The sequence below is a fragment of the Gadus chalcogrammus genome, chromosome 4 (assembly GCF_026213295.1).
Source record: "Gadus chalcogrammus isolate NIFS_2021 chromosome 4, NIFS_Gcha_1.0, whole genome shotgun sequence".
NCBI classification, from domain to species: Eukaryota; Metazoa; Chordata; class Actinopteri; order Gadiformes; family Gadidae; genus Gadus; species Gadus chalcogrammus.
The window spans coordinates 11911548-11967877 of NC_079415.1; the positions used below are offsets into that span (position 1 = coordinate 11911548).

At 41.8% G+C, this 56330-nt stretch overlaps 3 protein-coding genes and 1 pseudogene across 3 annotated transcripts; 1 reads left to right on the top strand and 3 right to left on the bottom strand.

The window, feature by feature from the left end:
• Window positions 1-6508: 6508 nt before the first annotated feature.
• Window positions 6509-11824, top strand: tescb (tescalcin b). The gene is made up of 8 exons (XM_056587812.1): window positions 6509-6933; window positions 7369-7438; window positions 7658-7738; window positions 8008-8150; window positions 8293-8354; window positions 9225-9332; window positions 9862-9909; window positions 10307-11824. Exons 1-8 carry the CDS (start codon window positions 6870-6872, stop codon window positions 10382-10384), a joined length of 654 nt encoding a protein of 217 aa, XP_056443787.1. The 5' UTR covers window positions 6509-6869; the 3' UTR covers window positions 10385-11824.
• Window positions 11825-12167: 343 nt separating this feature from the next.
• m17 (IL-6 subfamily cytokine M17) lies at window positions 12168-14954 on the bottom strand. Its single transcript, XM_056587811.1, has 3 exons — window positions 14777-14954; window positions 14304-14467; window positions 12168-14088 (listed from the first exon to the last, which is right to left on the bottom strand). Exons 1-3 carry the CDS (start codon window positions 14817-14819, stop codon window positions 13624-13626), a joined length of 672 nt encoding a protein of 223 aa, XP_056443786.1. The 5' UTR covers window positions 14820-14954; the 3' UTR covers window positions 12168-13623.
• A 1740-nt stretch (window positions 14955-16694) lies between these two features.
• On the bottom strand, window positions 16695-25674 carry taok3b (TAO kinase 3b). The gene is made up of 8 exons (XM_056587807.1): window positions 25323-25674; window positions 23997-24233; window positions 23733-23861; window positions 23419-23622; window positions 22441-22680; window positions 20148-20360; window positions 19551-19733; window positions 16695-19029 (listed from the first exon to the last, which is right to left on the bottom strand). Exons 2-8 carry the CDS (start codon window positions 24180-24182, stop codon window positions 18871-18873), a joined length of 1314 nt encoding a protein of 437 aa, XP_056443782.1. The 5' UTR covers window positions 24183-24233; window positions 25323-25674; the 3' UTR covers window positions 16695-18870.
• A 13557-nt stretch (window positions 25675-39231) lies between these two features.
• Window positions 39232-45987, bottom strand: LOC130380554 (myosin heavy chain, fast skeletal muscle-like; annotated as a pseudogene).
• Window positions 45988-56330: the final 10343 nt, after the last annotated feature.

Below are 56330 nucleotides of genomic sequence, written 5' to 3' on the forward strand. Positions count from 1 at the left end.
GTTGAAGCCTTAGCTTTGCCAGACGAATTGCAAACTGCAAATAGTGTGGAACCTCTCTATTCATTTTCGATTTCCAAAGGGCGTCACAAACGGGGGCAGACCAAAATGCCTCAGGATGCCATTGGATACAACCAACAATTTATCATACGATAGGTTTCGATAGCAACGAAACGGATGACGCAGCCCTGAGCAATGAAAAAAATACATCTTTCTTCTCAACATATGCTTTATAAAGGGCAGTCGTTTGATATTCTTTCAGTGAAAATATACCGTCCAGTTCGTTGAATGTGTCTATAGCGGAATCAACAGACCGCTCTACATCAGCAGCAGCCATATTTAGCTTTATTGCATTATTCTTGCTGTTTTGTTTGTTTGTTGTCACTCCTCTGCACCTTCATGGTATTTATCCCGCCTCTTATTGGATAAATGGCTGTGATTGGTCGGCTTACTACGTACCGGGCAGAAATCTTTTTGTGTGGGAGGGGAGCCTGACCTTTTCTGCAGAACAAATGAAACAAGAGCTTGCAGGATTCTTCTGATTGCCGGGCTAGTGGCTTCGTTCCCTGAGGGACTTCCATCCTCATCTGTTGATACCTATTTTACCTATCAACTGTATATTTGAACCAGGGCCAGGTGCATCCAACCAAACGCAGAGCAACACATAACAACACGACACTCCTGATTCTCTCTTCTGTGTGTGTGTGTGTGTGTGTGTGTGTGTGTGTGTGTGTGTGTGTGTGTGTGTGTGTGTGTGTGTGTGTGTGTGTGTGTGTGTGTGTGTGTGTGTGTGTGTGTGTGTGTCGCGAAGGGACCGGAGGCCACTACCAGACCAAAAATAAGGGATACATGTGTGTGCAACACATACAAACAGGACGCCTCCGATTCTCTCCTCACACCGTCAGCGGTCAGAGCGGGGCACCTGAGACGAACAGGTGGTGTGGTGTGGTGTGTGACAACACCTGTCCTCTGTCACCTCCGATTAGATGAAGGGGGGGACATGTCGTACCCAGGGGGGGCAGAGGGACAAGGAGACAGGGTTATGAGGTCAGGGTTCAGACCCGATCCTGACCAGTCGTTTACGGGCAGCCGTCTGCCAGATGGCTTCCCTTCTGTCTCGGTCACTTCTTATGGTCACACGCGGAGAAGTTGGAGCAGTCGGACAATCTAGATGTCAAACGGCACTCAAGAGTTATTGTGCGGATTGAGGAGTTCTACATTTTATTCATTAAACGTCATGTTTTTTCTCGGCTGTACGGTATTCCTCCCTTTGCTGATCAGCATGCGTACGGAAATAAACCGTGCTGCATGGCCTACATCTCGCAGCTACACTGCAGAAAAAAAAGCCACCCTCAAACCCAACCGCTAATGATATTCAAGCACGATCCCGCTGGCGGGAAAAGGGCTTGTTTTTGTTTGTTTGCTCAAATGTATTTATACCACAGCGTACCGTGATGCGATCACTGTCAGATGAAAAGCGCAAAGTTTCTCTACAAGACAAGTAAAGTGGATGATGTCACCCGGCCCGGGGGCGCGCGGTTATGGAGATTAATGATGCTGCACAGCTCTCTGGTTCCCCCCGCCGTCGCCCTGGCCGCGCTGAGGGGAGCATTCCCCCCCTGCTCAAACTAGATTAGCCCGGGCAACAAAACGTCTCTAAATCCAATGGCGGGAAAAAATAAATAAAAAACAAGTTCTCTTTCCCGGTAAAAAAAAGGAAGAATGGGAAACACGTTGGAAATAGGCAATGCGTGACGGGAAGGAGGTAAATATCGAGACGTTGATCTTGGCTTTTTTTTTTACCTCAGTGTACTGTTCACCCTTCTGTGTTTTCCAAGGTGACGTGCTCCCATGATTCATGAATCATATCCGCGACACACAGCGGCTCCCAGGTCCCCCGCTGTGGGCCTGCTGTGGCATGGTCCGGACAGACATTCATGAAAGGCTCCATACGGGGGATTTAACGGCACATTGAGGCAAGCATGGCTGTCATCCCTAAAGGAATCTTCCTCGCTCTCTCTCTGCCCCATTCCCCCTCTCTCTCTCTCTCTCTCTCTCTCTCTCTCTCTCTCTCTCTCTCTCTCTCTCTCTCTCTCTCTCTCTCTCTCTCTCTCTCTCTCTCTGCCTCTCTCTCTCCCTTTCTCTCTCTGTGTCTTTCTCTCTCCCTCTATCAGAATCTTTCTTGTTTCCTCTCGCCCCCTCTATCTCCCTCTACCCCCCCCCCTTCCCCTCTCTCCCAGGTCCTCCTTAGCTGAACAAACTAAGCAGAACTCGGCAATATGTCTGCACAATGAACAGCCTTTGGATATTCCCGTTCTTTTGTGGTTCTCTTTGACGTAACGGGGTGACGGCGGATATTGATCACAGTGCAGCGGGCCGGGAGAAGGGACGCCCAGAGGTTTAAAAACAGAGGTGACATTGAGCAAAGTCAATATCATCTTCCTCACAGATCGACTGAGTTGGACTCTCGTTGATATCTTCAGCAAATATAAACCAAGAAACTGATCAAAATCTATAGGTTGTCCGATGACGTGTAGGATGACCCACTGGTTATTGACTGTCATTTATTTTTTAGAAAGTAACATTTAAAATGCTAATTATGCATTAGAACCATTCCATGAATTCAATATTTGATGAGATGACCAATCATGATAATGTATTAAACATGTATCATTTATATGCCCTGTCTGCATTGAATATTAATGGTGAGCAGGCCCTATTTGTGTCAAAGTGAAGGGCTGTCTGTATACAGAGGGCTGGGGAACCATGAGGCATTACCACCGGGATCCATCAGTGTCATCCTCCTAATTTGACTCTTCAACCTAAACTCGTCATGTCAGGCTTCACAATGGCATTGCAGTTGTGACTAATGCCTGTAAATGTGTCATATTTAAGCACTTCAAATAAAAAAATCATCATATTATTTATTATGTTTTGATGCATTATTCCCTCACTCTTCATATTTTAACATCCTTGTCTTACGTTGTCTTTTAGAAGTCTTCTCCTCTGAACTCGTGAGAGTTCAGTCCAGTGCCTCACCATCCCACTCCAGATTATTATTCTAGAAGGTTCCTGCAGAGCTGGATGAACCAACAGAAGGCGTTAGTCCTTTTAGCATTCAGCCAGCCAATCAGACACTGTCCCCGTTCCAGGAACTCACCCTACCAGCCAAGACGTGAGGGCAGAGCTGTGTTTACTACTGGGGAAACTGGTAGTGCATGTGTGCATGTGTGTGTATGTGTGCATGTGCTTATGTGTGTGTTTGTTTGCGTCCTTGTGTATGGGTGTGTGTGTGTGTATGTGTGCCTCCGTGTGTATGTGTGTTTGTATGTGTGCGTATGTGTGTCTGTGTGTGCGTTTGTATTAGTGTGTCCATGTGTATGTGTCTATTGCTGTGTATGAGTGTATACACCGTGTACACATAAATACACATACATGTATGTTTATTTATGTGGGGGTGCATTTGAGTGTGTGTGTGTGTGTGTGTGTATTTGAGTGTGTGTGTGTGTATGTGAGTGTATTTAAGTGTGTGTCTGGGCACGTATGTGTGTGTGTCTATGTGTGTGTACGTGCGTTTGTGTGTGTGTGTGTGTGTGTGTGTGTGTGTGTGTGTGTGTGTGTGTGTGTGTGTGTGTGTGTGTGTGTGTGTGTGTGTGAGAAAGCGTAAGGGGCAGATAGGGTTTAACTAACGGCGGCGTATCAATTTAGCATTTCACTCCCCAAACATGATGGAAGAAGACAGAGGACAGCAACAGGTGTAGAGAGAGAGAATTGGAGAAACTAACACAGACACACTGCAACACACAGACACATACCCACACACACAGACACACACCCACACCCTCTCGGCACCCAGGTGTCTTCCCGAGCAGCATCTGTTGTCTGAGAACCGCGGGTGCCACCCTGTCAACTCTCCCCCTTTCTCTCTCTCTCTCTCTCCTTGCTCTACCTTTCCCTCCTCTCACCCCCTCTCCCTCATTCATCCTCTTTCTCTCACTCTCCTCTCTCTCCCCCTTTCTCTCTCACGCTCTTTCCCCCTCTCTCTCACCCTCTCCCCTCCTTTTAATCCCCCTCTCTCTCCCCCTTTCCCTCCCACCCACCGTCTCTCTTCCCTCTCTCTCTCTCTCTCTCTCTCTCTCTCTCTCTCTCTCTCTCTCCTCTCTTCCCCCATGTCCTTCACACCTCCATATCTCCCCATCTCTTAACCCTCATTCTCTCTCCCCGCTTTTCCCCGTCTCTCTCTACCCCACTCTCTCTCCCTCTCCCTCTCCCCCTCACTCTCTCTCTTTCCCCTCTCTCTCTCTTCCCCCGCCTCTGTCCCACCTCTATCCCTCAGCCCTCCCTCTCTCTCCCCCTGTCTCTCTCTCACCCTTTTTTCTCATCTCCCTCTCTCTCTCCCCCTCTCTCTCCTGTGTCTCTCCCCCATCTTTCCCCTGTGTCTCCCCCCTCTCCCTCCCCTCAGTCTCTCCCCTTGTCTCTCCCCCTCTCTCTCTATACCCCCCTGTCTCTCCCCCTCTCCTGCTCTCTCCCTCCCCTCTGTCTCTCCCCCTCTCTCCCCTTGTCTCTCCCCCTCTCTCTCTATACCCCCCTGTCTCTCCCCCTCTCTCCCACTCTCTCCCCTTGTCTCTCCCCCTCTCTCTCTACCCACCTCTCTCTCCCCCTCTCCTGCTCTCTCCCCTATGTCTCTCCCTGTGTCCCTCCTTCCCAACAAGAGCCCTCCTCTGAATACAGAGCAGCCCAGAGCCTGGTCCCCACCTCTCCATGTCCATGCTGAACCACCTCTGCAGCTGTCCTTACAGCAGCACTGCTCCTCTCCTGAAGGGAGACAATCCACATTAGATACTTTCACAGACCACACTATATTTTGCGGCGTACGGTATTGACGACGGTAGTGCAATCCATTGAGGAGCAGCAGAGTTCTTCCAAAGCGACTCACACTGAATGCCAGATGAGCGGTTGAGGAGCAGAGAGGTGTTGGGGATCTCAGCTCAGGGAGGCCTGCAGGTAGACTGCGGACTTTGGGGCTCAGTAGTAATTGAGCACGTAGGAGTGGCTCCATGGCTCAGGGGAGACAGGCTACTTTGAGGGAGAAGTGAATCAAGGGGAAAGGTCCTTGAAGTATGGTAATGGGAACGTAATTATTCTGTGCTGACTGTACCATTGGAATGCCGGTCAGACTTTAAGCTTGAATCCAGTTAGTGTCCGCTCATAGCCAATGAACAGCGACATTGTCAGTAACAAGGCTTAGGGGAAGTGATCAGGTCGTTAGAGTTTTGTCTGGTGAATTTTAAAGATGAATTTGTAAGTACATTGTCATACACTTTTTTTGTTCACACTAGGGATCCATAAAACAATCAATGGTTGTGAAATTAATCGTTATCTGTGCAAATAATTCATAATAGAAGCATTAACAATACTTAGATTCAAAAAATGGTGCCAATTTAAATGTTTGTGATGCTTTCAACAAGATGTATGGATTTATATATAGATAACTAGATCAGAGCATAGACGAAATAGGCACTTAGTTTAATGATTGGATATCTGATGGATAGATAATTATAAGTAATAAAGATAGGCCTACACATGAGGGGTGTTCTTCTTATCCATAATTCTAGCAGAAAATGTAAAACGTGCCGTGACATTGCGTTGGAATCAATAAGAGGTCAATAAGAATTGATTTGGTCTAAGTCACACCAGTAGAAAAATAGAAGTTTTACCTCCGTTTTTTTATGGTGCTAAAGTGTAAAGTGGTGTACAATAGTGCCATCAGGTGGATATCTAGGGACTCTGGTAAAACATGCGCAGCTATCCCTGTACTGTACCCACGGCAACTATGTATTTTAGCCGCCATACGGTTTAATACGCTTACTCGCTTTTATACAATTGTAATCATTATAATAATGTAACTTCTACCAATAGGCTACTAATATAACTAATAATAATAATATTGATCGAAGAAAAAAGGATCAAAATACGAGTGTTTATAAATTATGAAATGCTGCCACCTTGTGTTATAATTGTGTATAACACATTTTGAATAATTGTGTACGCTACAGATTGTGACGCATGTATGTAAAGTATAACATTTATTCTCGAAGATAAAATGTTTTTAATAATCTATATATATGTGTATTATGTATACATTATATTTGATAGGATTATCGAATTGAACCTGACCGGTCGAATTTGAGTTACGCCTAATTCATTTAAGAGTTTCATTAATTTTAGATTTCCTCTAGACATTTGGTCTGAAGATACAGACGCCCTGGGCTCACCTTTACAACACATACTAGCCCTACTGCTATCGTCTACTGCCTCTACTAATTACGAACACTCACACTAATACCAACCACTGCGAATACTAACAGCACAGGCCTTGCACCACTACCATTGCTGCTACTTAATAGGCCTTACATTGCTTATTCTAAAAATAGCCTATATTTTTTTAACGATAGTAGGTCTACAAATAGAAAGAGGCGACCAAATAGTACCACATTTGCAAAGCCCTCTGGCGTTTGAAAGTAGACATCAGTGGATGAATAAATGAACAGTAGCACATCAATAATGCATCCACAGGTTCACGCCGGTCGGACCAACGCTGGTGCGACAGGAGAGACCAGGTTGCGGAAGTAGACGCTACCTGCAGATGATGCGCATTTAGACGGACTAGGGGAGGAGGCGCAACGCACGCAGATGTCACAGTTGTCTGGTATGATACAAAACTGAAGACTTCAGGAAATCGAACCGAAACACAACATTGTTGGGGAGATTCCCCGCTGTTTATTCCGGGTTTCTTTAAGTACCCGGTCCGGGGTTTCTTCTTCAGTCTGGCACACATCTGACTTCAGGGACATCTTTTATTTTATTCAATTATGGGGTCTCTAAATTCTTTACCTGATGAACCCCAATACGTTGGTCTGGCGGAGAAAACAGGATGTGAGTATGCGGACAAATACTTATATAGGCCTGCTGATTAAAAGGACACTGCTACATGAACGACGCGGGTGCTTTGCATGTCTTTAAGAGGAACCGACCTATTTGAGTGCTTTATGTTTAATTTAAGCACAAGTTGGACAGATAAAGCCACAGGACGCATTGCATATGCGTTCGACACAATTCAACTGCCATCTTAACAAGTGTACCGCTTGCCTCGACATGTTTTACCTGAAAGTGCCAAAGATAATGTTGGTCAATGGTCTAGCTCTGATAAAAGTTTCCATGGGCAGCGCCAACCTCCTTTCATAGAAACTACGCTCACACCTATATGACCTGCATGTAGGCCTACGCAAATGTCCTCTTCCCATTCAAATCAGACTTTGTTTACTTTACCATATTGGCAATGCTGTGATGGTGTTTTATCTCCCCTGCTAGTTTCCTTCGAACAGATCGGAATTCTACACAAAAGATTCAAGCAGCTGAGCAACAATGGAGAAACTCTGAGGTGAACTACAGTGTTAGGTTACCTATATACCCCCACTGCCCTGCTGTATTCTGTATTGTTTAATGTCGACTCTCATTTCAATTGTCGCCTCTCATTACAGCCTACTTGTTGAAATAGATCTTCAGTTTGTGAATTGACAAACCGGTTTAAGATCTGAGCAGTTGCATATGATTGTGCAGTACAACCACTCCCTAAATCCTGTTGGGTTTTGTTCACCAGGAGAGAAGATTTCAACACGATTCCAGATCTGCTTTGCAATCCCATCAGATCCGAGATCATAGAGGCTTTCTTTGACAGGAGGTACAGCAATGACTTTGTAATACCTGATACCTTTTGTCATCGAAGCTGTAGTTCAAATAATGACTATGTACTGTACTATATGCCTATAGTATTTACCATTTATAACACTATTTTTGCTAGCATACTATAGAATAAACAATAGTGAAATATTACAGTAACGTGTGTAATAGTAAACATGTAGCAGTGGAGAGTGACGTATAACGTGCGTATTAGCCGACGCTCAACAACCCAGTGTGTCTGTCTGTCTGTCTGTGTGCCCGCGCGTGTAGAAATTTCCGGCAGACTGACGCCGTTGGCACGGTGCATGAGATCGGCTTCGGGGAGTTCTTGTTGGTCATGTCCCACTTCAGACCGCCATCCATACGCCTGGACGACGAGCAGAAAGAGGTCATCCGCACGGAGAAACTCCGATGTGAGACCCCTCTCTCTCCCTAGAAGACCCCATTCAACACCCCCTCCCCCAAGCCAGATCCACCTTCGTGTTTCCACCCCCTTGTGTTTGTCGTCGTGCCGTTCATAACATAGCTGCCCTCTCTGACCCCCAATTTATGCAGTTCTGTTCAACATGCACGATACGGACAACGACGGCACCATCACCCTCGAGGAGTACAGACACGTAAGGCTACAACACAACACAGTGCAGCGTGGCCGTGGTGGATTACCTCCAGCCACGCCCATACTCGACACCTCCGTTGTAATCCCTCACCACCATGTAAACAATGTTGCATCAAGGCGATTGTATTCTTACTATCAGCCTGCAGGATGGGACACCTGAGCACTGGTCTCTGCCGTTGTTACAACCGGGGGGGGGGGGGGGGGGATTCTAGTGGCTGTATTGATCCGTGGCTACGTGGGACCTCATGTTGGGGGATTCATTTTCTCTCCTGCTTCAAGGTCGCAAACCAATCTCTCTAACCTCGCCGACCCTCCCCCTCTGCCTGTACAACAGTCAATCACAATGCGGATGGTCCCTCTTTGCACATAGCATCAGTAGCTTGTGTTGGCTGCAATGCATAACGGCAACAAGTCAACCAATAGACTTCAAAATAGATAACCGTTTTCTCCACTCTCCTGTGTTTGACTTCATACAAATCAACAGTCTTTTGTTGGTTTTTCTAGAAAACGTCCATATACTTTCAACTGTGGGCTTGCTGTACTGCTCATATACAGCAGCTTCAGCGACAGACCTTCGGGCTGTTGTTGTCTGGTTTTAAAGCTAGATTTAAAGGAATAACACATGTTAAAACACTTTCAAACCTATAAGAAAGGTATTTTGATGACATATGACAAAACGGCTCCTAATTGACAGTTTTTTGCAGTATTTCATTTGGAGTAGTGAAATTGAGAAGTGTTGCATTTCACTACATGTGGTTAACAGGCAAGAGGGATACCACCAAACCAAGACAACCCTATTGGTCAGAAATGGTTGGATCTTCCCTATAGCACTTTTTAACGTACAATGCTAACCATTTGTCCGCTTGGCTAGGTGGTCGAGGAGCTGCTGTCTCGTAGCGGCGCTCTGGGAAAAGAAACGGCCAAAGGCATCGCAGACGCTGCAATGCTTGAGGTGGCAAGCATCTCCATGGGTCACATGGTAGGGCTGGCCAATTATGCAAGGGCACATGGTAGGGGTGGCCAATCATTTATGAGTCACATGGTGGGCCCGGCCCATCATTTATGAGTCACATGGCAGAACAATCATTCAAAGTGATTGTTTATTGTCTGTATGTTGCGTCATCACAAAAGGTAGATACTGACAAATTGTCATGCCTACTTTTATAGTCTCATTCATAGTTCATCATGATGAGATGAGATGCCCTTAAATTGATTAAAATAGTAGATTTGAAAAGCCCTGTACCGTCCTTTTAAAGGTTTATATCTCAATGTCAAGACCCTGAGATGGACTGTTCAGAATGTTATTTTAAACTCTGAAGCATACTGTGATATTTATAGACCTTTTGTAAAATTCCCCATGATTATCTTATTAACACATCTTTCCATAACGCCCAGCCCTATCACATGGTACGATGACGTTGTTTTTAACTGTGTGATTCCAACTCTATCCATCCACATCCACTTTGATTTACTGTCTGATACCTTTTTATTTTATTTTCCACACACAGGAACCCGATGAGTTTTACGAGGGAATCACATTTGAGCATTTTAATAAGGTCAGTAGCCTGATTTTGTCGTTTTGTGTACTCGTTTTATCAAAGCTGCTGTAGGTAATATTAGAGAGTTTAAATGAGAGAGCGGGCAGAAAACGGCGACATTTGAAAACTCAACATTCATGGAAGAGATGCCCTGATTGGTCAGAAATAAGCTGGGCTTGGTCTAAAACCGAAACTGGCTCACATTGGCAGGCGCAGTCAACTCAAAACAGATATTCGCCTAGCGCATTTCACTCACTAATAACTGGATATGCCGTTCCTATATTACTATACTGAAATAATATCCCTTAAATCTTATCTGCGGCTCCTTTAAAACATGACTTGCGTCACATTCACTGGAAATGTTTCACTTGCCTCCTTCAAATAAATCCTACTAACTAACATGTTCTGCTTTTAGCTACTGAAAGAATTTGAAGTTGAATCCAGGATGAACATCCGCTTCATGAACATGGACACGACCACGCTGTGCAAGTGACGTGTACACATCACATAAACGTGCACTACTTTGATGTTACAAGTTTTTGTTTTTTTTATTATACTTTGGTTGTTTAGCAGCCTGAGACCTCTCCGTTCAATTTCGTTTTCAACGGCCGTGGACCAAAAGGCCTCTTGATGCGGCTGGATAGACCTACGACCCATCAGAGCCACCCAACGTGTGGCATATCAGCGGCATCCATCCTGGTGGTTTCTGAAAATTCCTCAGCGGCACTCTCATAAGGTGCTCCTCTGTCTAGTCATCGTATTAAACCCGCCCCCCAAATTAGATAAACGGTTGTGATTGGCCCGATCCGGTTCTGGTTTGCTGGAGATCTGTCTGAGCGGATGTGGAGCCAGACACATTCGCCCCAGAGCTCCTAAGACATGAGCTTGTAGATTTGTCTGGTTCCAAGGCGAGTAGTTTAGCATCCTATTTTAGAACCTTTGTTGAGTAGTTTGCTATAATATTGCCTTGATAGAGGTTGATTATGTGCACTATAAGAATATATCCATTATATGCCTTTGTCTTAATTCATGTTTAGATTACTATGCAGGAACACAGGTTTTCGACACTATGTTCAGCATGATTGTCCGCAATATTGTACACAAACAAAGCCCTTATTTAACAATCAGTCTGTCAGTAAGCAATAATGGTACAGAGGTACTAAGTGTATCTCCCTGTGCATGCAAATATGGATGCTCAAACATCCTATGAATGTCAAACCTACGATAATCAGGGATGTGTTAATGATGATGACACACTTTTGTATGAATATGAATGCATATATTTCATACCTTTTCATGTGTTTCAATAGCAGCCCAATAATGCCACTTTTTATCTAATAATGTTTGCACGTGCCTCCAATATGATGACAATTACTCACACTTTCACAATTAAACATTGAGTGAATGAAATTCAAGGCCTCCATGTCCCTCATTTCGGGTGATGTCATACATCCTTAATTAGTCTCTCATACTGTATGCAACAGGAAGTTAAACCATGAGAAAAGCAAACCTTACACAAAGCTTCTCTAGAATTCAGCTTCTGAGGAATTCTGAAGAATTCTAAAAAGAGGAAGGATGTATAACGTAGAAGCCGCAGGAAGCTTCTTCCAGTCATCTGGGTCAACCCCGCTCTCAGAGCAGTGGGGTAAACCGAGAGCATGTAGAAAATGAAATCGGCACAAGTTGGATTGTGTTACTAAGTCACTGTTTGCAATACAGGTCCACTGCGCGGGGCCTTTGTTTAAGTTCCAGTCGGCACTTTGTAAACATGCAGATGTTTAATTTATTTAACGACGTGACTCCTAACTGACTCCAGCATACGAGTGTGTGCTGAATCAGACCTCCTATTTCAGCGGGCTTGTTAGTAACGACCTTTTAGCCACTCCAATGTTCGGCTGCTTACAACATAGGAAACTAGAGCATGGACTGCATTGTAACAATACATTGTAAAATACATTATTGTTTTTGTATAATTTTTTATACTTTCTATATTAACCTATATGAACACGGTGAAGCAGTGGTGAAAGATACTCACAAGCTCATACTGAAGTAAAAGTTAAAAAAAAACTACCTCAGAACCCTAGTAAACAGTTCTTGAATCCAAGCGAATGTCTGTCTATTAACTAAAGGTAATTATCTCACCATCCTGCCCTCATATTTTGATGTGCAGACACATTCCCTCCATGCTCTCGGTTACATATAAACCTGTTGGTTTAGACAACGTGTTTGGGTCAACCTGGTTTAGGATTTGGTCTTATTACATTTAAAACCTTTCCAAGGTCACCCAGGATTAAATTACTGAAATAAAGAAATTGACATTTTTACCTAAGTTGAGTTGCGCTTTGGTTGCCCTTTGAGAAAACGTAATCTTGGGTGGATCTTGGCATGGTGTGTGTCCTTACATGAGGTTTATTATGAGTTATAAAATAATGAGACACAATGGCAAACATATTCAATGATCAAATCAATAAACAATTAGAACTTCCTTTTCCCTCCTACATATTGAAAATATGTCCGTTTTTGAATACAACCTACTCTGTAGTCGATTGATAATTTACTGCTATCCTAGATACCAAAATGTTACAAGTTGTATTTATTGTTTTGATTGATGGTGTGCGTGTGATGCTTGTTCCACAGACCAGACATAGCCTTTGCTCTTGTTCTAAATAAAAACCAGGTCCTACTTTACAAAAACAGGAAACTTGATTTATGACCCAGAGCCAATTGCTTGTCTACTTCCAGTTTTCTGCTTCAATGACCTCAGAGAGAAGAGGGTAAAGGGAAATTACAAACAATTCAATAGTTCAACTTTAATTTATTACAATAATATTTTCAATGTTTTATAAATAAAATATTTTTTTAAATAAGGTTCTTGGATGCTAAAAATCCCAACCCATTCCGTACTTCCTCTTTACAGGCCTACATACACCCACAGTGTCATTCTTATTCCAATGAACATGCCCATACATATCTGTGAACTATGCTCCATCCACATCCACTGAACCATACACACACCCACACACACACACACCCACACACACAGACAAACAGGTCACAGACACACACGCACACAGTGCCTTGTGACTGGCCAGACAACAGACTGTTTCACAAACTCTTTCCTATGTGACTATCTGCCTCTTCATGTCTTCAGGACATGTGTCACTGAGAGCTGCTGTCACACCTCCATCACCTCCCTGTTTAGTTTAGTGACTTGTGTCCACTTCTGGGCCGTTACTGCACAGGACAAAGCTTTAACAGCAACCAGTGGCTCCACAATAACGTCCCCTTTTGTGTTTGCTGTATCAACGCTCCCAGTTAGGCTTGTTCATTTACAGAAAACATTGATTAGTTGATTTAGAAAAGCTGACGCCTAAATTCCTCCATAGTCCATGTTTACCTTTCTGTCTTTTTCATTGTTTGCTTTTGGGTGATTCTGCACAGTGTGATTGTAACAAAAGTTCAGATCAGTGTCATCAAGAAGCCACACACATCTCCAATACATTTGGAGATTTGTGGACAATCATAGTCTAATTACAATGATCACGCAACCTCTGCCATTACACATTTGACCTCCACAAAACGTGGGAATAAATAATAAATACGATAAATACATATCCTTTGCAATAAGAAAACAACCGATGTGCCAGCCACCTTGAGACTCACACAAGTCCTTTGAACGTGAAACACTGAACCACGTTTCAGCAGCCTCTCCATCCTTTTCCCCGCTCCTCTTCAGAAGAGGAGGGTGTTGGCCGGGGGCGTCCTGCACACGCGGCTCTTCAGAGTCCTCAGCTCCCGGGCCACGTTCAGGAGGAAGTCCTTGAACCGCCGCAGGACCACACAGCCGTAGACCTTCTGCTGGAAGATGTTCTGCGGCGGGGGCATCTGCGTGGGGCCCCCGGCCGGCTCGGGGGCCGGCAGGTTGGGGAAGAGGTCCTGATAGAGGCGGCCGATGACCGAGGCCAGGCTGGCGCTGCGGTTCCTCACGTTGCTCAGCTCCGTCAGCAGCCGGCTGGAGGGCGACTGCAGGTCCGTCTGCTGCTCCAGCACCCGCCGGAGGTGGGGCAGGAAGGACCGCAGGACGGAGGAGACGCTCAGCAGCCGCTCCGAGGGCTCCAGGCCGGAGATCTTGGGCTGGGGGACCTCGCTGCTGGAGGACTTGCAGAAGAGCTCCGACAGCGCCCCTTGGCTGGCCTTCTGGAGGAGGCGATAGAGGGGAGAGTCAAAGTGGGATCCCATGCAAAATTCAACCTAAACGTTGTCAGCGTTTGATGAAGTCGTGCCCGTGCTGCCCTCTCAAACCATGGCCTGGAAGCAGTATAAAAAAAATGCAACAAATACGTATATAATATACACAGCAACTGTATAGGAGACAGAACATTGACATGCATCTAGTTGGCGTCTGGACTCACGTATGTGCGGATGAGCTCCACGGATTCCTTGTGTATGAGTCGCGTTAGCTTCAGAGACTGCTGGAGGGGAGTGCCACAGTTCTGGCTTCGGCTCAGCGAGACGGTCCGCGATGAGTGGACGGCCATGACCAACAGTAAAGAGAGCAGTGCTGATGGGAAAGACTCTAGTGGGGACACAAGTACATAATAATGTCAAAAACAAACCTGAAAAGCACTGTTGTGATTAACTAATAGAGTATCACAAAAACAACTAGAAATAATTACAAACGAACTTCTAGAAGTATTGCACTACTGGTGCAAAAGGATTTCAGAATAATGTGCATAGAATCATATTCACAAATTGAAATGAGATGGATCGTATAACAAATAACATGATGATCTGACAGCAGGTGTGATATTTTCGAATTGTTTCCTATCTCTAGTATATGATAACAATACAGCTGTGATCATATAATGTAGCGTAAAGTCCTTACTTGTTGGTTGTAATAACAGTGGGAAATACATATGTCCAATCATTCCTCACTCAGTCTCAGAAACCAAATGTACACTTGTCGTTGTCACTGTCCTTAAATACTTTTAAAGGCAGAAACCACACATTTGTCCGAAGAGGAAATGACGTGTTTTTTTATGAGGCAACCACATTTCTCAGAATTTCCCCCTTTGTGTCTGACACAATTCTTTGCCCTAAATTTGCACATCAAAAAAAATACTGCAAGCTCATGGTTGAAGATGTAATAGTCATTGCATACAGATGTTTAATGAATAGTTGAATCTGTATACTGCTGTACAATGCTATTTCTCTTTATCTGAAAAATGTATGAGTGTTTTACATGTTACATGTGAAAATAGATGAAAATCATGCAGGCATATCAGGCACGAATTTCAAATGCTTGAGCTTGCTAACTGGGGGTGATATTACTTCATATTCAAGCAGGACGGTGAAAGTGGATAAATGGAATGCCAAACCACTAATGTCCTGGTTTTTCATTTCAGAAATCAGGTAGTGTAGCTACTGTAGGCTCAAATAACTCCTTAAGCTCACAAGTTCAAACACTGGAATAATATGATATACAATTAACACAAGTAAGTGTTAATTGGTAAGTTGATACACTCTCAATTTGACCAATCATAAATAAGAGAAGTCAACATTCTTGTACTTTCTTACTGTAAGAAAGTAAACATTTTCGCCTACAAGACAATTTTTCGCCTAGTGCTAATTATATTGTAGATACAATGGTTTGACCTACATAACCTTCAGTAGCAGTTTCTTTAGTTTATTTGATGCTTTATAATCATGCTAACTTTAAACCAACATGCTAAAACCGTTAGCTATGTAAAAGCTGCTTGGGATGGGGATGGTTCATTAAAAATGTTACAAACACAAGGCCAAAATAAGTCAGGGTTGAATGTTTTTTTTGTCAGTTCTGGGCCCACATAGCCTCGTCCAAATTACCAGACACCTACATTTACTACAACTGTGACAGCGATAAAACCCAGATGTTGCACATTTTAATTGTTCACTCTTTTCAAAGCGGATTATTCCTAATTCTTCCATTAAGTTCTTGCAGACATTGGGTTGTGTGAATTTTATCAGCAAATCTCAAATCTGCGGATCATTGACCACAAGCTACCGGTGTCATTTCACCACCTAATCCGGGGACCTTCCAGCTGCTGACCAAGCACTTCACTTGAACTCTTGTCGATGAGAAACATAACGTCATTGTGGGAAAGGAAATCTTTGTGTAAAGAATTTACGCTCTAAGATCAGAGAAGGCTGAGGCAGAACACGGTGAGGTCAACACTGGGTTTTTCCCTCAACTGAGACCACAACATTTACAAAGAACACCAATAACAAAACTTAGATGCATATAAAATAGATTCAACTGTAAACTCCGAGAAGTGTGAGACCTAAGGGTGCCTTATTCCAACAGACTCTCTTTATTTTGTCTGACTGCACAGAAAATTGGTTTATTTGTAGGTTTGAGAAAGAAAATCCCTATGGTCTTCTGAAATACGTGTTTTGTGATAACTTAAAGTTACACAAATGTTCGGCTCATGACAGTTCTGAAACAGTCTCAAATGAAAGAACAACACATGTAGGACCCTGCACACACACACACACACACACACACACACACACACACACACACACACACACACACACACACACACACACACACACACACACACACACACACACACACACACACACACACACACACACACACACACACAAACACACCATAGAACATAAACAGTAGGCCTTCCTGTGAAAGAAACTTTAAAAGGCTCATCTTTTGTTAACAAATTGGCCAAACAGCTATACACACATTTTAAACTGCAATAAATGTCTATACTGCTAATACAACAACCTCAAACATCCCATTTAAGGGGTAAACAACTAAAATACGTAAATGTAAGTGTGGCTTCTCCTAAACCGAGATTGTGGAGGTCTAAAAAGAAAACTGAAAAATACAATGTTTAGATTTTATCTAGAGAAATTCTAAAGGTAGACAACTTGTGAACTTCATTTGTTTCATTGAATCAAACCATGTCTCTGTTCCCTCTATTGTATTCATGTCAGGAAAAATGTTAAATATTTATTCAAGTTTCTATTTAAAACAGGAGGTCCAGGAGACCCATGTTCAAGACCACTACATTACACATTGCATCAAACTGACCTGTGATAAAATAGTATTTATTTTTTTCCATACATACATGTCATTCTTAGAGGGATTCATTGCAAGGGATAATCTCAGAGTGTCACAAACCTATGACACGCCGACAAAACAATAATTAAACAAAACAAAAAACTGACTGAAGTATTAATTTATGAGGGGTATCAAAGGGTTTTATCTTTCCCATGTTGTAAAACCTGTGAACATTAAATTATTATAGTCTTCTCTCTAGGACAAAAGACTAGAAAGGCTAATGGTGTTATTATAAATCAAGCACCAAACATTCATCTCTCCATCGAGTAGGATGGAAACGTTGTGCAATCTGTTCAATGATATCCATCAACATTGCAGAGATTATCAACTTGGTCACTGGCACACTCTTGAATCAAATGCAACCCAGACCAGCCATTTATTAGGTTAAATAGAGTAGAATCAGAGACCTTGCAGAGATCATTGTACTTTAAAGAAAGCCTGTGGTTTGTGACAGTATCATACAATCTGATAAAGTCCAGTCGGTTGACCGTAGCATGTAGGCTATGTAGGATGTTCTGCTACCGCATGACCATATTTCTATATTGTAAGAAAACAAAACTTTGTTATATTAAGTTTCGATGTCAGTAATAGACCATTGCCTCTGTATGTTCTAGCTATATTCTCATGTACAAATATTCATATATCAAAAGTTATACAGCACAATTCTCACCTTTTTTCCTTTACAAGACCTTGGATTAGTGAACATTAAATGATTCACAAATTTGGATGAAACAAAAAGGTGCCGTACTTGTAAAACTATACATATATATATATAAACAAATAAATACATGTATATTTATATATATGTATATATGTATATATATATAGAAATATATATGTATATACAAAACCTACATATTTAAATAACTCAAATTTGCTTCATAGGCACAACATAAATAAAGGCATTTGTGAAATTATCATATCAAATATGGCGCTAATGTCTTGTATCCATATGCTTGAAACAAAAAGGTAATGACCACTTTTATTTACAAACAGCTAAAATTAGATCAGACAGATCCATGCTTTACTTCACAACCTGAATTTGTCCTTAAAGTGCATGCAATAATAAGCAGTTTTACCAAGTGGGGTCTTCAACTGTGATAAGATAAATGAGTGGATTCAACTAATGCCAATTCTTTCGACGTGAACAAAACCATGAGGGTATAAGAGTTTGCTTAAAATAGGTGGCACTACAGATTACTGCATGTAAAAGCACAACGGAAAATGATAAGAAAGCATCTAAAAAACAAAACAAAACAAATGCTCCGAACTAATCCAGCGACCCCTGTACCATTCACCAATCACATTCTGAGAAACCTAAGGCCAGCCAACCACGGCGGACCCCTAGCAAACATTCCACAACGGCAACGCCCCCTAATGTCACGTATGCATTATGCATCATACATCATACCAACATAATGGGTACAAACTTAAATATATATCAAAGTGCCCATCTTTACTAAAATTGTTCCTGAATTCATTCAATTCCTTACCAAAAAGGAGGAGGAGAAATGGCGCAGGGGGAAAAGTCTTGTAAGATATTGTGATTTGATTTTGTTGTGTCCAACTCTACGTGATGAGGTTACACCATTACACTACGTTGGATTTTATTGACAGGATGTAGAATCTTTTGGTTGTTTTTTTTCTTTCCCCTCTTCAAGTTTCACCAAAAATAGTTCCCATTGCACGTAACACATTGATTCGGAAATGCAATACCTAAAGGAGAGAGAGAGCGAGGACAGACAGTTATCCAGCTTGTTTTGCCCTGGGGGGAGGAGGGGAGGGGAGACTAAGGTCAAGTTGGCGTGGAGGGGTGAGAACTTGGGCACAGTTGTCCTGTAAAGATACATCCACTTTCATCTGTCGTCCTCTTTGAAGTCCAGGGATCTCAAGCTTCCAAAGCCGAGCCGAGAGCTTTCCGAATCAAAGCCATCCGATTCCCTTTCCTGGCGCTCAAACAGCTGCTTTATCCGCTCAGTACGTTCCTTCTGGAGTGAGACCAGCTCCTCTTCAATCTGCAAACAGAAACGGGTTTGGACTTTAGAGGAATCATGTGGCTCAATACATCGTGACCATCAAAGGAAGAGAACCACTGTACATAAGAGGTCTGTCTCCAACATGAGGTAGATATCTATCTAGCCATCCATCCATCTACCTACCTACCTACCTACCTACCTACCTACCTACCTACCCACCCATCCATCCATCCATCCATCCATCGATCCATCCATCCATCCATCCATCCATCCATCCATCCATCCATCCATCCATCCATCCATCCATCCATCCATCCATCCATCCATCTATCTATCTATCTATCTATCTATCTATCTATCTATCTATCTATCTATCTATCTATCTATCTATCTATCTATCTATCTATCTATCTATCTATCTATCTATCTATCTATCTATCTATCTATCTATCTATCTAGCCATCCATCCATCCATCCTCCATCAATCTACCTAGCCATCCAGCTATCTATACTTAATCCATTAATCCATCCACCTATCCATCTTTCCGTCCCCTTCTCACCTTCTGTTCAAGGTGGGCCCTGCGTATGGCGATCTTCTGCTCAAGCTTCTGCTGCTCCCGTTCATGTTGGCTCTCTATCTGTGACTTGGTCTTGCTCTGGTAGGCGTCCAGAAGCTCCTTTTCCTGCTGGAGTTGCTGTTTCAGAGCTTGGCATTCTGTCTCCTGCTCTGCATCCAAACGCATCTAGAGAAACAGGAAGGAGAAGGGAAAACTTTTCGAAACCAAATGAGAACACCGGGTCATCAGCACAGCATGGGAGCTGTTTGGAGGCAACGCAGTGGATTAGAGGGTCCTTAGATAGATATCAGATGTATTTCGATCACCCTCTGAGAAAGCTATATTTTGTATTTGGTTGTCTGAATCTCCTTAAGAATTGCTTAATTTGAAGTCTTTAAGTTTATTGTCATTGACATGTAATATTCATACGTTATTCCAGTGGTTCTGCCACCCATGACAGGATCCTATGTGCTCATGTTAGACACAACATCATGAATTCTCAACAACAAATCAACAATCACATATATTCTTCTTTAAATGCTGTCCCACAATTTGCAAGGTTTTGGTGGCCCCGATAGCGAAGGTATCGGTATCTCATACCGTTTGCGAGGCCATCATCTCGTTGATGCTGTGCTCGTACTGCTCGGCCAGCAGAGCCAGCTTGCGCGTCTGCTCCTCCTTCAGGGACTTGAGGATGACCCTGTGGTCCCCTTTAGGGGCCACCTCCAGCTGGTGGTTCCTCAGAGCTTTGTACTGCTTGTTCTGCACTTTGCATGTGTCCTGGAACTGCTTCTTGATCTGCATCTCCAGCATCTTGCAGATGGGTATGAGCAGAGAGACACGTGTTCATGTGTTTCTTATGTGTATGCTTCAGTCTAGTAAAGTGCTTGCAGACTGCCCGACAAACACTGATAAACACCAGCATCAGTGCCATGTTGAATCTGACAACTTTGACCATCATTCTGAAGTTGGGTTATGGGTTTTTAGGGGCAGAATGCAATCATCCAATCATGCATAGTTTGCGTAGTGTATTTATGTATGTTTAATGTATATGTACTGTATACTGTATAATATGTTCATACAAGCCTGTTGTGCTAACATCCACAAAGAAAATTGGATTTATGATTAAACCTGGAAATGGTTTAGTGATGCTAGCATAATAAATAATAAAGAAAATATTTATTTAAACCTGCTATGTTCACACAACCTACAGGACAATGAGTTTTTTGGCCTCTTTTTTTCAGTAGCTCCATGTTCATATGATTACATCTCCTATTTGCCTATTACATTTCCTATTTGCTGTGTGAAAGTGTATGAAGTGTAGGACTCTATTTACATATTGGAAGGTGGTAACCCAACCTTAAGTTCAAAACAAGAAGTGAAAGTCCACCATCTTAGTATTTTGTGTTAAAAAACTTCTGGAACAAAAAGTAACCATGCCACATTCCCATCATATGGGGGGAATCAGGAAGATCGAGGAAGTATGAAGAATCTGATGTGCCGCCTTCACGTTCACACGCTCGCATATTGGAGACTTTGGAAGCAAGGACTGTGATGATGTGTGGCCCCATTGCAAGTATGCTAAATTGAGCCTTAACAAATGTTCGGTGGGGGCTGATAATATATTTGGGCTCGATGATGCATGATGGATTAAGGTACAATATAAAAGATTTGCAGTTTCAAGCTATCTTTTCAACCTTTTTCAACTTACTTTGAACCAAAAAATCACCTGATATAAGACTTATAAGAGCACATTTCAAACAAAGAAATGTGCATAATGTGAATTTACTAATATGAAGTCAAATGAACAAAACATAATGAAATTAAATAAACTGAAAGTTCCTAAAGCTCAGACACCAAGCTCATGTGACGAGCGCTGTATCCAGTTTCGAAAGTGGTAATCACGGCTACTCAGACCTGGTGTGAACGGTCCCTTCTAATGGTTATTAAGCACCAAGATGGCAGCTTGGAATGTGCGTGACATCATGCGGAAAGAGATTGGTAGTAAGTCATAATCCACCTGTTCTGTAAAGAACTATCAATCAAGATGATCAGGTAAATTCATGTTGAAAGAAATATGATAAAATTATTGATGAAAAAACTATAGATTTTGAATCAACTCTACTTGATCAAAGCACATTGGCCTGTGCTTAAATTGTTAAAAACTAATGATGCTGAAAGTGCTAAATTCACGAGTCAAAGCGATTCAGTTCTTAGCCACGCTTTGAAGTTCCTGGGATAAACCTAGTGTTACTGAAAGCTCTGAATACAATTCACTAGCCAAAGCGCTAAAGCTGGTAACCAAACCTTGAGGTTCCTGGAATTAACCTGTTGGCACTGAAATCTCTGAATATAATTCATTAGCAAAAGCGCTAAAGTTGAGAGCCAAACCTTGAGGTTCCTGGGCTTAACCTAGTGTTACTGAAAGCTCTAAAAACAATTCACTAGCCAAAGCGTTAAGCTGGGAGCCATATCTTGAAGTTCCTGGGCTTAACCTAGTGTTATTGAAAGCTCTAAAAACAATTCACTTGTAAAAGCGCTAATGTTGAGAGCCACACCTTGAGGTTCCTGGGCTAAACCTAGTTGTACTGAAGGCTCTAAATAAAATTCACTAGCGAAAGCGCTAAAGTTGAGAGCCACACCTTGAGGTTCCTGGGCTGAACCTAGTGTTACTGAAAGCTCTGAATAGAATTCACTAGCTAAAGCGTTAAGCTGGGAGCCACACCTTGAGGTTCCTGGGCTAAACCTATTGGTACTGAAAGCTCTGAACACATTTCAATAGCCAAAGCGCTAAAATTTAGAGCCTCACGTTGATGTTCCTTGGCTAAACCTTTTGGTACTGAAAGCTCTGATTGCAATTCACTAGCCAAAGCGTTAAAGTTGAAAGCCACACCTTTAGGTTCCTGGGCTGCTGCCGCTGCTCCAAGGTGTGCTTTCTGTGTAGTTCTCGCTCCCGACGACCGTCGTACTCCTCTTGATTCTCAAGCTCTGTCTGGTGTTGCATTCTGACAAGCTCTGCCCGTAGCGACTGCAACATCTGCAGCTGCCTCCGTTCTAGGTCCTGGGTGGACTCGTCCTGTCGTATCATCAAGGCGTGTTCCATCTCCTTCTGGATCCTCTTCTTGTTCAGCTCCTGGAAGAGGAAAGTTAAATTTTCATGTCAATGTCAATCACACAAAAACTGCATGCAGTGGGGTACTTATGGGCACAATATGGGTGTCAAAAAAACATAATTGATCAGCACAACAATTGTGTAGCAAAGATCTTTACTTTCCATCACACAAGATTACAATTTCATTCCTGTTTGGTTCTCTCATACATTTGGCATTATTATCCTTATATTCGGTGTCATTTATAACTTGTATGTAGATGACATGAAACTATATTGTAATGACAATTTCTAACAGGATAGACTTTTGCCATGGCTTGTTATGATTACAAAAGTTAAGATAGAATATTTCTTTACCTTACACACATCTTCACATGATGCTGTAATACTTGTATCTTTTAGAATAACCTATAAACAACTTTTGTTTAGATTGTAGAGTTGTAAATTGAGTGTAATCTGTTTGAATTAATACAGCTATTCGTCATCTTAAATGCGCAGTGAGAATATCTGTTCTGGTTGACTGCTCATGCCGACTTATTGAACTTTTTAGATTGCTCCTGGCTTATTTCTGACCGGTCAGATCATCTCTTCCCTGATTTTTTTGGGGAATCCATCTTGCCTGTCAATCCCATTTAAGCACCCAGCGAGGTGGTTTAGTCACAATATCATACTCTCTTCTGGTTTTTCCTAATCAGTCTAATTCCAACCCTCAAACCATACCAACAGCAGCTTCTATAAATATCTCAGATGGGACCTCCATACCTCTCTGATCTGCTCCTGTTCAAACTCGTGCCTCTTGACCACCGTGCGTCGCTTGATGGCCCGACAGCTCCGGTCGTAGACCATCCTCTGCTGGCCCAGCAGGTGGGACTCCTCCTCCGCCTGGGAGCGCTGCATCGTCTCTTTGTGCCGGGACAGATGCTCCTGCTTCTCCTCTTTGGGTATCCCAGAGTCTTGGGTCACCTCCTGAGGAAACCATATTTTAAGGAGACGTCTTTTTCATAAAACGGATCAACTCTCGAGATTTGTTTGCTGTTCTTTTGAAACCTATAGTATTACGGTGATATGTCACGCACGTCTTTGATCTTGTCTTTACAAAGCCTGTACTCCTTCTTCTGGCTCTCCAGGAAGGTGGTGAGCTCTTTCTTCTGCTGCGCGACGATCTGTTGCTGGATCCTCCTCTCCTCCGCGGCCGTCGCCTTCATCTAGGAGCGTTACACAACACCAAACACAGCGCCGTATGAACACCCTGCTCAGCCCCGGACACCACGAGCACCACTGTGGTGGTGGAACCTGCGCCCCCAACCACCCCAACCAAGCCCGGAGGTGTTCCCCCGCACCTCCTTGTCCGTCTGAGCCACGTGCCGCTTGGCCAGTCTCTCCAGCTCTATGTAAGTGTTGTTGGCGTGTGTCTCCAGCTCCTTCTGCAGCCGTAGCCGGTGCTCGTCCATCTCGGCCTTGAGCCGGTTCTCCAGGGCGATCAGCTGCTTTTGGTGCTGCCGCCGCATGCGCTTGTACCCAGACATCTGCTATCGCAGCTCAGAATCCTTCTCATGCTCCTGGATCGGCGGGATGACCTGGACACACACACACGCAGTGACACAGAATGTTATGTAGGACACGGCCGTAGAAGTTTGGTACAAATGATACATTAAAAAGTGTGGTTCGGATGATCTAGACACACACAAGCATAGTGACAGAGGTGACTTATAAAGGATAGGTTCTAAGGATATGTACAAATGATGTAGTATACGTGTGGATCTGGTGACCCAGACACACACACATAGTGACAAGAGAATGTAGAATTTATAGACTACACTATAACTACTGTTTGATGAGTTGTTGTTTAGTATTTTTGACAAATCAGAGGAGAGAAAGAAAGAGAGAGAGAGAGAGAGAGAGAGAGAGAGAGAGAGAGAGAGAGAGAGAGAGAGAGAGAGAGAGAGAGAGAGAGAGAGAGAGAGAGAGAGAGAGAGAGAGAGAGAGAGAGAGAGAGATAATGACAGACATACAGACACACAGACATAAATACAGTGATGTTTTGTTGTCAATGAAAGACCATTTACCTGCTTAAGATATAAACCATCTTATTAATGGAGAAAATACAACATATTCGGTATGGTCTGGAGTCAATGTTTTTTTACAAATAGCGTGTTGGTTTTTTACAAATAGGTCATTATTGTCTTGTTCACACAAGGTATATCCACAGAACAGAAAGAGGTGACGTATGCGCCCCTTGGGATATTCAAGGACAGAACATCTTATTGCAATCTCGGAAAATTACACTGGAATAAAGAACAACTACAAATATATTTTGGATATAAAAACAAACAGTGTCAGCTGCAATGATCTATGTAAAACGCAACAGAATGCAGAGAAGGAGAAGAGAAACGGAGGTTGGCAGAAAAAAAAAATGACACCCATTAACAGGACCTGGTTGCCATGACTACAGATGTACAGCTGAGAACACAGAGCAGGAGCGTGAGAGAGGGAGAGAGCAGCCTCCGTCCCCCCACCCCCCAACCTCCTCCCCCCTTTCCTTCCCCCTCCACCCCCCCCCCCGCCCCCACACACACACACACACTCCAACCCCCCACTTTTCTTTCTTGGTACCCATTCAAATGGCAGAAGCACGGAGGAGAACGAGCCCCCCCAGCCCCCCCTACCAAAGAAGATGCTGATGATGTGACGGTGGCAGCGTGTTCTCAACAGATCTGGTGGCGGCAGAGAGGCCGACTCTCAGGAGAAGAAGTAGGCCGCATCTCTGGCCTGGCGTCCCTGTGCACAGCCTCATCACTCACGCCAGCATGGTCCTGCAGGGGAGACGGAGAAAGAGGAGCGGAGAGGAGGAGGAGGAGAGGAGAGCGAGGGGCTGCGTGCCTCCCGGGGCGCTCCGCTGCTTCTGCCGCTACCGCCGCTGAATTAGCCTCTGTTGCGCGTCCCTTTAGCTGCCGCCGTCGCCGAATCTCCCCTGAATCCGGCATCCACTCGGCTGAAAATGCATCCTTATCCTCTCTCTCTCTCTCTCTGGCTCTCTCTCTCTCTCTCTCTCCCCCCCCCCCCCTCCCACCCCCCCCCCCTCCCCCCTCCCCTAGCTCCGCGGCCCCTTGCCTCGGTGCTCTCCGCTACCGCGTGCGGGTCTGCGCTGACTCGGCGCGGGGCATGGTAGACGGCTGGGTGGCGGGGGCGCTAGCGCCGGGGAAGGCAGTATATGGACGGTGAGAAACGTAGTCCCTTATTCTCCTGGCCGCTTCCACACAGCTGCTGCTCCCCCCTCCTCCTCCTCCTGCTCCTCCTCCTCCTCCTCCTCCTCCCTCCACTCCTCGCCTACTTCCCGAGGAGGAGGAACCAAATGTCTCCGGTGTAGTAAGACTGAATTATGCAATCCATGGAATCACAGGAGGGAGGGAAGGAAGGAAGGGAGGGAGGGATGGAGGGAGGGAGGGAGGAAGGAGGTAAAGAGTGAGGAAGGGACCTATTAGGCAGTAAAACCGCTGCTCTGCTTAGCCAGGTTGCAAGGGTGGACGGATTTGGAGGAGAAATCCTGTTCCTGTATTCCCATGATGTGTCATGTGATGCAATATTTCAAAAGAGAGCGAGCAGGAGAAAGGTACATCCACACGTCGTTCGCCGGGGAAGCCGCGTCGCGTGACAAGCCATTTACGTTCCAGTCGTATGTCGGTGGTGGATGTGGAGCTCACGGGTCCATGGTGGCGGTTTCTAGTGCCTTCTCTTCATCTCCTTCCTCTCTCCGGGCTCCACACTCCCCCTTCCTTTAAAGAGACACTACCGTGCTAAAGGAGCAGCATCAAACCACCAGTGAAGTTGTAGATGAAATACCAGGAGAGGATCAATAGAATTGAATGTATTTGGCATCACACGTCTGGCGGATGACAGACCAGCAAACAATCTTTGCAACAAAAACAGCGAAAAGGAAAGCTTTAGCAATTGCATGACCTATAGGGTCAGGTACCGGTAAAGGAATGACAAAGATGGCGTTAGATCTTTTAAATTGACAAAATTTGACACCTGAAGCTTTTGGTAACGACCAAAATATGAGTAATACTAACAAGAGGTATCTTCGGTAGGACAGGAAAGTGTCCTAGTTAACAGTGTATTGCTATTGAGAGAATGTAACTACATATTGTGCATGTGTTGTAGTTTATTCTATCTGTGGTTCTATATGTTCTATATGTCTAGGGTTGGCTTAGTTCAGGGGGTAGAGCAGGTTGACTTGTAACCGGAAGGCTTCTAGTTCAATCTCCGGCTCTTCCTATCTGAGCGTCAAGGTGGCCCTGAGCAAGAAACCTAACCCTAACCGCTTCGGGAGAGCTGGCTGTCGCCTTTCAGGGTTCACTCTGCCATCGAATGTGTGTATGAATGTGTTGTAAGTCGCTTTGGATAAAAGCATCTGCTAAAAATGCCCTTATAAAAAAAGTTGCATGCACCTTTTCCATACTTTACTTTATGTGACAACATAATTCTGTATAAGTAGTTATAAGCATGAGCATTGTTGATAGTACCATGCTCTATGAAACACAATGCTGGGTGATCGGTGAAAGGTTGTGTTAATCTAAAGACCTGCATGCATCAATTTACATACAATTGACTATGAAATAACAAGTATTAAGAATGGATAGTGGACCAAGGAGATATGAGGAACAGAAGGTGACCAGCTGCTGTGCTGGACTGGGTCGGACTGAAGAAGATCCTGCTCCTGTCTTGCTGGGGGCCGGCCAGGGTCAGATGGGGTGGCCACTCTCCCCTGTCAGGGTGCCGGGCTTGAGGTGGAGTTCGGACGGCCGATGTATTTTGGCCCCGGGCCCCTCATTCGTGGAGGCCTGATGTTGTGGTGGGTCTTGGTGTAATGGAGGTGTTGAGGTCCAGAGACTCCAAAGTGGTGTCACAGTGGGCGGTTGAGGAGCGTTCGAGGAGTGAGAGGTCTTCCTCTCTCCAGTTGTGTACATATGGGTCTGGGGATCCTGATGATGGGCGGATGGGCTATACATTTTGCGTCCCGGTGGTCGCTCCATCCTGTGGCGTGGAGTGCTGATAGGTCCTGTGGTGTGATGACGCTGGTTCTGATAGCAGTGGATCTGATGGCGGTGGTTCTGATAGCAGTGGTTCTGATTGCGGTGGTTCTGATAGCGATGGTTCTGATGGCGATGGTTCTGATGGTGGTGGTTTTGATGGCGGTGGTTCTGATAGCGAGGTTTCTGATAGTGATGGTTCTGATGGTGGTGGTTCTGATGGCAGTTGTTCTGATGGCGATGTGCAACAGGCGATTGGTGGCACGTCATGATATTCTGGCTGATTTGCTGCTGCTTCTACACCATTTTGCATCTGGATGATAGGTGGGTTTCTGGTGGGTCTCTGCACATGTCCGGGCGGGTGTTAGTGAGTTAAGGTGTCCTTTGAGGGGGTCTCCATTCCTTATGGTTGGACTGAGACAAAGACTAGGATGGGAGAGGGGATTTGAGGGTCTGGGATTCTGGGGTTACAGGAAGCTTCGGGAGGAGGGTGACGCCAAGCTGGGTGGGTATGAGGGCGGGGGTTGTGCAGCCAGAATGAGGTTAGACCAACTTCTCACGCACATGCGGTTAGGGCCCGCTGAGGACGTATCAGAGGTTGCAGGATTTGGGTTAAGGATTCCTACACACCTAAGGACTGTTTGCCAGGGTGTTATTTAGTTTAGTTTATTGATATCGATAATTTTATTTTAAGGATTCCTACAAACGTCAGGATTATTTGGCAGGGAGCGATTTCCTTTTATTTTACTGTTATTTATTTTTGTATTATTTCTTCTTCTATTTTCTCTTAAATAATTGTACCGTCCAAACCTCTGGGTGGCAGCGGTGTTCTGCTTAGGCTAGACTAGAGTGTCTTATCAGGAAAGCTTTTGCAGAGTGTTGCTGTGTTGTTAAACATTGATTTTGTTTAGTTCATTGTAAGACATTCTTTTATTTGAAGGATTCCTACAAACCTCAGTACTATTTGCCAGGGAGTGATTTCTTTGTATTTTATTTTTGAAGTACTTTTTAAAATGAATACTGCTTGTATTTTCGCTTAAATAATTGTACCGTCTAAACCTCTGGGTGGCAGCAGTGTTCCACTGAGGTTAGAGTGTCTTATCGGGAAAGCTTTTGCAGAAGGTTGCTGTGTTGTTTAACATTGAAAAGGCCCCTGACAGCTGAAGGAGGGTGGGGTTAATATAGGCCTGAGTTTAAGCGAGGCCGAATTAAGAGACATATGCTGGATTACATTAGAAGTTATTATACACTACGATACATTGGAGCTGGAAGTGCTTGGTCAGTGTCGGTGAGGTTAGATTGTGACGCGCCACAGTTTGTGTGATAAGTCCAGTAGGCCTACTGTTTAACATATGATAAATTGTACATCTCATTCAGTAGGACAGGGATTGGGCAAATCCCTGTTTGCTGGGGACTGGACAATTTGGGAAAGAGGGAACACCTAGATTATATTTTAAAACAGCTACAGGGGAGCATTACAATGAGGGGAGGTGGTTGGATGAACAGGATTTCATGATGACTTCATGAGATAAAATGTGTTGTGTTTGCAAGGGCAAGAATAGGGAGGAGGTTGTTCTTATATAGATGTCAACCAATAAGAGTGGCAGTGTGTATGTTCCTGGTGGTTAGAGGAGATAATGAGTTTGATGGCATGGCACACTATACGTTAAATTAGTAGAAAAGTGTGCTATAGTCATTAACCTCATGAGATGTTGAACGGGGGGGGGGGGGGGGGGAGAGACGCTCCCTGCAGATGATTTATCAGAGCATGATCAAATCAATCATTGATTAAGCACGTCTGGGCCTACGTAGCGGCAGCCAATACGAATCTGAAAAGGTTAAATGGTGTTCATGAAGCTGCATTAAGGGTGTGTGGCGAGGTTTTCAGAACAAGCCCAATAGCCTACCCTCTGTATAGTTGAACAAAGCAAGCAGAACAGCGTTGGATCAGGTGTATCAACTAGGCCTTTGATATGGGGCTGAAGTGAGAGGGCCAGCTGGAGATATGGGGCTGAACTGAGAGGGCCGGCTGGAGATATGGGGCTGAACTATGAGGCCCGGCTGGAGGTATGGGGCTGAACTGAGAGGGCTGGCTGGAGATATGGGGCTGAACTGAGAGGGCCGGCTGGAGGGATTGGCCTGTGGTTCAAGGGCATGCAAAAAATAACAGTTTTACTTCAATGAGTAAAACTGTTATTTTTTGTGTTGGCTTTTAGCTGTTGTGTTCTTTTTATTGTGTCTTATTCAAGCTAAGTGAGATTTATATTTTCTTGGTCAACAATAGGTGGCAACAATGCACGTCTAGTGTTCCGAGAAAAAAAGGAATACATAAGAATTTAAAATGTCGTAAGTGGCGACAATATGACTTGCGCTATTCGAGCGGGTGTGCTATTATGCGCGATTACGTCCTTATTGGCACGACAGTGTTGCAAGTGATCCCATCCCATAAACAACTGTTCATGTCTCTGGAAGTGAGCCAATAAAACGGGTTCTGCCAGCTTTATATGTCATGGTCTAGGTTTTGTCCTGCCACTAGAGGGCATTGTTTCAGTAGTTTGGGGTTAGTCATTTTCTTAAAGGCACCCAGTGCAACTTTATGTAAACATTCAATGAAAAATAAACATTCAATTTCTAGTCTTTTTTACACGTAGTAAGTTTCAATAACTCCATACCATTACATATCGACATTCAAGGAGCAAAGATGAGACGTCGCTGTGTGGTGAGAACTGATAGAAAATCGTAAACAACAACAATCGCCGGTGGGGAGAAGCCATTTTTCCATTGACTGGAAGCCTGCTTTATTTATTGTAGGTTACAAAAAATAAAGAAAATGGCGGCATTGTTGTTGTTATCGATTTTCTATCAGTTCTCACCACACAACGACGTCTCATCTTTGCTGCTTGAATGTCGGTATGTAATGGTATGGAGTTATTGAAACTTACTACGTGTAAAAAAGACTAGAAATTGAATGTTTATTTTTAAGCCTCGAAAGTTGCACTGGGTGCCTTTAATGCACCTTTGTTTATTGGCTCATTCTCCTGTGTAGTTTGAATAACAGTTCTCAGTTTGGCTTGTTTTCCCACTGATTCTTCCCCATGTATTTGCTACCGGTTTTCCTGAAGTTACTGTTTAATGTTTGGGCAAGAAGTGAAGTTTATTTAGTTTTAATCAAAGGCCTGTTTTGTGTCTTTGAGTAGGCCTACGTATTTCTGATTTGGATCTTAGTACAGTGTGATACTATAAATCTTTTTGTATAATGACATTTATTATTACCTTATAAGTTGTGCTCTCTCTTCCCCACAGTGCGGCTGCCACTAATCTTTGGTTATATCTCTTTAGGTATCCACATAATAATCCCCTTTTTTTGAAGAACACTTTTGTTTCAATAAAATCCTTTGATTTTCAATTGTAAGCATGCAGGGTCTGCTCTTTTAATTGAAGGCCGCGGTCCTGGAGGACCTAACAATAAAAACATTTTATTTTAAATAACATTCAATACATATAATGTTTGCATAAAATAAAATAAAAATGAATAATAATACATTAATTCCCATGAATGTTAAAGCGCAATGTCTACCCCTGAATGATAATGGCTAGCCTAGATGTTTGGCAATGGATCCAATGAATACAAGTTCAAGCGTCCCGTCGGGAGTGCTCAGTGTTAAAATCTGAAGGCATGAAGTGAATCAGGCCTTCGAAGCCGTGGGAGAGGGGTTATTTTGGATATAGGGCCTATGGCTGAATAAACATTGATGTTAATTAATCAGTTATCAACGTTAACTCATAGATATTTTTCTGCAGTTTTCTCCGCAAAGAGTCTCTGTCTTATCTGTATTGTGTTAACTCGATCAGGGTTTTTCAAACTGTGGGGCGTGCCTCCCCTAGGGGACGCCAGAGTTCATCAGGGGGGGGCGCAACGTGAAAAAAAGAGCCAAAAAGGAGGCTAAACTTTTAATAGGTCCATGGGCTAATCAGGCAGTTTACAGAAAGATTTTTATACAGATAAAGATGTTAGAATGATCGATGGATTGATAGACTGATGGATAGATGCTATACACGATAAATTGATAGATAGAACACACACACACACGCACACACACACACACACACACACACACACACACACACACACACACACACACACACACACACACACACACACACACACACACACACACACACACACACACACACACACACACACACACACACACACACACACACACACACACACCATTAAACAGATGCCAATAAGGGAGCAACCGCTGTGACTTCAGGAATGCAGGGCCATGAAATATTATCACCCTCGGCGTCAGACGGCTATGGGAACTCCGTAGCCACGACCTCCCAGCCAATCAGAACGCAGATTCGGCACCGCCCACAACCAACTGGCCATCGTCCATTCCCGACCATGGTATTAACGGAGACATGTGTGCGTGTCAGGCACTCCCTAGTCGTGTCGGAAAATGTGTCTCTGAATAGGCAGCAAAATTAACATCAAGTAGGCCTATATCGTTTCAATATTTATTTAAACAAAATAAAGATATAAATTAAGTATTTTTGAAATACTATGAAATAACCTTTTCCATAATAGTATTAAAAACACATATACAACGTGGACGGATGGATGTTTTTTCTATAAAAAAATTTGCTGATTCAGTTTCCCACAGTTTTTGCCCCTTATGTGTGCTTCTTTTAATTAATCATCGCTCAGTCGCGTTATATCGTTGAATTGCCTATCATGTTGTACACATTTCGACCAGCAGGCGTCAGTAGAGACGAGACCACAGCGTTGACACGGTTCTGAATAGTAAGCGTTTTCTAATCCCCCACCTGCTTTCCTGGCAGCCATAAAATCCGACCGTCTCAATTTCCCAAAAACACTTGCTCTGCGTCATAGCGGCAGCTGTCGGACCGGTGGATTTTTCATACGTTATTAATTCAACCAAGCAAGTTCTTTCATACAAATATGTTACAATTGTGATTTGCAAAGTAGCGATAATAGGCCTAATGTCCAACTACGATTGAATCAAAAGTAAAAATGCAAATTAGTATTTCTAAGAAGCAACCGGAGATGTCACTTGAGCTGACGTGTTGGTGGAAGGAAAAATCTATTTGAAGAGGAACGGGATCCTCGACACGAATTCCAATTCCAAGAAGACAAATTGTTACATGTCTCTTGATTAAACTTAAAGTCCCTGAATTAATCATTACTCTCAACTAAATATTGATTCAAATGCAAGCTTTCAAAAAAAGGCCTAGATAATTGCCTCACTTGACTAATTAATAACAGTGTCTTTGTAAAGGCCTACAAATGTATCAATCTTTAAAAGCTTTTTAATCAATATAATATAATTATTCAATTCAATACAGAGCATTTGATCAACCATTACACTTAAAAGTGTTTTATGTCCAGGACTTTAGGAGTTCATACAACATTAAACAAAAATCATATACATATATAAACTTGACATGGTGAGGCGACAATGTCAAAAAATAAACGTGGCTATCACGTCTTTGAACACGTAAGTGTCATATTCAAGGCGTGTGAATATGAAACCTGACCTTATGCCTTTGGATACACCTGCTCCTACTGTGGTCTTTTATGGTAGTGTTTATCAATAGTTCAATGGGAACCAGTTGGACATAAACCCTTTGGTCGACAGTCCCCTATCGGTCATATGCCATTGGCATTCCCATCCATCACACAACATTAACACATTTTACAAGTTACTTCTTTTCATTTTATTTCATTTTAATAGTACATTTCACTTTTGAATGCAAATAAATATTGGGTTCAACAGCATAAACCAAAAACCACAGAAATTAAGGCTTGCTGTGTAGGTCTTGCAGGTCAGAAGTAAACTTGACTGGGGCTATGTTAGCTCACTTTAATGGGAACCTTTTACACTCCACATTTGATCCATAAGAATAATGATAGGCCTATGTGTGTGCGATGTAATATGCGTTTTAGTTATATTCAACTTCATGCAGTTCTTATGCACTTATTTGAATCAATGAAGAACCACAGTGCAGAGGCTGTGTTTTTAATATTCTTCAGGAACTTCTAGTGCACTTGGCTTCTTTGCTGTTCTCTTTTGTTTCTAATTTAGATTAAATTTGTACAAGAAACACATACGCACAAATAACCGTTTGCAAAATATATAAAAATAGCAAATTACATTGATGTTGTTTATCAACTGTTCGGATGAGCTTATCAAATAAGTGCTCTGTGTAGAAAGATAGCATGTTCCACATCAATAACCATGCATTCTATAATCGCATAACACTAACGGTGTAGCAGTGGCTCATATCGTTGGAGGGAATTGTACTTATGTGTCAAAGTGGTATATGATGGAAACAAAACTCAATTAGGTTGTACTGTGATTTAAGTGCTGAGATTGCATGTCTCTTTAGTGTGGTATGATCGTACGGGCTCTAAATGAAGTGCTGACAGAAGCTTCAACCATATCCAATAAACACTTGGCAATATCACATGAGACAAATGCTTGTTGTAAACAGATGTAATCAGACGCTGCCCTTGAGACCATTCTATTCATGTAAATGAACATCCCTTTATCCCCCGTGGCATGTGGAGTCAGCGCTGACTGTCTGTAATGAAAAACATGTAAGCCCAAGTAATGCAAAACATTAATGACTTGATGTTCCTATAAGCTTATAGTGCGCGTGCCAAAATAAGTAAATAGCCTGCCATAGGCCTACTGCAGTGTCTTCAGTAACAATTTTGAATGGATGTGTAGACCTATACGGTGAACAGAGTAAAATGTTAAAACCACACCATCTTTTAAAATTTAGTTTCATTCATTTACTTTATCTTAAAATTGCCTAGGCCTAGATTCACATATATCTTTTTTTCAGAAATACAACATACATCAAGAACATCCTAGTAATGGCAAATTAATAATGGCAAACCTCTATAAATATGATTAATTTATCATCCGATCATTAAACAGGAAGTGAGAGGTACCGTTACTGATCATCTGCAGTAGAGAGTTAGCAGCCAAGTGTAGCTGCAGAGTTTGGGCCAGGATCGCAAACTCAAGGCTCCGCCTGCTCCAACTTGATTGGCTAACTTTAGCCCTTGCAAAACCTTCTTCTACCACAGTCACCAAAATGCGCCTAGCAGATCACTTCGCCTTTGCCGGTCTTCAAGTATCAGTTAACAATGCATTCCCATATAAACATAAATACAGTTATGAAGACAGCTTCAAATCTTGGTCTAAATTATCAAACCCAGCCCAAAGTGCACACTGATGAATGTGCTTTGCACAATCGGTGTTTGTATTACATGTATATAATGTAGTACACCAAGCCATAGGGAGAGGTAATAAGTCTGTGATCTTCTTCAGATCTGAAAGAAGCAGCCAGTGTATCACTTAGTCAGAAGTTATTTGAATGGGGATGTGGGTTCATCCCCACACTTCAAAATCATCAGAAGACCAGGAGAATAGCCTCTGCTCTATGTACTCATGACTAGAGAGCCAGAGTTCTTTATTGTTCCCTTTATTTTTGTGTACCAATACATTTAAGCATTTTTATTTGTTCGTAGCCTAGTGTTGTTTGTTGTGTTGTTTGTACTCATAAGGCCTTCCGCACACTATTTCAGGCAATAGCACATGTTAGTGATCCAACCTGGCACTAACTTCACACTTAATTCTTTCATTTACATTTAGATTGCAGCTGTTAGGTACGAACCAAATAAGGAAATATCTTCCACTTGACGTATCAGGTGACAGACTATCAGTTACTTCTTATCCGGCAACCCTCATGCTTAAAATCTGACCCTGAGTTGTGTTTTCTGCTGAGACAGCCATGTTTATTTCTGACTCTCATGCTCTGACCTAAAACAAGTTCGGAACTAGTTTGGTCTTTTTAATAAGGATGGCTAATAAGTTTATGCCAACATAAGCCTCAACATAAATGGCAATCTATCTTTTGAAGTTTATATATGTATAAATATCCCTTCTTTTGTCCTTGTGATGTAATCAAAATAATGACATTTATACTAGCCCTGCTCAGCATCTTATCAATATAGACATGCATTTAATACACCTAGCTTAGAGAGAGAACATCTTGTACCGTCTTGATGTCGTCTGAATGCGTCAGTTCATCAGACGTCCTTTAATGGATATTCACCTTAGCAGCTGAGCATTTTTTGAATCTCTGCCATCAACACAGAACATATAGGCCTATTTCGTTTCATGTCCGGAATTAGATTAAGGCACATTGCAAGAGTGGATTACTGAGAAGATGCAGTATCAGCAGATATTATATAATATATAATTATTGAGATAAACTCCTAGCACTTTCATATAACAAAGAAATGTTTTTACTGAAACAGTTATGACATAATCAGAAAAATATCTATTATATTAAATAGTAATATAACACTATGTACCACTAGCAATATCCTTATCAACATGCAAAACATAAAAAAGTCACTGATAAATAATGCAACACAAATTTTGGACTCATCTCACTGAAATATAAAAAAGATTGCCTGCCAACAGTACAGTAATGGCTTCAGTCAAGTATTGCAGTATTATGAGTAAAGAAAAATGTATGGTTGTATAATTCTAAAGTAAAAAATGAACATTCTGCCAAGAATAATAAGACTTTTTAAGCAATACATCTAAGGATAATAACTGAAAAATAAGCATTTGTTAACTCTCATATGGACCATTTTTTATGTGGTTCCAAAACCTAATAACATTCAATGGCCAGATCTTAAGCATGTTTAAGAAAACAGCTTTAGAGTTCAACCTCAAGTTTAAGCTCAAGTTCAACCTCAACCTCAAGGTTCTTTCCCTGTCTTGACTGAGCTTGTTATTCAACAGAATGCAGACCGGCTAGTGTCTGTTTTAACCCTGATCATGAGGAGGATTGCAGTTGGAATATGTAGGGAATGAACAATCACACGACTGGATGTGGAGCATTATTGTTTGTGGGCCCTCACCGGAGTCAAGGTTTACGGATCAGCCTTTACAGCCATTACAGCATTAATAAATGCTCCGAAAGGATAGTCCTCACTTTTGAGCTAACACAAGACCTGATTAGGTACCTGCTTTCTAACTACCGTGACTAATCATGAATTGCATTGTTTGTAAGGGTTTATTACGCATAATTACATATTGTAAACAGTTTGTGAATAAATAAATAGTTGCATTAGGGGTGACTATTTGAAGGTTCAACTATTCGAATCTTGCATAGAAAGACATGACTCTATCTTTGATAGTGGAACGGTCGGGGACATGGTGCGTGTCTGACAGCGGGACATCTCATTGGGAGGAGGGGGGAGGCTTAATGAGTGATACTACAGCTTTTCTTCGAGAAGGAAAAGCCTATGCCAAATCCAATGTTCTTTTGTGGGCATGGGGGATTGACTGTCTTCTTCATTTCTAAACTATTTTGACATTATGAATTAATAACTGTGCCAAAAGCAGCTGCCATATCATACCACTCATGCTTGTGGAAATGCTTCACACCTGGTGGCGCATTTCCGCGGTTCTGATCTATTGAATGGTACATTCCATCTTAAATTAGAAATTGGTTTGACGCTTCTACATTGTCTTTATCTATGTTTTTCTGCATGATTGGAGGCGAATACAGTGCGTATTCAGAGAGAATGGGTCTGGGGTTTAGGTCTGACAGCAAGTTACGATTGGCGGAGGTGGGGGAAGGCTTGTGCAGCTGGCTGCGCCACTAATGCCTGCTTTATTTTTTCTTAAAAAGATTTCCGGCACTTGCTATACATGAAATTTTCCTGTCCATGGCATTCGTTGATTAGTTGGCTGAGAGCAACTTTTGCATGAGTAGAACGTTAACGCACATTAGTTTTGATTGGCCAGTGAGCCAAACACGCAGGATTATCTCATGCGCATCCCGAATGATAGAGGGAGAGCTGGCAAGAGACAGACAGGGACAGTCCTCTTTTTGGATGCCACCACTGCGGTAGCCCACCGGGAATGCTCGATGACCATTACACCACTGGTCGACGAGGGGGCTGGCCTAATGCATTGGAATAGACAACAAGACAAAATCTTACTTGAGGAAATCAGTGTGTCATTATCTTATTTATAATTTATTAATTATTATACATTGGGATTCATAATAGGTTGCATGTAGGAACATCATGACAACTTGATAAATTATGAATTCACTATTTATTACTACTTTATTGAATGCTTCAAATTTGCAGATATTCCAAAGTGCTGCCTAAAAACACACTACAAAACATTACCCGTATACATACAGGATTTCAGTATGTTCTCGAATGGCAGTCAATAGATTATCAATGCCAGATGTCAAGCCATTCCAGTAGAGGCAAATATTTAAGTAGTAATTTGCTTAAGTTGGTAATGGATGAGATAACCTTATCTGACATAATAATTAAATAGTTGCTGCTTTGCTAATCCTTTGTATAAGTTAAACACTGCTGAACTTTGGGGTGCCCCGGTCGAGCGTGTACCATAACTGCAGCGACCGGGGTTCCATTCCTCCCCATGCCCTTTGCTGTCCTTTGCTGCTTGTCCTCCGCTCTATCTCCCATACCTTCCTTTCTTAATAACTGCAATAAAAAAATCTTTAAACTCTGCTGAACTTCTTTTAGTTTGATAACAGCTGGACTGATCATTCTTGGTCACTTCTAGTGACTTCTCTACCAAACGAACCAAGAGACTGCTCAGTAGAAGATCTAACATTGTGTTGCATGCACGTCTCTGAGGCAATTGTATTACCCCTTTCCTTTCCACCGTTGTAGAGGGGCAGCTCGCCCTGTCTGCTATTGGTCCAAATGTCAGTCAGTCGGTTGCATTTGTGCAGTGGGGGAGCAAATCATGAACAGGCTCAGACAGGCTCACACGCTACCAGTGTTGGGAACGTTACTTTAAAAAAGTAATTAGTTATAGTTATAGGGACTCATTACTTGTTCCAAAAAGTAACTGAGTTAGTAACTGAATTACTCTAGTAAATGTAACTAGTTACCATGGAAAGTAATTATTTGCAAACATCTGTAAACATGATTTTGTGTTCTATTTTATCTTCTTCATCATTTTCAGCAACACATTTTCAAAGTTCAAACAATTTCACCAGCACATTTGCAGAGTTTCAAATCTGGTTGCCCGGTTTTGAAACCTTGTAAATGGGATTCTGCAAACAGGTGTTCATACATTGAGAAATACGTTTTGAAAGGTTGAATATTTAGTTTTAAAAACTTGTAAAGGTGTACGTTTACGACATTGCAACGTATTTTTTCAGAACTGACTTTTCAGCACTGACTTTTCAGAGATTTGAGCGCAAGCTTTGAGTCACGTGAATATTGGCAGTGTTCTGACGCCACTCGTTTTGAAACTCCTGACAGTCGAATCTGAAAACGTTCCTGGGGGCGGGACCATTTAGCTCTAAACCTATTGGTTGCTCTCGGCTGACGTACATTCCAATCACATGTGCCGTTCACCTGGCTGTTCGGATTGACAGTGCTCTGTCGATGACAGAAAATTTCAGGTGGGATAATTATTTTGTGTAATTATTCCACCTGAAGCTCCGTGATCTTCTTCTGAAGCTGTGCACCCAGGGACTGCTCATCCTCAATTTTGCTCAAAAGCTGGATGTTCTCAAAGTCCTTCCTGTGAATAAATAATTAAAACAATTGTCAAATAAATTGAATCAGAAGGAATATGGAGTTCATCCTACTGTGGTTCAGAAAATACAAATATCTCATGCACATGCACTAAACCCGTGTTATTATTAAAAAACAAATTAATTACTTCTTGATTTTCTCATCAGACTGCTGTTTGTCGTTCTCAAGATCCATCAGTTTCCTGGGCCAGTTTCAGATCACCCTCAAGCTTTCTCTTGGATCTCTCAAGGTCCATACGGAGCTTCTTTTCTTGCTCCAGTGAACCTTCAAGCTGGATGTCAATAATTGAATATGATTAAAAACAATAATGTTGTTTAATATTTCCTAAACTCCATTACCAATATGAATTACAAGTTCCCATGAGCTTTAATACACTTACATCATCCACTTGCTGTTCAAGCTTTGTCTTGGCCTTGGACAGAGTGTTGACTTTGTCTTCCTCTGCCTGCAGGTCATCAAGAGTCTGCTGGTGTGCCTCTTGGAGGGCTTTCTTCTCCTTTGTCAGCTTAGCAACACTCTCATCCTGAGAGGCCATCTCCTCAGTCAGGTTCTTCACCTATAGAAAACATTAAATGATGTGTAATACATGCTAATTTGTATAATTATCTTTTAATCTTCTGTCAAAGAATCTTAATAAACCTTGTTCTCAGTGGCATGTTTCTCCTTCTCCACTTTGGCCAAGGTAAGCTCTAGGTCATCAATGTCCTTCTTGAGCTCAGAGCACTCATCCTCCAGTTTCCTCTTCTTGGCAGTCAGCTCAGCATTGATTTCCTCCTCATCCTCCAGCCTCTCAGTTGTCTCTTTGACTTTGGCCTCCAGCTGGATCTTACTCTTGATGAGTCCTTCACACCTTTCTTCAGCATCATTCAGATTCTCTCCTTCATGTGTGATATTTAGAGATGTAGAACATGCAACATCAAATTTATCTCACTGTGTACAGACAGGGATACAAAAATAATCTTTACTTACAGAAGCCACTTGCAGTGAAAGATCATTCTTCTCCGGCAGGAGAGAAACCATCTTCTGCTCAAGTTCCTTCTTCTTTGCCAGGGCAGTAGCCAGGTCAGTCTTCATCTTTTCATAGTTATCCTTCATATTGGCAAGCTCCTTCTCAGTTTCAGCACTCATCAGAAGCGGCTTGATCTTGTAGTACACCTTCATCCATGGCCAGTGTTTGACATTCATGAATGAGCGGATGTTGTACTGAATAGTGTAGATGGCTTCCCTATAGAGTAAAATAAACCATTATTTTGGGCTTGTACTTGGCAGCTAAAAAGCTTTATGAGTTTTGAGCCCTATGTCTACCTCCTCTCTGTCATCTTCACATACTCCTTTCTCATGACATAACCTCTGCATGCAGCCTGAATCATTCCGACAAGAGCAGCCAGCTTCTCATCTCGCATCTCCTCAAGAGTACCCAGAAGACCAGCTTTGAAGAACACCTTAATGTAAGAAAAGACTTTTGTCAGCTAGTGACTTACAATGAAGTATAAACATAGTTTTCGACAACAATAAATAGACCTTGGTGTGTCCAAATTGAGTGAGAAACATCAATGGACCCAAGCAGTTTCTCAGAAGCCTTCTTGTTGTCAATAAACTGTCTAAAATGTAGGCTAATTACAACCGAGAACAAAAAACCCTGCGTGCTGTAGTAGTTAAAATATTTTTCACTGATCTGGATCTGCAAATCATGATCTGCACTCATTCGTCGCATTCAAAACAAATAGACATTAGCGCACATGGCTAATTTGCATACGTGCACAGGACTGGTTGGCTCCGCAAGGCAAATAATGGAACATATATCTATCTAGGCCTTTCTGTCTATCTATCTATCAACGCGTGTCTAGTTTTAATGTGATGTATTGTGTGTATGTCCAGTCAGACTTGTTCTGTGTGGTCTTGTAGGCTACTGTCCTGTGTGGGACGAATCACCTAAATGGATTCCCGACGATTTGTGTCGTTTGGTATTAATAAAGACTTGACTATCTATCTATACTAGACTATTTAATTAAAAAGTATTCACCTCGGGCTCCGTGAATAGTGGGGAATAGAGGGAGAAATTACAAGGGATATATCTCTTGTCTTTTATCCCTCTATTCCCCACTATTCACGGAGCCTGAGGTGTCAGCCTCGTCTTGTCGATTAGTTTGTTTATGTGACGATTTCAAAAACTTTTTTGGTTTTGTTTAAAGCATGCTACACGCGATTGGTTGGTTAGATTGGTGGCATGTAGAGCAAATTATAATGATTCCCGCTTAAATACGAACGTTCTAGATGTAGCCTATAAATACTCCCGCTTATCATCACTTGATATCCAAACCACTATGGCGTTTCGATCTCTGAACTGAAAAAGGGTGGGTTCGTACAACACCGGGTGCCCAGTTACAGCCGGGATTAATACTTCAGCCGACATTTTGTTCAGTGAGTGAATAAAGGTAGGTAGGAACCAAAGTGCCTGCCGATGTTCCCTGGGATCCACGCAAGCGAAGAGCGTCTACATTCCGATTGGCTGTCAGTGTTTGGTCGCTGAAGCGAATAATAGTCATTTGCATAAAGTTAAAAAGTTTTCAACTTCTTTTTGACGCTCTGGTCGCTCAACTTTGGCCGCTGGTAGCGTTGGTCGCTTTGGTCGCTTTGGTCGCTCTTGCCCATAGAAAGTGAATGACTTCCGGCGATTTGGTCGCTCAATTCGCTTCTGGTGTGGACGGACAGTTACTAGTTTTCAACAATTGAAGGTTAATGACTGAATGAAGTTATTGCTATCAGAAATGAAGCCACTTATTTATCAACTTACGTCAAAAATCTCAAAACCAGCAATGTCCAGCACACCAATGTAGAATTGTCTTGCTTGCTTTGTGTCCAGCATCGTGTTGATACGGATGACCATCCACAAGAACATCCTCTCATAGATAGACTTGGCCAGACTCACTCAGTTGTTGACCTGAAATGGTTTTTCACATACAATTATCAAAATATTGTCTCACAATAGACAATGCATCATGTTTACAGAATTTCTTACCATATTTCGTCAACAAATTGCCTTTTTCTTACCTGAGGTACAGTCTGTCCCTTGGTGACATACTCATTTCCGACCTTCACTCTTGGGTAGCAAAGAGCATTGAGCATATCAGCAGAGTTCAGACCCAGTAGATAGGAATTCTTGTCAGCATCTACAAAGTTAACATGAAAAATGAATGCGTTATTATTCTTTATAATAATGACTCCAAATGTAATGCAAGCAAATATGCACCAATATACCTGCTAGTGCACTGATGAATGCATGTGAATGGTTACCTTCATTGCAGTCTGGCTTGAACTTCAGGTTACCGTGGTGAAGCACAGCACCAGTAAACTTAAAGATGCCCACCTTGTCCTCATTAGTGAAGCCCAAAATATCAATAGCAGCCTGTTTGAAAACAAAGAACATTTAGAAAACATTTTGTAACATATATGCCATGTGGAAAATATATGACACCTTTTTCAATCAACCACTGACATCAGTAGCATCCAGCTCCTCTTTGTCATCAATGCTGGCCACAGTGATCTGACCCTGACTGCACATGGGGAAGTCGTAGGGGTTGCTGGTGATGAGGGTCATTTCTGAGGAATTAAACAAATCTAATTTTTCAGCTTGTTTTTCGTCAATATCATTTGTCATCTATATGCAATACATGTAACTAAAGTTAATTTCCTAACCCTACCAAAAAAAGATTTATTCTAGAAGTCATATTTACATATGAAGTCATATTAGAACAGATAAAGGCATTTCTGGAAAACACTTCATCTTAATATTAAGTACATTCTTCACAATCTTACTATTACAAAATCTCACCAATGATCTCAGGTTTGTGGTTGGTCATCATCTGGTAGAAGATGTGATAGCCTCTCTCATCGGGAAGCTGGAAGGTCACTCTTGACTTTTCCAACAGATCTATAGGGCCCATTCATTAATAAAAACCTATGCCACTAATAATCTTGAAAATGTATCCACATGTAGAATTAGATACTTACACGTCTCAATGTCAGCACTGGATAGTTTACCATTTGTGTGGAAATGAATTCTGATGAATTTACCCTGCATGCAAAAAATGTGTTTATTATGCTCAAAAAAATACTACAAAACTAAGTAGCATCTTCAGTGAGGAATTCATTTCATACTTACAAAACGGGAGGAGTTGTCATTTCTCACAGTCTTGGCATTACCATAGGCCTCCAGCAAGGGATTGGCTGCAATAATCTGGTCCTCCAGTGACCCCTTTAAACAAACATAAATTGTTAATACCGTTTTATATAATCATGTTTATGTTAAAAAAATTCTTACGTTATTTATTTTCATGTATTGATTCAATGATTACATTTTTTATTTAATTTTTTACATACTTTTATCTTTCCAGCGCCTGCTTCCTCCTTCTTCTTATCTCCTGCTCCACCCACTGAGATGGTAGCAAAGTACTGGATGACACGCTTGGTGTTCACAGTCTTTCCAGCACCGGATTCTCCACTGGGTATGAAAAGAAGAATAAAGTTAGTTCATTTTGACATGTTTTCCAATGCAAGAATCATTGTAATATATTTATATCATGTTTCCAGCATCAAACTTACGTGATCAGGACTGACTGGTTCTCTCTATCTGTTAAACAAATGTATCAAACATTGCATGAGTATGCCTCGAATTGATGAAAACTAGATAAGATTAGGGATTTGAAACTTTGAATTTACAAACCAGTTGTTCTGGAAGGCGTTGTCAGAGACAGAGAAGATGTGGGGTGGAGCCTCCATACGCTTCTTGCCTCTGTAGGCATTGACAACCGACTGGTCGTACACTGGGAGCCACTTGTAGGGGTTTACAGTGGCACAGAACAGCCCAGAGTAGGTCTGAAGGAGGTCACATAGATTCACATTGATTTGACCTATTAACGATTCATTTCACTTACTTTTCTTATATTTTCATTGAGGCAAAATATCTTACATAGATCATCCATGCTGAATAACGCTCTGCAAGGTTATACAACACAGAGGCTTCATTGAGATGGGTCATCATGGCCATGTCCTCAATTTTGTCATACTTGGGAGGGTTCATGGGTGTGATATCGTCCTCCTTGACTGTCTTCTCCTAAAAAATGGAAACCCATGTTTAGTTTTCTTACCAGTGCAGCTATTGAGACTTAGGGCCCTATCTTGCATCCGGCGCAAGTGACTTAGTCACTGGCGCATGTGTCGTTGCTAGTTTACAACTGGCGCAGAGCGTTCTTTTCCCACCCGCGCCACTCGCCGGTAAATTAGGGATTGATTGCCGAACCGCCCCAAGGGGCGGTTCGGCGGAAGGAGGAGGTGTGTTCTGGCGCAAACGGTATTCTGCCGTTTCTGAATACCATTGCGCTACTGACCAGGAAATACCTGGTTTAAAGTCAGTGGCGCGTTGTTCAGATGCTATTTTAAGGGCGCATGCATACATGCGCATGCGATGCATACGGATTGCTTGTGTGCCTCGCGCATACACTTTGCTTCTCCCATCTACCTAGCCGCACATTCTTGGTAAATTATTTGGGAAAGAACAGCTGGTGCAGCGGTAATAAGTTGTACTTTTAAATCAATGCATCTGCAAACACCGTACAGCAAACACATATTTTCTTGAAACAGACATCGTGTAGGCCTACATGCCCATAACTTTCAGGATTGATGAGTATTTGATCGTGAAAAACATTGTTTTACCGCGAGTGAGTGTTAAAAAGAATGAATGAATGCGGGCGCGCGTGTGTGCTCTGTTTAAACACATGCAAACTAAACACGTAACGCATAATACAATCAATGGCAATGTCTATTACCGCGGGGACACATGCATATTAGGATAGCATACAATACTGATAAGAAACAATGTTTATAATGTATTGCGTATATCATTAAATAGAACCACAGTTACCGCATATCATATGTTATGTTATATCATATACGTTTTCTTTGCCGAAATTTATTTGAGGACTCAGTATTTCTGAAGTTGTGGAAGAAAACCTCTTATTCCATGTGTGAATTAGGCCATATTATTTGGCAATAAACTGAGCCATTTGCAGTTTGAAATTCAGGTGCATCTGTCTCATCGGAGACTGCAGACGCGCTGTCAAAATATCAACTTGTCCGATTCAAATGCGCTCATGGCTCTTAAAGGGGATGGGAGCTGGCACTCTCATTGGTTTGTTGGACGTTACGCCCAAACCACACCTACGGGTAACTAGGCTGCTTCAGACCAACCCTTTTGACACTTGCGCCGCGACGCAAGTGTCATTTATCCGCCTGTAAAATAGCGCCGTAGAAGCGCCCACAATGCTACTTGCGCTTTGCGCTTCCCACTTGCGTTTCAGACCGTTAAAATAGGGCCCCTAAACTTTCTTAATGATACCAGTTGATGATCAATCTCTGCCTACCTCTTTTGTAGCCAAAACTGTGACGGTGACTTTGCCACCCTCCCTCTTATTGATGGTACACTTCACGTATGTTCCTTAACATCAGTCACATATGCGCAGCAGCCTTTGCATCAAATGGCGCGCTCTGGGCCGCAATCCTCTCCTTCTCTGGTTTACGGAGGTAAATGGCAGCCTTGCCGTAAATGGCCATCTCTGCGTCCGTACTCATGATGGAGGCTTATTTGATAAAAACAAACATACTACTTGATTAATGTTATCTTACAAGTACACATAGCTTCAAGAAGGTTTGGAGATATTTAGTGACGTGATGATATTAAATAATTCTTACCGTTTTACTTCCCTTCAACCGCAGAAGAAATGATACCTTAACAAGAAAATGTATTCATGAAGTAAGCAATGTCAAAGAGTCATGATGGTTACAAGTCAGAGTCTAATGTACACATTTTACTGGCTCGTTTTTTAATAAAATGGAAATTAAACCTAAAATGTGTGTCAGCGCAGAGGCACTTGATGTTTCGTACTAAATTATCTCACAAATATCTCTCTTCTGTCAACATTTAGTATCTGAAACCAACAAACTAATTGATCAAATTATAAAAAAATCATCTTCATAGCATTATGTAAAAGTAGATAAGCGGTAAGTAAATAATACATTACACAGAAGTTCCAGACATAACGTATAACAATCCTACACATTCTCTTATGGTTTCAATAACAATAGAATTGAACTAAGTATCATTCAAAGTAGAATATAAAAAATAATCTGCGAGGTAAGACTAATTCTAATAACCTTAATGAAAACAAGGACGCAAGATTCTAAAGCAATAGTCTTTCCTAGAAAGTAGCTCTCCTTGACAGCGGTCTGACTTGGCCTGAAAACACTCAAAACATCACTAAAAACAGTAGTTTTTAGAGTAGTTTATGTATTTGTTTCTCAATAGCTTAACTGCCACATCAACACATTTCAACAGTTTTCATGCTGGAATTAATTTCCTAATGTCTGGGGATATTTCATGTTTGCAGTTTTTTTCATGAAAGTTTAGAACATTTACTTATTTTAACAAGTTAGGAATCAGCTGAATCTATAAATATAATAGAGTCATGTTTAATACCAGTGCTTGCCACATTGCAAGCGTAAGCCAAAATTCTGTTTTGTTGGCATGATTTTAAATCTTTTACAATTTATTGCCAGGCAGCGTAAATTAAGGCCTGATCTTGGAAGGAAGAGTGTTGCATTTATTAATACCTTTTGGAGTGCACTCCCTTCACTTCTTCAGATCCGCTTAAGTTTCTATAATTATTTCATCAACAAAGTCTGATATGGAACTAATCTTTTCCGTATGTGCTTGCTTGCGTGCTTGCACTTGTGTGTGTGCATGCATGTGTGTGTGTGTGTGTGTGTGTGTGTGTGTGTGTGTGTGTGTGTGTGTGTGTGTGTGTGTGGGTGTGGGTGTGTGTGTGCTTGCATGTATGTGTGCTTGCTTGTGTGTTTCTCTGTGTGTGCTTGCGTGTGTGTGTGTGTGCGCTTGCGTGTCTGTCTGTCTGTCTGTCTGTCTGTCTGTGTGTCTGTGTGTGTGTGTGTGTGTGTGTGTGTGTGTGTGCTTGCGCGTGTGTGTGTGTGTGCTTGCGCGTGTGTGTGTATGCGCTTGCGCGTGTGTGTGTGTGCGCGTGTGTGTGTGTGCGCTTGCGTGTCTGTCTGTCTGTCTGTCTGTCTGTTTGTTTGTCCGTCCGTCCCTCCGTCCCTCCCTCCGTCCGTCCGTCCGTCCGTCCCTCCGTCCGTCCGTCCGTCCGTCCCTCCGTCCGTCCCTCCGTCCCTCCCTCCGTCCGTCCCTCCGTCCGTCCCTCCGTCCGTCCCTCCGTCACTCCGTCCCTCTGTCCCTCCCTCCGTCCCTCCCTCCCTCCGTCCGTCCGTCCGTCCGTCCGTCCGTCCGTCCGTCCGTCCGTCCGTCCGTCCGTGTGTGTGTCCGTCCGTCCGTGTGTGTGTGTGTGTGTGTGCCATATACAATGAATAATTGACCAGTGGTGAAATGTAGCAAAACATTCTGAAGGTGGCTTAAAACAATGCATATGGAATAATGGTTAATGGGTTTGATCAACACAGTACATTTACTTTTGTTCAATGTTCAAACTTCTTATTGATGCTTTTCTTAATTAATTTTGACCAGAGTACTGTTCATTTATCTAGCATTTTTATTTGATCCACGATAATAATTATACCAGTTAAATATTGTGTTGAAATGTGGGCTGAAAGTGGAACTTTCCATGTCTCCCCTTTTGTTATCATCTTAACTGCAGTCAGCACACACACTGATACACAAGTGCATCATTCCTGTACGCTTACCATTTCCCATTTTATAATTTTAATATCATATTTATATCTGCTAAAAACCTGCTGCATTGACATATATCTTCTTTCACAGACTGAAAGATGCTTTCAGTCTGTGGTTTTATAGATGCTAGATGCTATCTATAAATAATTAGGTTGATATTTCAACTGTGACCACAGATCTTTATTTGGCATGATTCTTGTTATTGGAGTGTATAAACTTTAATGTCGTTATGCCAGGGAATCTTTTGATTGCATCTCGTTTAGTAAGTATTTCATTAACCTAGTTCAATATGAAAATTATTTATTTGACCTACAATTATTGGGCTTTTAAACAGAATTACACACATTAAATCTAAGATCATATCATTTTTGTTTACTTGTACTAAAAGTGTTTTTTTTTATATAAATATAAAATCAAATTAAAATAAAGATCTATATATTAAGTTAAAGCAATTCTAATATAAGATCCCTATCTTACTTAATCATCTTTACATTTTTATTTTTGAATTTATATGTCTGATTTTGTTTCTGTAGCACTGAATCTGTTAGCTTGATGTCCGAGTGCTTGACCTCATTAAAAGGCACCAATGGCACATTGCATAATTTTTGGTTGGCAAATGACACATTGAGGTTCATGTCTCGTTACACATTACTTTATTGCAATGTGTGATATGTAAATATAATTATTGCTTCCGATTAATTTGATTAGTCTAAACCCAAGAATAATAATAAGAAAAATAGGAATCATAATGCTTATTAAATCTGCAAGGAGACTCGATAGGACTGCACAGCCCACACGCCCTGCCAACCCCAGTGTGTGCCCTTTTCCAGCGATTCATATGGGGCACGTCACTCGGGGCAATAAGACATGTGTGCTTAGATTATTCAGAGTGAATCCAAGTTAGGGATCGTGTGCAAAGGCCGTTTATACAGGATTTTGAGCATAATTGAGCATGAAACATTGTGACTGATATTTGGAGCTACTGACAATTTGTGTCAGTAACTCCAAAAATCAGTCACAATTTTTATCTTTTCAAATTAAAATAAAATTGTGGAATTGTGATTAATACAATGCATATGGAATGATGGTTAATGGGTTTGATCAGCACATTACATTTTTTTTTGCTATATTTTCGTTCAATGTTCAGACTTATTATTGATCCTTTTTTTAAATTCACTTGACCAGAGTAGTGTCTTCATTTATGTAGCATTTTTATTTGATCCATGAGATTAATTATACCAGTTAAATATTGTGTGGAAATGTGGGCTTTTAAACAGAATTACACACATTCAATTTAGGATCATATCATTTTTGTTTACTAAGGCATTTTTGCTTTTTATAAATAAAAAAATAAATTAAAATAATAAAAAATGATCTATATATTCTAATATAAGATCCCTTTTTTCGACAATCGGCCACATTAGATCTGTGCTGGATAGATGAGCAACGTTTACTTCAGTCCAGTGAGTAGGCTTGTAGACTGATCTATCCAGCACAGATCTAGGTGGACACGTCAACAAGTGATGTCAGATGGGGCCGATTTTAAAAATGGTTTGTAAGGCTAATCACACTCACACCTGGTGGTATAATATGTCTCCTCTATGGTTTATGTCTTGTTACACATTACTTAATTGCAATGTGTGGTATGTAAATATACCAAGTAGACCAAATTTGGTGTAATTTGCAGCCTGCGGTTATTAAGATCACAATATTTTATGTTTTCTTAACTTTCACTGTAAGGTGGGTTCTAGAGGAAAAAAATAAAGTTTATCTTGTAATATATGGTATTAAATAAGGTATGGCATTAATCTTGCACGAAACCCAAAATCATGTTATTTTGGTTTAAAACAACTGATTTTGTCTTAGTAACTGTAATTCTGGAAAAAACTATCATACAATCGTATGTTTCTGCCAGTCTCTGCCAACCAGTTGGTGACCACTGGACCCTAGGAAATAGAAGACCAGTCATTCCCTTTAATCTACAACTAATTTTCAATAAAATCACAAAGCAATAAGTCGCAGTGACTGAAGCTATTAATCATCAAATTGATAAAAAATAAATGTTGGCATTAAATCTCTTTCCCAAAGGCCGAATGACCATATGCTTGTGTCTGACTGTTCAACCTAATTGTCGACCAAATCCAATTAGCTCTTGATAAGGATCCAGATCCAGTGAAAATATTCTCTGATTACAGGGCTATGCAAAGAAAGTAAGGTCAAACAAATAAATACAAAATACAAGATGGAAAGTTGTTCTATAGTTTATTATTCTATTCACAATTTAGCCATATTTTATGACTTGTATGAATGATGTTTCAAATATGAGGAATTATTCAGCAGTCTCCTTTCCCTAAAGAGAAAATCAAAAGAAAAGTAGGGTTTAAATTTGTAAAAGGCATTTTTAAAGTAAAGAATTCTAGGAAATTATTAAATAGTGGAAAAACCTGAACTGTACTTTAACGGTCCAATTACCTTTCCAGAGTCACGGGTCTTTGCCCTCAGCTTGTTGACCTGAGTCTCAGCGATATCAGCACGTTCCTCAGCCTCCTCCAGCTCATGTTGAACCTTCCTGCACTTGGACAGGTAAGAGTTGGCCTGCTCCTCCTGTAGAAACATTCATATTTTGTCAGTTTGAATATAATGTAACAAAGTTGAACTATCCCTTGTTTTTCCTTGCAACTTACCGCTTCCTCAGACTGTCTCTTGTAAGCCTTCACCTTCAATTGCAGCTTATCAACAAGATCCTGAAGTCTGCAGCCATTCTTCTTATCTTCCTCAGTCTATTGCACATTTGAAAGTGAAAAATCCACATCATGTGGCCTTTAGATATGATCAAAATGCTATATCAGTAGAAACATATTTGGAGATGTAAATTGGACATACCTGGTAGGTGAGTTCCTTGACTCTCCTCTCATATTTGCGGACACCTTTTATAGCTTCTGCTCCACGTCTCTGTTCATTATCAACCTCTGCAGAGGTTGATAAAAAAAATTTTCTCTCTAAATTTTCTGCAATTACATACTTTGATACTTGAAATGACTCAATATTTTCATCATTTAGGCCCGTATTGAGGAACTGGAGGAAGAGATTGAGGCTGAGCGTGCTGCTCGTACCAAGGTTGAGAAGCAGAGAGCTGGTCTCTCCAGAGAACTTGAAGAGATCAGTGAGAGGCTTGAGGAGGCTGGTGGAGCCACTTCTGCTCAGATTGAGATGAACAAGAAGCGTGAGGCCGAGTTTCAGAAGCTGCGTCGTGACCTTGATGAGTCCACCCTGCAGCATGAAGCCACTGCTGCTGCTCTGCGTAAGAAGCAGGCTGACAGTGTAGCAGAGCTGGGAGAGCAGATTGACAACCTCCAGCGTGTCAAGCAGAAGCTTGAGAAGGAGAAGAGCGAGTACAAGATGGAGATTGATTTTTTTAACATGGGAGTCAATGATAGGCCTCAGGCACTTCAACTGTTTAAGAAGTAACTGAATCAATTTTCAACCTAACCCTAACCCTAACCCTGAATTTCGATATCATTTAAACTTTCTTCAGAATCACAGTTTTAGTTTCAAACCTTGATATTCTACAGTTGGTCCCATTGAAGCCGTCTGCCCATTCTGACACTTAAATTAGGCTACTTAAGACATCATAACTCGGTCAAATTTCAACCGTTTACCATCGTTCAAACCGTTAAGCAAGTCTACATCTACTTGTATCTTCAATAATAGCCAAATGGCATTTCGATATAATTTAAACTTTATTCCGAATAACAGTTTTAGTTACCTACCGGCTTCGTTTTCAGTTTGTCTCATTGATTTACGTTGACACTGGAGCTTGGCAACCTGGTCTCACAGGAATCCGTGAAATGACCCTGGACGCTTAACTCAAAATCCGTCGAATCCTCACGGAAACCCGCCAATTTCCGTGATATGGCCACAGATTTTGCTCCAATGCAAATTGATGACACTTATATTCCGTGGCACACACACAGATGCCCGTTTCAATGAACGAGTCGACCACGGGCGCTTAACTCAAAATCTGTGGTGGCCTCACGGAATCACTTAGATTGTCCGTGATATGCCAACGGTATTTGCTCCAATGCAAGTTAATGACACTCCTATTCCGTGGCACACACACAGATCCCCGTATCAACCACCGAGTCGACAACGGGCGCTTAATTTATAATCCGTGTTTGCCTCACGGAATCACTTAAATTGTCAGTGATATGCCAACGGAATTTGCTCCAATGCAAGTTAATGACGCTCATATTCCGTGGCACACACACACAGATCCCCGTCTCAACGACGAGTCAACCTGGTCCTCACAGGGATCCGTGAAATGACCATAGCCTATATATATGTATGAATGAAAGTCTTATTGACAGTATGGCACTATATCCCTGTTCTCCCCCATGCACCCATCTTGAATTCAATAGACTTTTGAACTTAAATCCCTTCACTTGATTTCAGCCATTTAATGTTTCTTTATGTCTTAATCTATGTGGCTTTATTAAAACATATTTTCGACCTCACTTTGTAGGCCTACTGTCATGGTCTGTGTCGTGTTTTGGTGTGTTTCCCTGTGTTTCACTCCTGTGTTGATTACGGCTCCCTCCCCTAATGTGTCTCAGCTGTTCCTCGTTGCGTGTCTTGTGTTTGTTACTTAAGCCCTTGTCCTTCCTTTGTTCCTCGTGCTGTCATTGTGGTTAGTTCGTCCTGCGTGTTCTCAGTTGTCACCTGTGTTCCCAAGTTGCTCCTTGCCTTAGCCTTTTGGCAGAAATAAAGTGCCGTTTTCTTTACCCGTCTGCATCTGGGTCCTACCTGCCTGCCTGCCTGCCTGCCTGCACCCGCAACCGCAACCCTAACACCTACTACAGCACTCACTGCATTTTCAGCAGGTAATGCATTTTCTAATTTAATTATATATTTATAAAAAGAAAAATGCCTTTTAGTACCCGTAAATGAAATGATAAGATTTAATGTGCGTAATTCTGTTTTAAAAGCCCAATAATTGTAGGTAAAGTATATTCGTATTAAACTAGGTTAATGAAATAAAATGCATCTTACTAAATGAGATGCAATAAAAAGATTCCATGGCATAAGGTTATTAAAGTTGATATACTCCAATAACAAGAACCATGCCAAATAAAGGTATGTGGTCACAGTTGCAATGTCAACCTAATTATTTATAGATAGATGCCCCAGCATCTTTCAGTCTGTGAAAAAGAAGATACATTTCAATGCAGCAGGTTTTTAGCATATATAAATAGTATATTAAAATTGTAAAATGGTAAGTGGACAGCAATGATGCCCTTGTGTGTGTGTGCAGACTGCAGTTAAGATGATAACAAAAGGGGAGATATGAAAAGTATCACTTTCAGCCCACATTTCCAACACAATATTTAACTGGTATAAATACAATCATGGAAATTGTGTTTTTTAGGAAAGATTATTGCTTTAGAAGGGGAATCTTGCGTCCTTCATTAAGGTTATTAGAATTAAGAGTGAGGTTGACAGGAAGATAGCTGAGAAGGATGAAGAGATGGAGCAGATTAAGAGGAACCGCCAGAGGGTCATTGACTCCATGCAGACCATTCTTGACTCTGAGGTCAGGATAGGAATGATGCCCTGAAAATCAAGAAGAAGATGGAAGGAGGCTTGAATGAGAAAGGTAAATGTACAGTGTAGAATGTTCCACAAAAATGCGTCCTTATCATTTCCTTATATTATTTTATCCAAATGTTTTTTTTTGCTTTTCTCTTTAGGTGAAGGACTGTGCTGAATAATTCCGTTCCATGTGAAACATTGCACATACAAGTCATATAATATGACTCAATTGATAATAGAATTCAATAAACTATACAGCAACTATTCATCTTGTCTTTTGTATTAATTTGTTTGCCCTAACTTTCTTTCCTCACTCCTGTAATCAGAGTATCTCTTCATTAGAGCTGGATCCTTCTATTTAGGTCATTGGATGTGGTAATCAATAAAGTCAAACTGCCAGAGTTGCAATCCTTCTGCTGGGCTTTTCTTTGTTTTTTCATAGGCTTTAGTAGTAAGTTAATTTATTAGTTTAATTATTCTAGGGAGAAGGGGTTGCAAGAGAAAGGGAATGCCTTATCTCAGAAAAGGCTCAATCAAACCTAGTTCTCCATTAAGCGTAGGCTATAGTCATGTATAGCTCAATAGCAGGCTGAGCCCCAGAGCAAGTCTTCAACACAGTCAATTTCAGTAAATGTAAACAAACATAATTCAAGAAGCTCATGTGTCCTCACTCCACACATTGCTTAGTTTTGTTTAACTCAATACTTTCCATTGACAATTTCAAACTTGAACCTAAAAATATATTTTTAACCCTTTTACTTAATAGTGAAGTAAAAAGTAATGGAATGCCTTTGATTTTGAATAAAGTTTTAAATTTACAATATGTACATTCAAGTAAAATATATTAAAAGTTTGCTGGACAGCACTTGACTTCATCCCTTGTGGTAAGCAAAAGACATTAGGGCTTGCAATCTTGCAAAAGTATTCATTAGCTTGTAAATATGTGGATGATAACTCTACAAACATACCAACCAGCATAATTTCCCAATGTACGTTGTGGTACGGCCCCAGGGTTAGCAATGCTACCGCCCCAGGCTAAATCGTGGTATGGCCCCAGGCTTAGTTATGGTATGGCCCAAGGCTTAGTTGTGGTATGGTCCCAAGCTTGGCCCCAACCCACTTCTGCCAAATGGGAAGGCTGAGCTAAAGAGGCCGCAAAACTACAACAAATACCCAATTCATATACATTGTTATTAAAACTGCTGAACAGTATTACCTTTGCTATAAAGCTTCTCTCACTCCCCTCAAAGAGAGAGAGAGAGAGTCATGAATCAGGCTGTATGTATTTACAACTGGTGTGTAGCAGGGCAGGGGGCAAGTACCTGGAGTTCATTGGCTGCTCACCATGGATTCTGGCCTGCTTTAGAGGGGCACTTACAGATAAGCCAAGCTGACCCATGTTCAGGCATGAGGTGGATGTGCTCTGGGCCAGAGCTGTAGCTCTGTTATGGGTAGCTGTGGTAGACATGCAAACTGTTGGCTTATTGATGGATTTAATGGACATACATGTACGATTTAACACCGAAGAGTACGGTAGTTTAAATTGAAAATACGAACAGAATACAGAATAGACCATAGTTCGTTCAAATGAGGGATAAGGCCTTGACAGAAATTAGCTTCCGTCAACAATTTTCTTTAAAATCCTGTAATATTCGTTATTTTATCAAATGTAATGCAATGAAGTCCAAAACAAAGTTGCCAACAACAATGTGAAAAGGGGATGAGGAGCTCCTCTTCAATACCACAAAAAAACAGCATGGGACTCTTCATACTTAAAGGGAAACTTCACCCATTGCAATTAAGCTTTGTATCGTTAGATACCCACTCATATTTTTGAATGGTCGTGCATCATTCCCTTATTTTCTGGAGACTGGAGAGATCCGTATCGATCTCCAACACTTCCTGTTTAAGATGATGCAATATGACGATTTTTGCGTAGAAGTAAATAGGAAGTGTAAGAGGGGAGGATTCTCGTAAGACTACAAGCACTAGTCCCACCCCCTATAGGGGGTGGTACCCACTGACGCTACGGACCTATTAGAGCAGTGCCACTGGGTGGGACTTCATCAGCAGAAACTAACATCCACAGCGTCTGAAGCTAAGCTAACAGAGGCTGTTGATAAAACTGAAGTATTCACTGAGTTCACCAACTAATACTCTTCACTAGAAATGTTGTGTGAAATGATTTTCAAGCAGTCTTGCAGTATCAGCTTGGTAGATGGAACAGCGAGGTGTCCGATAGGCGGAGATCTAGATTAGCGGGAGTGGCAAGCGAAGCTGTGCATCGTGGTGCATGGTGGAGTTGTTGTCTTCAATCCACAAGCGCCAAAAAGTCACTTTCTGCCTTTTCTTGGTCAAGACGGCACCAAATTAGAATTTTATTTTATTATTCGACTACATATAGGACCCAATTTCAATACATATTCATGCCTCCCCCGGTGAAATGCTCCTTTAAACAGGAAGTGTTGGAGATCGATGCGGATCTCTCCAGAAATAAGGGAATGATGCACGACCATTCAAAAATATGAGTGGGTTTCTAACGATACAAAGCTTAATGGCAATGGGTGAAGTTTTCCTTTAAGATGACGCAATATGACGATTTTTGCATAGAAGTAAATAGGAAGTGTAAGAGGCGAGGATTCTCGTA

What these genes read in the sequence shown, in the direction of transcription:
- tescb (XM_056587812.1), top strand. Translation starts at nt 6,870, where the DNA reads ATGGGGTCTCTAAATTCTTTACCTGATGAACCCCAATACGTTGGTCTG. An exon ending in GAGGCTTTCTTTGACAGGAG is followed by an intron (nt 7,739 to 8,007) that starts GTACAGCAATGA and finishes CCGCGCGTGTAG; the next exon opens with AAATTTCCGGCAGACTGACG. An exon ending in CATTTGAGCATTTTAATAAG is followed by an intron (nt 9,910 to 10,306) that starts GTCAGTAGCCTG and finishes TTCTGCTTTTAG; the next exon opens with CTACTGAAAGAATTTGAAGT.
- m17 (XM_056587811.1), bottom strand. Translation starts at nt 14,819, where the DNA reads ATGATTGGACATATGTATTTCCCACTGTTATTACAACCAACAA. An exon ending in ACTGTTATTACAACCAACAA is followed by an intron (nt 14,468 to 14,776) that starts GTAAGGACTTTA and finishes TGTCCCCACTAG; the next exon opens with AGTCTTTCCCATCAGCACTG. An exon ending in TGGAGCTCATCCGCACATAC is followed by an intron (nt 14,089 to 14,303) that starts GTGAGTCCAGAC and finishes CGCCTCCTCCAG; the next exon opens with AAGGCCAGCCAAGGGGCGCT.
- taok3b (XM_056587807.1), bottom strand. Translation starts at nt 24,182, where the DNA reads ATGTCTGGGTACAAGCGCATGCGGCGGCAGCACCAAAAGCAGCTGATC. An exon ending in GTAAAGACAAGATCAAAGAC is followed by an intron (nt 23,623 to 23,732) that starts GTGCGTGACATA and finishes TGGTTTCCTCAG; the next exon opens with GAGGTGACCCAAGACTCTGG. An exon ending in AGCAGCCCAGGAACCTAAAG is followed by an intron (nt 20,361 to 22,440) that starts GTGTGGCTTTCA and finishes CCCATCTGCAAG; the next exon opens with ATGCTGGAGATGCAGATCAA.